We start from the raw sequence: 71,765 nt of genomic DNA, 5'->3' as shown, positions 1-71,765 counted from the left end.
TGAACAATTGTGTCTGGTTATAAATTGATAAGGGGATCCGGACTCCAGGAAAGTTGGGTGTCTGCGGGACAGTTGGTAGTCACCCAGCTTTCCCAGCTCTGTCATGGTGATCAGTAATTCAGCATTTTGTCTCCGGCATGTGCAGGGTTATATGGAAGTTTTGCAGTTGGATGTCGGCGTTGCTATGTGGAATCCTCCCGTTGCTATGGCGCTGGTTCTGTTATGTAAATACAAGACTATCAAGAAGAAAGAATGTGCAGTTTGTGTACACGAATGTCTCCATAAAGATTTCATTACAGATGAGTGGATGGCGGAGAGACCCAGAGGAGGCTGCAGATAGGAAGGGGTTAACCTGGGGGGGGGGGGTTATAGATAATATAGATCACAGCTAGCACTCTGCTATTGCTCTCTGTTATCAGCTTCTCCTGTTATTCCCTTCTATGGGCCAATCCAGCTCCATTCACTTATGTTTATCAGTGATCCTAACATTAACCCCACACCTGCTGTATCCCAGGCGTCTGTGCTAATCACATGATAACATTTATCTCTTGTTCCCCGTTAATTTCTGAATATATCTTCATAGCGATCGGAGCTCCAACTCTTCCTCATACACACAGGCTATGTCTCCATCCTGTGGCTTTACAGCTGTTGCAAAACTACAAATCCCAGCATGCCCTGACAGCCCAAGTATAGACTGCGGTGCATTGGGCTTGTGGTTGTGGGGGACGGGGAAGGATGTGGTCACATAACAACATACACAGAATGTGGAAATGATAGAAGACGATTCCTTAAAGTGTCTCTGGGGAGGATTTCGTGAAGCTCTCTAGTGATACACAGTCGCACACTTTTGCGCAATGATCTCAACACAGAAAAAGTTGCATATTTTGTGCAAAAGGGGTAAATTCCCAAGTATTTGCAACAATAATACACAGAAACCATTGATAGATCCCCCCTCGTGTCCCTTTATGACGCCTCTTTTATGTGTCCTAGAAGCATAGTAAATATATGGGGGTCTCCAACTAACTTCAATAGACCAGACTGAGTATAGCATCCGGGACACCCAATGTAAACAGTATTAACTGATAATAGTAGGGACCCCCCCGCACCCCAATGAGCTTAGAGGGGGCTTGTAATTTAGGGTGGAGCTTTAAACTCTAGAATATGAATTCCTCTAATGCCACAGCACTGGCTATTAGAAGGGGATCCTCATCAGAGTAACACTATCAGCCCCATATATCCAGTTCTAGCATTAGCCATGCTAGCCCCCCATAAAGTTGACATCTGGATAGTATTTTGTACCTGTGTGTCCCGCAGGGTGGTCCTCATGTGCCTCTGTCAGTTCTGCCTGTCGCACTGTGACTGCTCCTCTGGGTTGAGTAGAATGTGCGAATTTCCTCAGGTCTCCTCCATGACTTCCTCCCCCTCCCCTCTCGCAGCCTCCTACCTCCCAATGTATTAACATTTCGCTTCTCTTACCCTATAATTGCGTTATTTTCCCGTCGCTCTCTCGTCGCCTTGGCTTGTGTTTCCGTATACCTCCCTTTTTACATTCTCACTATTAACTCTTTAATCCCCCTCCCCCTCTGTAACCTGTTCCTTATGCCTCCCCTCCCCCCTACTGTACTCTTATTAAATTTCCCGCATTGTCTGTCGCCTCGACGCCTTTTTGTCTTTTTTTCTTTACTCTCATGCTATGATAAAATCACCTTCCCCATCTGTCCGCTTTAAATATTTCGCCCAATCATGTAAGCTGCTTTTATCGCCAAGGTGACCGGTCAAGCGATGAAGCCACTGTACCAGAACAGGACTGTTGTGTTAGGTATCAGGTGGATGTAGCCTGCGGCGGATGTGTTCACCGTTACTGTATGGTGACCCCCGCCGCTCAAAAAGTAGTTACACCCCCTGTCAGAAACTGCCTCTGAGTGAAGGTTAAAGGGGATCAGAGGTTAAGGGGTCTCCCGGCACCATGTTATAGAGCAGGAGGGCTAACAGATCAGACAGTGGTCAATTTCCCTTAAAATATTGGACAAAAACCCCTGTTACGCCATACTAGTGGCCAATATGTAACGTCCAATCAGAAGTATTCTGAGGATACAGTCTGTGACTAATAGTATGGGTGCGGAACACACCGACACGGGTCATAATAGGCAAAAAGGAAACAAACTATGCAAAAAAGTAACCGCTATAATCTGCCTAGTTATTCCGAATTGTAAAAACCATAATAAAGGGGTTCTCCGCATTGAATAATTTTATTTATTATTTATTATGATTATTATTTTTTTAAAGGATCCTTTGACAGTAAAGTGATGACAGTTTCTGTCTGCTGGGACCCCCCGCGATCCACTGTGATCTGAGGGAAACCTGAAATGAAGTATTACATTTATATCTATGGGCTGTCTGGGTAATGTAGGAAGGGAGTATGAACATGGGACCTCCCTATATAATAGATACGGTGTATGAACATGGACCCCTATATAATAGATACGGTGTATGAACATGAACCCCTATATAATAGATACGGTGTATGAACATGGGACCTTCCTATATAATAGATACAGTGTATTAACATGGACCCCCCTATATAATAGATACGGTGTATGAACATGGACACCCCTATATAATAGATATGGTGTATGAACATGGGACCTCCCTATATAATAGATACAGTGTATGAACATGGGACCTCCCTATATAATAGATACAGTGTATGAACATGGACCCCTATATAATAGATACAGTGTATGAACATGAGACCTCCCTATATAATAGATACAGTGTATGAACATGGGACCTCCCTATATAATAGATACGGTGTATGAACATGGGCCCCCCTATATAATAGATACGGTGTATGAACATGGGCCCCCCTATATAATAGATACGGTGTATGAACATGGGACCTCCCTATATAATAGATACGGTGTATGAACATGGGACTTCCCTATATAATAGATAGTGTATGAACATGGACCCCTATATAATAGATACGGTGTATGAACATGAGACCTCCCTATATAATAGATACGGTGTATGAACATGGACACCCCTATATAATAGATACGGTGTATGAACATGGGCCCCCCTATATAATAGATACGGTGTATGAACATGGGACCTCCCTATATAATAGATACGGTGTATGAACATGGGACTTCCCTATATAATAGATACGGTGTAAGAACATGGGACCTCCCTATATAATAGATACGGTGTATGAACATGGACCCCTATATAATAGATACGGTGTATGAACATGGACCCCTATATAATAGATACGGTGTATGAACATGGGACCTCCCCTATATAATAGATACAGTGTATGAACATGGGACCTCCCTATATAATAGATAGTGTATGAACATGGACCCCTATATAATAGATACGGTGTATGAACATGGACCCCTATATAATAGATACGGTGTATGAACATGGGACCTCCCTATATAATAGATACGGTGTATGAACATGGGACCTCCCTATATAATAGATAGTGTATAAACATGGACCCCTATATAATAGATACGGAGTATGAACATGGACCCCCCCCCCCCCTATATAATAGATACAGTGTATGAACATGGCCTCCAGGTGGTATCCAGGTTTTCCAGGCCTCCCTAGGGCGGCATCCATCTTCTGCTGCCTCCGGTATTCATATGCAGAGTGTGCACGAGAATCACTCATCTCTAATTAGGAGCCATTCACCTCAGTACCAGGTCCTGTGCTCCTCTTCACAGTGCCCCCCCCCCCCCTGCATTCAGTGTCCTGTACACAATGTTACCAGCAAGATGAGGCGGACAATGGCGGCGGTGTTAGATTTCCTGTACCATCTGAATAGCGGCAGATTAGCTCTTTTATCTTTCAGTTGCTTTATTTAGATGAGAACTCGTGGACTGAGAGCGCACAATACATGTGGAGCGGGCACAATACATGTGGAGCGGGGAGCGGGCACAATACATGTGGAGCGGGGAGCGGGCACAATACATGTGGACCGGGGAGCGGGCACAATACATGTGGACCGGGGAGCGGGCACAATACATGTAGACCGGGGAGCAGGCACAATACATGTGGACCGGGGAGCGGGCACAATACATGTAGACCGGGGAGCAGGCACAATACATGTGGACCGGGGAGCAGGCACAATACATGTAGACCGGGGAGCAGGCACAATACCCGTGGACTAGGGAGAGGGCACAATACATGTGGACCGGGGAGCGGGCACAAAATATATAGACCGGGGAGCGGGCACAATACTTGTGGACTTGGGAGCGGGCACAATAGGCATAGACCGGGGAGCGGGCACAATACCCGTGGACTAGGGAGAGGGCACAATAGACAGACTGGGGTCAGAGCAATGAATAAAGACTAAAATTCTTCTAATTGCTTCTTTCTGAGCAGTCTCTCTGATATATCCATCCTGGTCTGTACCGGCCTGTAGACGCCTGCATAATGCTGCCTGCCACGTAGATATATACCTAAGTTGTCATTTCTATAAGTGGCAGCTGCTTAGTTCTTGGGTTAATTCTCTAAATGTAAGCTTCAGAAGAATAATTACACTGAGAGGTAATTGCATTACAGCAGGTAATAGAAAGTGGAGAGCTCCGGGGAGGCCTATAGGATTAATATAATAAGAGAATCAGGTCCCTGTCCTGGTAAATGTCCACAAGAGATCTGCTGATCAGTGCTGACACAGAGGACTCCATCACTGCAAGAGATCAGCTCCCCATCATCAACTACCACTACCCCCAACACTATACAAACTGCAAAAATATAGCTATTAAAATGCTGCCCATTATATATACAGGAGTATAACTACTTTAATACTGCCCCAAATATAGATATACAAGAATATAACTACTATAATACTGCCCCCTATATATATACAAGAATATAACTACTATAATACCGCTCCTATATACAGGAATATAACTACTTTAATACTGCTCCCTATATACAGGAATATAACTACTATAATACTGATCCCTATACACAAGAATATAACTACTATAATACTGATCCTATATACAGGGATATAACTACTTTAATACTGCTCCCTATATACAGGAATATAACTACTATAATACTGATCCCTATATACAGGGATATAACTACTATAATACTGCTCCTATATACAGGGAAATAACTACTATAATACTGCTCCTATATACAGGAATATAACTACTATAATACTCCTATATACATGAATATAACTACTATAATACTGCTCCTATATACAGGAATATACTACTATAATACTGCTCCTATATACAGGAATATAACTACTATAATACTGCTCCTATATACAGTAATATAACTACTATAATACTGCCCCATACAGTTCTCTAGTATCACTAGGATGACATTTTGGATACAATGACGCATAAAGAATTTGGCTGCTACATATCAGGACGTGGTTTTGTTTGTCGTCATTTTATAAGCCAAGGGCAGAGTGAAGGACGAGAGGATGACAACAGGAGATAGCCGAGGAGGGGTGTATGTTCAGACCACTTCTACCCCAGTTTCTAACCCTCCCCTCTGTTAGTTTTCATCTGTGCCTGCTCCTTCAGCTGCACAGTGCGGAACTCTACTAGATCACACACAATACCGCCATGTACGTGGAACTCTACTAGATCACACATAATACCGCCATGTACATGGAACTCTACTAGATCACACAACACTGCCATGTACGCGGTACGTATACACACGCACACCCTGGGGAAATAAGTATTTGCTGCCGATTGTGCAATTTTTCCCACCTACACACAATGGAGAGGGGGGTAAAATTTCTAGTCGATAACTTCAGCTGTGAGACAGAATCTATAGAACATTCCAGATAAACACTTTGTAGGATTTATAAATAATTATTAACCATTTTATGACATGAAATAAGTATCTGATCACCGACCGACCAGCAGGAATTCTGCCTAAGAAGCTCCTTCTACACCTGTCCAAACACTCAATCACATTCCAACCTGTTCACCATGGCCAACACCAAAGAGCTGTCCAACCTGTAGACCTGCACAAGGCTGGGATGGGCTACAGGACAATAGGCAAGCAGCTTGGTGTGGAGGCAACAACTGTTGGCGCTATTATTGGGAAATGGAGGAAACACAAGGTGACTGTCAATCAGCCCAGAACTACACAGAGGACCTGGTCGATGACCTGATGACAGCTGGGACCACAGTCTCATAGATTACCATTAGTAACACACTACACCATCATGGATTATAAAGCTGTGGGGTGCGCAAGGTCCCCCTGTTCACACCAGCACATGTCCAGGTCTGTGTGAAGTCACCAATGGGGCGGTGGCTGGGTTTTCCCAGTGTGACAATGACCTGGGACATATGCAACCACAGATCCAGGAACGTCTCCCGGAGCACAGCGCTGCTCACATCATCCCATCCCGTCTATCATGTGACGTGGGGGCAGTAAGACTGAGATCAGCGGCCGTCAGCTGTACTTACCTTACACATCAGGTTCACAAGTGCATTTTTGTTTTTTCTTTCCGACCAACCATTGATAGTTTTCCTACAGGATAAGCTATTGTTTTCTTCTTGACAATCACTTTAACTGTAAGTGAAGGAGATATCAGAATCCCACCTACACGGGATGTATATAGCGGAGCCGTGCCTTCCATTCTAGTTACATGATCTGGCATTATAGACTAGGGGAGCAGCATATGTGTGGTTATACCTCCCCCCACCACAAGGGGCAGTGTGTGTTAGTGGAGCCCACGTTACACCACCTGTAATTCCCGCACAATGACGCAGGATATCACTGTATCCTGGAGACTAGAAGCAACACGCCGACCGGAATGGCCGAAGCCTTTTATTCAGCATATTGTCCATATGAACTATAAGAAAGAACAAACAATAACGGGATCGGGGGCGGAGGAGACGTGAGCGGTAGCCGGGCAGAGGTGGCACGTTACTTGTAGAACTCGTGCTCCTGCTCGTCCTTCTTGATGACGGTCTTGTACGCTTTCTCGAAGTCTTTGGCCAAGACGATGTAACGGTTCTCCCGCACAGCGAGCATACCGCCCTGCGAACCAACACAAACACGTCAACGAGAGGGCGACGCATTATTATTATTATACAATAACACTGAAGACAACGGCCCCGAGGGATCACAATGGTGAACTAAGAACGGACCCGATGTACCACAGGCTGAGACCAGTCAAGCGCACAGTCACCGCTTAAAGTGCTTGTTCAGGCTTAGAAAAACATGGCCGCCTTCCTCTAGAAACAGCACCACCCCCCACCCTGTGTGTGGTTTAGCAAACCAGTTCAATTGAAGTGTATTGAGGTGAAATGTAATACCATACATAACCACAGGTGGCGCCGTTTTTGCAAGAATGTGGCTGTGTCTTTTCTAATTCTGGATAAAACCTCAAAAGGGAAATTCCACTAAAAAATATCTTTTGATATGTTGCTGCCCATAGTCAGACTAACAATTCCTCCCATACTTATTATCATCTATTCAGTCTCCTTCCCCCAATTCTCAGCTGACGCTGAACACACAAGAAGCTGTGTGTGAGCCTCTCTCTCTGCTCCCCCCCCTTATGACGATGTTGGGGGGGGGGGGGGGGGGGGAGTAAACCAGTACCTGGCAGGCTGCATCTGCAACATTGTAGCTTCTTTGTAATGCTGGGGGGGGGGGGGGGGATATTTTGAGGTCAAGTTGCCAATGAACGCACTCCTCCCAGCATTACAAAGAAGCTACAATGTTGCAGATAAAGCCTGCCAGGGACTTTTTTACATCAGCTGTCTCAGAAGGGAGGGGGAGGAGGGGAAGATGGAGAGGAAAGCTCACACAAAAATTGTTGTGTCTTCAGCAGAAAGCAGCATCTGAGAACTGGGGGAAGAAGACTGAATAGATAACAACAAGTATGGAAGAAATTGTTAGTCTCACCCTGTGAAGCAACATATCAAATGTTACGTTTGAGTGGAATACTCCTTTAAGCTACTCCCCCCCTTTTTGAAGGAACGATGGGAGTAGTAGTTCAGCAACAGCCGGACAGCCGCAGGCTGGGGAAACACTGAGCTCGCCTGAAGAGCTGACATTTCTCCCCGCTGGTGTACTCTGTGCTTACCTCCTGGCAGATGGAGTTGATGTCCGCTCCGGAGATCTTATCGGGACGAGCCACATCTGCAGCATTGGTTAAGGAGCGCAACGCTCTGCAGTGGTGAAGCCTGAGAGGATTAGAGGGTCTGTGCACTCATGGATTATTATACATCAGCTAATATCACTAGCAGTATAACACTAAGCTGGGGGCGGACTATACACAAAGAGGGAGAGGAGACGCTGACTGTCCCTTTAAGAGTGACCCCAGCTGTGCAGTGAAGGATACAGTCCTCCAGGTCCACCTCCTCAGACAGGTTCATCTTGCTGGTGATGGTGGAGAAGATGAGACGTTTCTGCCTGCGGTCCGGCAGGGGGAATTCGATCTTGCGGTCGAGTCTCCCGGGTCGCAGGAGAGCCGGATCCAGGGTATCTGCTCGGTTTGTGGCCATGATGACCTGGGACCGAAAAACGGGGGGAAACGTGAAGGAAAATCCCCAATAAAAGGAGAAGGGTCCAGAGAAGCCGCATTTACCTTAACATTGACGTTCTGGTCAAAGCCGTCCATCTGGTTGAGCAGCTCCAGGAGGATTCTCTGCACCTCACGGTCAGCTGCAAAAGTATACACACCCCTGAGTTACCCCCGATCATTTACAGATCAAATCCTGGGAAAGCTGGGTGACAGGCAACATGGCCACCGAGGCTGCTGTCCTAATAGACTGAGGTATCACAGCACAACATGTGGGTGACAGCCATGAAGCTAGGGCTCTATACACAGTTATCACCCATCTTTCCTAGAGTCCTGCATAGCTAACCTACCCACTGTGCAGCAATAATGGCCGACAAGACTGGGAGGATCCAACACTGAGGCCTCCAGGTAAGATAGGTGAGAGACGTACAGCAGAAGACCCCACACACGTGACAGGACCCCCCCCCCCCACACACATCACAGAACCCTGTAGAGCACCCCCCCCCCACCCCCATCACACATCACAGGACCCTGCAGAGCCCCCCACCACACATCACAGGGCCCCGCAGAGCCCCCTCCCCACATCACAGGACCCTGCAGAGCCCCCCCCCCATCACAGGACCCTGCAGAGCCCCCCTCCTCACATCACAGGACCCTGCAGAGCCCCCTCCCCATCACAGGACCCTGCAGAGCTCCCCCTCCTCACATCACAGGACCCTGCAGAGCCCCCCTCCCCCCATCACAGGACCCTGCAGAGCCCCCCACCACACATCACAGGACCCTGCAGAGCCCCCCTCCTCACATCACAGGACCCTGCAGAGCCCCCCTCCCCCATCACAGGACCCTGCAGAGCCCCCCTCCTCACATCACAGGACCCTGCAGAGCCCCATCCCATACCAGAACAGGACCCCGCAGAGCCCCCCATCACAGGACCCCGCAGAGCCCCCCATCACAGGACCCTGCAGAGCCCCCCCTCCCCCCATCACAGGACCCTGCAGAGCCCCCCACCACACATCACAGGACCCTGCAGAGCCCCCCACCACACATCACAGGGCCCTGAAGAGCCCCCCCTCTCACATCACAGGACCCTGCAGAGCCCCCCTCCTCACATCACAGGACCCTGCAGAGCCCCCCTCCTCACATCACAGGACCCTGCAGAGCCCCCCCCCCATCACAGGACCCCGCAGAGCCCCCCTCCTTACATCACAGGACCCTGCAGAGCCCCCCTCCACATAAAACAGGACCCTGCAGAGCCCCCCTCCACATATCACAGGACCCTGCAGAGCCCCCCTCCCCCCATCACAGGACCCTGCAGAGCCCCCCTCCTCCACACTCACCTCCTGTCTGTGCGTCAAATCTTTTTGTGGCGATGGCGTCAATCTCATCAATGAATATAATGGCGGGAGCGTTCTCTTTGGCGAGCCGGAAGACGTCTCTCACCATCCGGGGTCCCTCACCCAGATACTTCTGTACAAACTCTGAGCCCACCACACGGATGAAAGCCGCTGCCGGAGGAGAGAGACAGAGTCAGAGAGGGCGACTACCATGACTAATGTCACCCCAGGTGATAGCAGTCTATATACTGTGACACTCAGGACTGCCCAGCACTGTCTACACTACATACAATACACTGCCGCTTGGATGTCACTGTACGTCTGAATACAAACTAAGAGGTAGTGATGGCAGGGATCCTGCAAACAGGGAACACCTCAAATACAAACTCTATTACAAATTATACAATGATTAAAGGGCTTAGAAAAAAAGGTGTTTGTTCTAGAAACAGCGCCACCCCTGACCTCAGTCTGTGTGCGGTATTGCAGCTCATTTCTATTAGTTGTAATACCACACACAACCAGAGGACAAGGGCGGAGCTGTTCTGAAAGAAAGCAGATATGTTTTTTCTATTCCTAGATAACTCCTTTAACTATAAGTTCTATAAGAGTGGTAATTAGGGTACTATTAGGCCCGGGCATATATATAGTGGTATATTAAAAGTGTATTCCCATCGGGACAAGCTATGGCTTCTGGATTCACAGTATATATATATTATAGTACATATTTTCTTTGTGAATAGGTGAAGCTGCTGGGAGCCAGGATCAGGAATCGCTCCACTACACGGGTCCAGGGTCTCTGTCCCACAACTTACAGTACTCTGTGAATCCACTGACCTGTGGTGTGATGGGCCACGGCCTTGGCCAGCATGGTCTTCCCGCAGCCGGGGGGCCCGTACATCAGGACACCACGAGGGGGATCGATGCCAATCTATATGGTGGAGGGGAAAAAGACAGACAGTCAGGGTCACCGCACTCACCCTATGACCCGCTGGGACAGGGGGAGCTGCTGAGCCTCCATACCTGCTTATACAGCTCAAAGTGAGTCAGGGGCAGCTCCACCGCCTCCCGCACCTCCTGCTTCTGGATGTCCATGCCGCCTATGTCCGAGTACAGCACATCCGGTTTCTGATCTAAAGAACAATGAACAGTTGGTAACCCTGCACCAGGCAGCTCAGGATGAGCACAGCTATAGGCCCTGCGCCAGGCAGCTCAGGATGAGCACAGCTATGGGTCCTGCACCAGGCAGCTCAGGATGAGCACAGCTATAGGCCCTGCATTAGCCAGCACAGGATGAGCACAGCTATAGGCCCTGCACCAGGCAGCTCAGGATGAGCACAGCTATAGGCCCTGCGCCAGCCAGCTCAGGATGAGCACAGCTATAGGCCCTGCATTAGCCAGCCAGCTCAGGATGAGCACAGCTATAGGCCCTGCGCCAGGCAGCTCAGGATGAGCACAGCTATGGGTCCTGCACCAGGCAGCTCAGGATGAGCACAGCTATAGGCCCTGCATTAGCCAGCACAGGATGAGCACAGCTATAGGCCCTGCGCCAGGCAGCTCAGGATGAGCACAGCTATAGGCCCTGCGCCAGGCAGCTCAGGATGAGCACAGCTATAGGCCCTGCGCCAGGCAGCTCAGGATGAGCACAGCTATAGGCCCTGCGCCAGGCAGCTCAGGATGAGCACAGCTATAGGCCCTGCGCCAGGCAGCTCAGGATGAGCACAGCTATAGGCCCTGCCCCAGGCAGCTCAGGATGAGCACAGCTATGGGTCCTGCACCAGGCAGCTCAGGATGAGCACAGCTATAGGCCCTGCATTAGCCAGCACAGGATGAGCACAGCTATAGGCCCTGCACCAGGCAGCTCAGGATGAGCACAGCTATAGGCCCTGCACCAGGCAGCTCAGGATGAGCACAGCTATAGGCCCTGCACCAGGCAGCTCAGGATGAGCACAGCTATAGGCCCTGCACCAGGCAGCTCAGGATGAGCACAGCTATAGGCCCTGCATTAGCCAGCCAGCACAGGATGAGCACAGCTATAGGCCCTGCACCAGGCAGCTCAGGATGAGCACAGCTATGGGTCCTGCACCAGGCAGCTCAGGATGAGCACAGCTATAGGCCCTGCGCCAGGCAGCTCAGGATGAGCACAGCTATAGGCCCTGCGCCAGGCAGCTCAGGATGAGCACAGCTATGGGTCCTGCACCAGGCAGCTCAGGATGAGCACAGCTATAGGCCCTGCATTAGCCAGCACAGGATGAGCACAGCTATAGGCCCTGCACCAGGCAGCTCAGGATGAGCACAGCTATAGGCCCTGCACCAGGCAGCTCAGGATGAGCACAGCTATAGGCCCTGCACCAGGCAGCTCAGGATGAGCACAGCTATAGGCCCTGCACCAGGCAGCTCAGGATGAGCACAGCTATAGGCCCTGCATTAGCCAGCCAGCACAGGATGAGCACAGCTATAGGCCCTGCACCAGGCAGCTCAGGATGAGCACAGCTATGGGTCCTGCACCAGGCAGCTCAGGATGAGCACAGCTATAGGCCCTGCGCCAGGCAGCTCAGGATGAGCACAGCTATAGGCCCTGCGCCAGGCAGCTCAGGATGAGCACAGCTATGGGCCTTGCACCAGGCAGCTCAGGATGAGCACAGCTATAGCACCTGCACCAGGCAGCTCAGGATGAGCACAGCTATAGCACCTGCACCAGGCAGCTCAGGATGAGCACAGTTTTAAGCCTTGAATCTGAGCAATGGATGATGATACAGGTATAGAGACACAAACACTGGGAATTGAGGGGGGCACTTAGTGTAACCATTAGGGGGCGTTATGCAGACACAGTGACAGCTCCATCACCTGAGGTAAGCATCATGATGCTGCTGTCGGCCTCCGGGGGCAGCACGTCCACCAGTGCGTTGCTGTGCTTGTGTAGAGCCACGGAGGCGTTGGGCTTCAGGAGCTCCCGGTCGATGGTGCTCAGGATCCGCACATAGTAGTTAGATCCTGGGGGGAAACAGAATAGTTCAGTATAATAGACATGGCGGCCACGATAAGGGAGTGGTCAGCGGGCAGCTGCAGCCCCTCTGTACCTGTGGTGGAGCCCACTATGGCGGTGTTCTGATCCACGGCCTCCAGGAACTGTCCTATGACCAGCGGGATGCTCTGGATGCGCTTCACCTCCTCCTGGGCGTGCAGGAACTCCTTCTTCAGGTTCTTCTGCTCGTCTTTGATATATTCCTCCTGAACCTCCAGGAACTCCAACTCCTGCTGCAGTTTCTGTGGAGAGAAGGGTCAAAGGTTACACGGGGGCTCCGGGGCCGTAACTGCGGCTACTAGGACAGTAGTCACCGCTCACACTCACCTTATAGCGGCTGTACAGATCCTCTAAGTCTTCAGGCTCCGGCCCCAGGAAGGAGAGCGCTGTGACCGGACGGGAGGAAACCAGGGAGGGGGCTTCATCCTAGGGAGAAGTGAGAATCAATACTGAGACCCCCGCAGTGACCCGTCAGAAGCTGGAATGGTTATACACAGCCTATAGGTATAACGCCCGGGGGGTGGGGGGTCATAAAACATAGAAAGATTTCTGGGGTACAGGTTACTCCAATACCCCGGGGATGGGTAAGAGGTTAAGATATTGGGGAGCAGTGTTGTATATGACACATGCTTGTGGGGGTCAGTATGTGGGGTCCTGTGGGGGGTCAGTATGTGGGGTCCTGTGGGGGGTCAGTATGTGGGGTCCTGTGAGGGGCAGTATGTGGAGGTGATTTGGGGATACTGTGGGGGGCAGTATGTGGAGGTGATTTGGGGGTCTGGGGGGCAGTATGTGGAGGTGATTTGGGGGTCCTGTGGGGGGCAGTATGTGGAGGTGATTTGGGGGTCCTGTGGGGGGCAGTATGTGGAGGTGATTTGGGGTCCTGTGGGGGGCAGTATGTGGAGGTGATTTGGGGGTCCTGTGGGGGGCAGTATGTGGAGGTGATTTGGGGGTCCTGTGGGGGGCAGTATGTGGAGGTGATTTGGGGGTCTGGGGGGCAGTATGTGGAGGTGATTTGGGGGTCCTGTGGGGGGCAGTATGTGGGGGTGATTTGGGGGTCTGGGGGGCAGTATATGGAGGTGATTTGGGGATACTGTGGGGGGCAGTATGTGGAGGTGATTTGGGGATACTGTGGGGGGCAGTATGTGGAGGTGATTTGGGGGTCTGGGGGGCAGTATGTGGAGGTGATTTGGGGGTCCTGTGGGGGGCAGTATGTGGAGGTGATTTGGGGGGTCCTGTGGGGGGCAGTATGTGGGGGTGATTTGGGGGTCCTGTGGGGGGCAGTATGTGGAGGTGATTTGGGGATACTGTGGGGGGCAGTATGTGGAGGTGATTTGGGGATACTGTGGGGGGCAGTATGTGGGGGTGATTTGGGGGTCTGGGGGGCAGTATGTGGGGGTGATTTGGGGGTCCTGTGGGGGGCAGTATGTGGAGGTGATTTGGGGGTCTGGGGGCAGTATGTGGGGGTGATTTGGGGGTCCTGTGGGGTGCAGTATGTGGGGGTGATTTGGGGGTCCTGTGGGGGGCAGTATGTGGGGGTGATTTGGGGGTCTGGGGGGCAGTATGTGGGGGTGATTTGGGGGTCTGGGGGGCAGTATGTGGGGGTGATTTGGGGGTCCTGTGGGGGGCAGTATGTGGAGGTGATTTGGGGATACTGTGGGGGGCAGTATGTGGAGGTGATTTGGGGTCTGGGGGGGGGCAGTATGTGGAGGTGATTTGGGGGTCTGGGGGGGGGCAGTATGTGGAGGTGATTTGGGGGTCTGGGGGGGGCAGTATGTGGAGGTGATTTGGGGGTCCTGTGGGGGGCAGTATGTGGGGGTGATTTGGTGGTCCTGTGGGGGGCAGTATGTGGAGGTGATTTGGGGGTCTGGGGGGGCAGTATGTGGAGGTGATTTGGGGGTCCTGTGGGGGGCAGTATGTGGAGGTGATTTGGGGGTCCTGTGGGGGGCAGTATGTGGGGGTGATTTGGGGGTCCTGTGGGGGGCAGTATGTGGAGGTGATTTGGGGGTCTGGGGGGCAGTATGTGGAGGTGATTTGGGGGTACTGTGGGGGGCAGTATGTGGAGGTGATTTGGGGGTCTGGGGGGCAGTATGTGGAGGTGATTTGGGGGTCTGGGGGGGGCAGTATGTGGAGGTGATTTGGGGGTCTGTGGGGGGCAGTATGTGGAGGTGATTTGGGGGTCTGTGGGGGGCAGTATGTGGAGGTGATTTGGGGATACTGTGGGGGGCAGTATGTGGAGGTGATTTGGGGGTCCTGTGGGGGGCAGTATGTGGAGGTGATTTGGGGGTCTGGGGGGCAGTATGTGGAGGTGATTTGGGGGTACTGTGGGGGGGCAGTATGTGGAGGTGATTTGGGGGTCTGGGGGGCAGTATGTGGAGGTGATTTGGGGGTCTGTGGGGGGCAGTATGTGGAGGTGATTTGGGGGTCTGTGGGGGGCAGTATGTGGAGGTGATTTGGGGGTCTGTGGGGGGCAGTATGTGGAGGTGATTTGGGGATACTGTGGGGGGCAGTATGTGGAGGTGATTTGGGGGTCTGTGGGGGGCAGTATGTGGAGGTGATTTGGGGGTCCTGTGGGGGGCAGTATGTGGAGGTGATATGGGGGTCTGGGGGGGCAGTATGTGGAGGTGATTTGGGGGTCTGGGGGGCAGTATGTGGAGGTGATTTGGGGGTCTGTGGGGGGCAGTATGTGGAGGTGATTTGGGGGGTCTGGGGGGGCAGTATGTGGAGGTGATTTGGGGGTACTGTGGGGGGCAGTATGTGGAGGTGATTTGGGGGTCCTGTGGGGGGCAGTATGTGGAGGTGATTTGGGGGTCTGGGGGGGCAGTATGTGGAGGTGATTTGGGGGTCTGGGGGGCAGTATGTGGAGGTGATTTGGGGGTCTGTGGGGGGCAGTATGTGGAGGTGATTTGGGGGTCTGGGGGGCAGTATGTGGAGGTGATTTGGGGGTCTGTGGGGGGCAGTATGTGGAGGTGATTTGGGGGTCCTGTGGGGGGCAGTATGTGGAGGTGATTTGGGGGTCCTGTGGGGGGCAGTATGTGGAGGTGATTTGGGGGTCCTGTGGGGGGCAGTATGTGGAGGTGATTTGGGGGTCTGTGGGGGGCAGTATGTGGAGGTGATTTGGGGGTCCTGTGGGGGGCAGTATGTGGGGGTGATTTGGGGGTCCTGTGGGGGGCAGTATGTGGAGGTGATTTGGGGGTCTGGGGGGCAGTATGTGGAGGTGATTTGGGGGTCCTGTGGGGGGCAGTATGTGGAGGTGATTTGGGGGTCTGGGGGGCAGTATGTGGAGGTGATTTGGGGATACTGTGGGGGGCAGTATGTGGAGGTGATTTGGGGGTCTGGGGGGCAGTATGTGGAGGTGATTTGGGGGTCCTGTGGGGGGCAGTATGTGGAGGTGATTTGGGGGTCTGGGGGGCAGTATGTGGAGGTGATTTGGGGGTCCTGTGGGGGGCAGTATGTGGAGGTGATTTGGGGGTCTGGGGGCAGTATGTGGGGGTGATTTGGGGGTCCTGTGGGGGGCAGTATGTGGGGGTGATTTGGGGGTCCTGTGGGGGGCAGTATGTGGGGGTGATTTGGGGGTCTGGGGGGCAGTATGTGGGGGTGATTTGGGGGTCCGGGGGGCAGTATGTGGGGGTGATTTGGGGGTCCTGTGGGGGGCAGTATGTGGAGGTGATTTGGGGATACTGTGGGGGGCAGTATGTGGAGGTGATTTGGGGGTCTGGGGGGGCAGTATGTGGAGGTGATTTGGGGGTCTGGGGGGGGGGCAGTATGTGGAGGTGATTTGGGGGTCTGGGGGGGGCAGTATGTGGAGGTGATTTGGGGGTCCTGTGGGGGGCAGTATGTGGGGGTGATTTGGTGGTCCTGTGGGGGGCAGTATGTGGGGGTGATTTGGGGTCCTGTGGGGGGCAGTATGTGGGGTGATTTGGGGGTCCTGTGGGGGGCAGTATGTGGAGGTGATTTGGGGGTCTGGGGGGCAGTATGTGGAGGTGATTTGGGGGTCTGGGGGGGCAGTATGTGGAGGTGATTTGGGGGTCCTGTGGGGGGCAGTATGTGGAGGTGATTTGGGGATACTGTGGGGGGCAGTATGTGGAGGTGATTTGGGGGTCCTGTGGGGGGCAGTATGTGGAGGTGATTTGGGGGTCCTGTGGGGGGCAGTATGTGGGGGTGATTTGGGGGTCCTGTGGGGGGCAGTATGTGGAGGTGATTTGGGGGTCTGGGGGGCAGTATGTGGAGGTGATTTGGGGGTACTGTGGGGGGCAGTATGTGGAGGTGATTTGGGGGTCTGGGGGGGCAGTATGTGGAGGTGATTTGGGGGTCTGGGGGGCAGTATGTGGAGGTGATTTGGGGGTCTGGGGGGGCAGTATGTGGAGGTGATTTGGGGGTCTGGGGGGGCAGTATGTGGAGGTGATTTGGGGGTCCTGTGGGGGGCAGTATGTGGAGGTGATTTGGGGATACTGTGGGGGGCAGTATGTGGAGGTGATTTGGGGGTCCTGTGGGGGGCAGTATGTGGAGGTGATTTGGGGGTCTGGGGGGGCAGTATGTGGAGGTGATTTGGGGGTACTGTGGGGGGCAGTATGTGGAGGTGATTGGGGGTCTGGGGGGCAGTATGTGGAGGTGATTTGGGGGTCTGGGGGGGGCAGTATGTGGAGGTGATTTGGGGGTCTGTGGGGGGCAGTATGTGGAGGTGATTTGGGGGTCTGTGGGGGGGCAGTATGTGGAGGTGATTTGGGGATACTGTGGGGGGCAGTATGTGGAGGTGATTTGGGGGTCTGTGGGGGGCAGTATGTGGAGGTGATTTGGGGGTCCTGTGGGGGGCAGTATGTGGAGGTGATTTGGGGTCTGGGGGGGCAGTATGTGGAGGTGATTTGGGGGTCTGGGGGGCAGTATGTGGAGGTGATTTGGGGGTCTGTGGGGGGCAGTATGTGGAGGTGATTTGGGGGTCGGGGGGCAGTATGTGGAGGTGATTTGGGGGTACTGTGGGGGGCAGTATGTGGAGGTGATTTGGGGGTCCTGTGGGGGGGCAGTATGTGGAGGTGATTCGGGGGGTCTGGGGGGGGCAGTATGTGGAGGTGATTTGGGGGTCTGGGGGGCAGTATGTGGAGGTGATTTGGGGTCTGTGGGGGGCAGTATGTGGAGGTGATTTGGGGGTCTGTGGGGGGCAGTATGTGGAGGTGATTTGGGGGTCCTGTGGGGGGCAGTATGTGGAGGTGATTTGGGGGTCCTGTGGGGGGCAGTATGTGGAGGTGATTTGGGGGTCCTGTGGGGGGCAGTATGTGGAGGTGATTTGGGGGTCCTGTGGGGGGGCAGTATGTGGAGGTGATTTGGGGGTCCTGTGGGGGCAGTATGTGGAGGTGATTTGGGGGTCCTGTGGGGGGCAGTATGTGGAGGTGATTTGGGGGTCTGGGGGGGGCAGTATGTGGGGGTGATTTGGGGGTCCTGTGGGGGGCAGTATGTGGAGGTGATTTGGGGGTCTGGGGGGCAGTATGTGGAGGTGATTTGGGGGTCCTGTGGGGGGCAGTATGTGGAGGTGATTTGGGGGTCTGGGGGCAGTATGTGGAGGTGATTTGGGGATACTGTGGGGGGCAGTATGTGGAGGTGATTTGGGGGTCTGGGGGGCAGTATGTGGAGGTGATTTGGGGGTCCTGTGGGGGGCAGTATGTGGAGGTGATTTGGGGGTCTGGGGGGCAGTATGTGGAGGTGATTTGGGGGTCCTGTGGGGGGCAGTATGTGGAGGTGATTTGGGGGTCTGGGGGGCAGTATGTGGAGGTGATTTGGGGGTCCTGTGGGGGGCAGCATGCGGAGGTGATTTGGGGGTCTGGGGGGCAGTATGTGGAGGTGATTTGGGGATACTGTGGGGGGCAGTATGTGGAGGTGATTTGGGGGTCCTGTGGGGGGCAGTATGTGGAGGTGATTTGGGGGTCCTGTGGGGGGCAGTATGTGGAGGTGATTTGGGGGTCTGGGGGGCAGTATGTGGAGGTGATTTGGGGGTCCTGTGGGGGGCAGTATGTGGAGGTGATTTGGGGGTCCTGTGGGGGGCAGTATGCGGAGGTGATTTGGGGATACTGTGGGGGGCAGTATGTGGAGGTGATTTGGGGGTCCTGTGGGGGGCAGTATGTGGAGGTGATTTGGGGGTCTGTGGGGGGCAGTATGTGGAGGTGATTTGGGGATACTGTGGGGGGCAGTATGTGGAGGTGATTTGGGGGTCCTGTGGGGGGCAGTATGTTGGGGGTCCTGTATGTGGAGGTGATTTGGGGGTCTGTGGGGGGCAGTATGTGGAGGTGATTTGGGGGCCCTGTGGGGGGCAGTATGTGGAGGTGATTTGGGGGTCTGGGGGGCAGTATGTGGAGGTGATTTGGGGGGCAGAATGTGGAGGTGATTTGGGGGTACTGTGGGGGGCAGTATGTGGAGGTGATATCGGGGAGCAATGTAATATATGCCGCCCGGCTGCTCCTATACACAGCGCACAGCATGCCGGGATACCATCCTATAGAGCATTATAACCTATCCCCCTGCCATCCCGCCCCCGGGAGCACAGCATGCCGGGATATCTCCGTACAGCCTCCCCCGGGCCCGGTACCTGGCTGCCGCTCTTCTCTATGATCACTCCGATCTCCTCCATTCTTCAGATTCCCTGTGTCACTGCCGAAAACTAATCACCGCCCACTTCCGGCGCAGCGAAGACGTCACAGGAAAGGGCGGGGCTACGGCGTTACCAAGTAGTAACCTGGTGGTATGTTACTGAGTTACATGTACAACCTTATCCTGGCTGACTGCTGCCACCTGGTGGTATAATACTGAGTTACATGTACAACCTTATCCTGGATGACTGCTGCCACCTGGTGGTATAATACTGAGTTACATGTACGACCTTATCCTGGATGACTGCTGCCACCTGGTGGTATAATACTGAGTTACATGTACGACCTTATCCTGGATGACTGTTGCCACCTGTTGGTATAATACTGAGTTACATGTACGACCTTATCCTGGATGACTGCTGCCACCTGTTGGTATAATACTGAGTTACATGTACAACCTTATCCTGGATGACTGCTGCCACCTGGTGGTATAATACTGAGTTACATGCAAGACTCAGCTTCCTACACACAAAGAGAAACGATGTGGCAGCTTGATGACAGGTCTTGGATGTTGGGTATTTTCTTCCCTAGAAGTAATGCATTTATAGCAGAGATTGAGAACCTTCCGCCCTCCAGCTATTGTAAAACTACTCTTCCCAGAAAAGCTTTGTCTGTCCAGACACCATGGGATTTGTAGCTTTGTAGCAGCTGGAGAGCTGCAGGTTCCCCATCCCTGATGTATAGTATATAACTATCACTCCAGCAGTGAAGGGGTTACCCCATTAAGCACTGGTGGGTGGCACATCCCAGCTGTCATCCTCCTGTTGTCTGCTATGACAGCCGCCACCATCCACACCTGGAGAGATTCCATGTAATACAGGAGAATGGCAGCGGAGAGAATAGAGATGTCAGAGCGGAGACAGCAGGGCTGTCATAGACTATAAGCACAGCTGCTTATCACTAGAGCTTGTGTGTGCAGATACTGATGTCTATAAAATATATCACTACGTTACCATTAGAATAGACATTACACTGGGGAAGCTGTCTGTGTCACTAGTGCTGAAACCTCCCCTGATGTCAATTCTAATGGTAACGTGTATTATATAGATATCAGGGGAAGCTGCCGCACTAGTGACACATGTAATATTTATTCTAATGGTAACATGTTTTATATAGACATTACACTGGGGAGAGCTGTCTGTGTCACTAGTGCTGAAACCTCCCCTGATGTCAATTCTAATGGTAACGTGTATTATATAGACATCAGGGGAAGCTGCCGCACTAGTGACACATGTAATATTTATTCTAATGGTAACATGTTTTATATAGACATTACACTGGGGAGAGCTGTCTGTGTCACTAGTGCTGCAGCCTCCCCTGATGTCTATATAATACATGTTACCATTAGAATAGACATTACACAGGGGGAAGCGGTCTGTCACTGGTGCTGCAGCCTCCCCTGATGTCTATATAATACATGTTACCATTAGAATAGACATTACACAGGGGAAGCGGTCTGTGTCACTAGTGCTGCAGCCTCCCCTGATGTCTATATAATACATGTTACCATTAGAATAGACATTACACTGGGGGAAGCTGTCTGTGTCACTAGTGCTGCAGCCTCTATTGATGTCTATAGAATATGTTACCATAGAATAGACCTAACACTAGGGGAAGCGGTCTGTGTCACTAGTGCTACAGGCCTGGCAGCATATGTGAAAGCAAGCAGTGATAGTCATGGATCCCCACTAACTCTGCTACATTGTACCAGAGCTACAGCACTAGTGACAGGCAGCTCCCCCCAGTGTAATGTATATTCTAATGGTGACATGTAATATATAGATATCAGGGGAGGCTGCAGCACTAGTGACACAGACAGCTCCCCCCAGTGTAATGTCTATTCTAATGGTAACATGTATTATATAGACATCAGGGGAGGCTGCAGCACTAGTGACACAGACAGCTCCCCCCAGTGTAGTCTATTCTAATGTTAACATGTATTAGACATCAGGGGAGGCTGCAGCACTAGTGACACAGACAGCTCACCCCAGTGTAATGTCTATTCTAATGGTAACATGTATTATATAGATATCAGGGTAGGCTGCCGCACTAGTGACACAGACAGCTGTCTATTCTAATGGTAACATGTAATATATAGAGATCAGGGGAGGCTGCATCACTAGAGGCACAGACAGCTTCCCCCAGTGTAATGTCTATTCTAACAGTAACATGTAGTGGTATATTATATAGACATCAGGGAGGCTCAGTATTTGCACACAGAAGCTCTAGTCATATGTAACTGTGCTGGGACCAGGGCTTGTGCAGACCTGCAGTTCCCAACACAAAAACTAGTGGCAGAAGAAGGGTAGTGTCACTCATTAATATAAAAAAATATTCATGTATATAGAGAAAGACAAGGTATATTAGAAAGTTTTATTTACAGCAGACTGGGGGACCCCTTTAGGTTTTGGATCCTCCCACAATGTACATAGTACAGAGTCAATCATTCTCCAATCAGGGCAGGATCTATGGCCATGTCCATCCTGATCTTCCTGATGCTTCTCATGTTCCTCTGCAGAGGAAGCCATCATCCATGGCACCTGCAGAAGTATAGGGTGGTCTACACTGCAGACGTTGTGGCTGCGAGTCTCCTCAGGAGAGGGGGGGGGTGACACATCAGTAGGGTACTTTGGAGGTGACGGTGTCCAGCGGCTGCCAGTGGCAGCTCATCAGGGCGTCGTACAGCTCCTCGCTCTGCTCCATGAACTGTTTGTTGGCCTCCGCCACGTCCACCTCGGGGTCGGGGTCTGGAAATGAACAGAAGAACAGGAATGAACGAGACCGTGCGGAGGGGTCAGGACATGCTGGGAGTTGGGAGGAGACTATGGTAGGCACAGAATCTCTGTATGGTGACACTACAACACCCAGCATGCCCTGCAGTACATCTTATGGATGCCTGAATTTAAAGGGACGCCCCATCTGGTGCACAACCACCCCCATCATGCAGCAGTAACGGTATCACAGCATTACCTTCCACTGCTTCCTCCACAAACTCCTCCGGAGCCTAAAAGAGAAGAGAAAGTGACTTTATAACACTCAGAGCATTGCCTGCACTGACACACTGTAACAGAAGACAGCTGTGTACACAGCTCACAGAGCATTGCCTGCCCTGACACACTGTAACAGAAGGCAGCTGTGTACACCGCTCACAGAGCATTGCCTGCCCTGACACACTGTAACAGAAGGCAGCTGTGTACACAGCTCACAGAGCATTGCCTGCCCTGACACACTGTAACAGAAGGCAGCTGTGTACACAGCTCACAGAGCATTGCCTGCACTGACACACTGTAACAGAAGGCAGCTGTGCATGCAGGACTGACTCACCGGCCAGCTATTAGGGGTGTAGCCGTACTGCTGGTAAGTATAGCTGTTATTCTTCTGGTCGTACTTCCAGTTGGAGAACATCTGCTGGAACTGCTGGGTGTAGTAGTTGAAGGCCTGCACATATTCCGTTGTCGCGTTCCTGGCCGGAGGGCTGAAGGTAAAGCAGAGAATACACCTGTAATACGCCACCCAAAACAGCGCCACCCCATCCTCAGGTTGTGTGGGGTATTACAACTATACACTGCCGGCTGCTGCATGCACAGAGCTGAGAATCCACCTCATATAAACCTGATCATATAATGGAACTGAGTGTCAATGGGCTGTAACGTTATACACAGGTGGGGGCTCTCAGATGTGTTACCTCACCCACATGTATCATCCCCGGGACAGAGAGATCGGGGGGCCCCCCGACTTTATGTCCCAAGAGCCCCTGCAAAAAACAGCTTACTCTAGAGCACAGGTGTCAAACTCATGGCCTTCCAGATGTAAAACTACTATTCCCATCATGCCTGGACGCCCAAGATTTAGCTTTGTTTCCCCAGGCATGATGGGACTTGTAGTTCTGGAGGGCCTGAGTCTGACATCTGTGCTCTAGAAGATGCCTCCTTCTATGAACGCACTGGCTGCCCCTGTCACTCACATGGGTCAGGCGGCCAGTGACCACCGCGCCGGGCTCCGGAATTGTTATGTAAGTGAATGAGGCTGCGCTGCCAGGACTGGACTGAATCCTGGATGGGATTCTCCTTGCAGCTCCATTCACTTACATTAGCTGTGATGCAGGGGGGGGGGGGTCACACATGGCAGTGGGTTTAACGCTGCTGCGATTCCCGGCACTGTCAGTTTGAATAGCTTGAATTTTCCTCCTGCTGAGTGTATGTAAATGCCCCCCCCCCCCCTTAACCCATCGCAGCCCAGTGATCATTAGAGAAATGATCATAGTGCGCAGGGCTGCAAATCCAGTGAGAGGCAATTGTGAAGGGTGTCCCCTTTAAGGAGGTCAGTATATGCCCCCCACCATGTGACAGGACACCCCCCGGGAGCGCTTACCTGGGGTCTGGCGGCTTGGTATAAAGCGCGTGCTTCAGCTTGAATCTCTTAGGCTGCAAAGAAAGAGGGAAAAAAAAGTCTGAGCTGTAACGGCAGCCATCTTGGTTGTCACCCAACTTTGCCAGGAATATATAATAACTAGAGTGAGTCATTGTAAGAAGGAGACAGAAGCATCTACACAGGGGGGGTTCTCTCTTCTCCACAGGACGGGGGATACAACTGATCTGAGGAGCGGGGACCCCAGGGGGTGATCAGTCATTCCCTATCATCTAATATTGGGGCGACCTCTTTAACCCCTTAGGGCCAGGCCAACTTTCATTTTTTTTCCTCCTGGTGTTTAAAAGGCTATAGGGCTTGTATCTGTCCCCTACAGACCCACATGGGCCCTCACTTTCTGTCACAGACTTAACTTTTCCATAAAGTATGCTGCAAAACTGGAAAATTTTAAATAAAAAAAAGCCCCCCCCCCCCCATTTAAGGGTTTCATGTTCATGTAATTCGTCCTGCGGTAAAACTGACGCGTTGTAGAACTTTTATGTTATCTGACTGTTTTTAAAAAATTAAAACCCTTCAAAAAAACAAAACAATAACTAGACAGCCTTCTGGTGCTTTTCCCCTTTGGTCTATGGGGCTGTGTGCGGCGTCACTTCTTGCTCCATGTTTTGTACTTTCTATCGGTACTTGGCTTTTTGATCACTTTTATTCCAATTTTTCCGGATTTGATGCGACAAAATCTGCTACTTGGCACTTACGCCATTTACAGTGCAAAATCAGGAATGGGATTTTTAGTAGTTTGGGCGATAACGCACACAGCGATAACAAATACGTTATTTTTTTATTTATTTATAAAATGGGAAAAGGGGCGTGATTTAAAGTTATGGTATGTTGTGTTTTTTTTTTTATTAATTTAAAAACTTTTTTTTTTTTTTTTTAACAGTAATTTGTAGCCCCCCTGGGGGTTCTTCTATCAACAATACACTGATCTCTCAGAGATCAATGCAGTAAAGATGTACTGAATTGATCTCTGAGATCAGTGCTCGAACACTATTGGCTGCTGGAGCCCATAGTAATGGATTGCCAAGCCGGGATGAGCATCCGTCTACTAGACCACCACGTAAGGGGTTTTTAATGTATTTTAATGCCACTGTTAGTTTCGACAGCGGCATTTAATTGGTCAATTGGCGAAGTGCTGCAATCAGCCCACACACCGGCTACTAGCAGCCACGAGCGATAACATAAGGGTGCATCATGGGTGTTTAAGGGGTTAAAGGGAACCCATCACGCAGTTCAATGTTGTAAAGTAAAATATAATTATAATAAAGTATTCTGCAGCGTTCCCTACCATATAACCTGATCATTTGCCGTCGTCTCGATCTTCCTGAAAACAAAGTTTTATTCCTCCACACGCTGTATGTAAATCAGCGCTAACCAGTCATGGCACCCGGGCTGTAGCCACTCCCCTTTGTGATGTAATCCCATGTGACTCACAGGCCCAGAGCCTGCTACATCATTCAGAGGATGCCCAGAGAGGCGGGACTACATCGCAGAGGGGAGTGGCTACAGCCTGGGAGGTGTGACTAATTCAGGGAGAGACGCCGCCCACATGACTAGTTAGCACTGATTTGCATGCAGCGTGTGGAGGAATAAAACTTTGTATTCGGGAAGAATAAGACAACAGCAAACGATCAGTGTATACGGCAGGGAACACTGCAGAATGCTTTATATTAATATTTCACCTCACAACACTGAATCTTAGTGACTGGTTCCCTTTAAGGGAAGCGTCACACAAAGCGGATACACACTCATCTACTGGGACACGGAGTGACTTATGGCCGCTGACCAGTAAGAACTAAGGAGGAGATTAATTAACATGGTGTAAAGTGAGACTGGCTCAGTCGCCCCTAGCAACCAATCGGATTCCACCTTTCATTTTCCAAAGAGTCTGTGAGGAATGAAAGGTGGAATCTGATTGGTTGCTAGGGGAGACTGAGCCAGTTTCACTTTACACCATGTCTGATAAATCTCCCCCATAGTCCTCTGCCCCGGGCGCGGCTCGTACTCACCGGGTTGGCTCCGGGCACCAGTTTTCCGTTGACGTTCGCCAGACACCTGGAGGCGGAGGCTTGGCTGGGAAATTCTACGAAACAGTAACCGGAGAGCGCGCTGGAGGAGAGGAGCGAGACACAAAGTCACATGACTGTATATGATAAAGCCTTATACGTCTCCATGGTCACAGGCTACAGATGCCAAACTGACAGCAACGTTCAGCGTTTCGGGATTTGACTCCCGGCAGCTGCAGAAGTTGGATGTCACCCTGGGGCTGCCAAGAAAACATGGATACAGCCTATGGCCTATGGCTGTCATATATATATATATATATATATATATATATATATATATATATATATATATATATATTAGCCAGGACTCTCTAGGGCGACAACTTCTGCAGCTGCTGGGAACGCTGAACAGTCTCTGCCATAAACCTATAACCTTACAGTGTATACAGCAGCTGTGAGACTTCTATGTCTCCATGGTTACAGACCACCAACAAACCCTGTGCAGTCAGATCCCACACTCATCCTCCCCTCCATCCTGTTACACTCTGCAGCTCCCTCAGACCACAAAGGGATTGTTTGTAGTCTGTAACCATGGAGACGCGTTGCTCAGCACCAGAGCTGTTTACACAAAACGGCGGGGGACGATGCATAACAAGGTATACAAAGCTGATGTATAAGTGTCATTATCATCTAACTATAATAGAAGGATGCGGCCGGTGCTCCTCCGGAGGGTGCGCTGCATGTCCTGTGGACGCGGGTCACATGACCTTACCCCGTGAAGCGGTTGCGGATGATCTTGACGCTGAGGACGGACTCCCCCATAGCCTGGAAGGCCTGTGAGATAGATCCCTCATTCATGTTCTCATCGATCTGTCAGAGGAGAGAGAGGAATCGGATTATTACACACCGGGATATAATAACCGGGCGGTGCAGGATACCTCTGCGTCTGCTGTATACAGGTCTCTGCTGTGCGACCTCCTCACTGACCAATAGGAGGCGGGCGGCTGTGTCATGTGATCAGACCAGCAGGACCATACCCCGGCCTGGGTCCTCTGCCGCTCTACAACTCCCAGCTGTCACATATCTGGTTGTCTCCAGCCGCCACAACACTACAACTCCCAGCATGCACTGAGCCTTGTGCACTACCTAATGTGACACTACAACTACCAGCATGCCCTGAGCCTTGTGCTCTATCTAATGTGACACTACAACTCCCAGCATGCCCTGAACCTTGTGCACCCCATCATACACTACAACTCCCAGCATGCCCTGAACCATGTGCACCCCATTATACACTACAACTCCCAGCATGCCCTGAACCATGTGCACCCCCACATACACTACAACTCCCAGCATGCCCTGAACCATGTGCACCCCATTATACACTACAACTCCCAGCATGCCCTGAACCATGTGCACCCCCACATACACTACAACTCCCAGCATGCCCTGAACCATGTGCACCCTCACATACACTACAACTCCCAGCATGCCCTGAACCATGTGCACCCCATCATTTACTACAACTCCCAGCATGCCCTGAACCATGTGCACCCCATTATACACTACAACTCCCAGCATGCCCTGAACCATGTGCACCCCATTATACACTACAACTCCCAGCATGCCCTGAACCATGTGCACCCCATTATACACTACAACTCCCAGCATGCCCTGAACCATGTGCACCCCCACATACACTACAACTCCCAGCATGCCCTGAACCATGTGCACCCCATCATTTACTACAACTCCCAGCATGCCCTGAACCTTGTGCACCCCCACATACACTACAACTCCCAGCATGCCCTGAACCATGTGCACCCCATCATACACTACAACTCCCAGCATGCCCTGAACCATGTGCACCCCATCATACACTACAACTCCCAGCATGCCCTGAACCATGTGCACCCCCACATATAGTACAATCCCTGCAGGCCACGCTGGGAGTTGTAGTTCCTGGAAGGGCTGAGCTGACACAACGTGATGACCGCAGACTGAGCCCTCATCTCCCGGGTCACTCACGTCTCCCATCCACAGACTCGCCATCTCCGCGCACCGGGCGATACAACCGCAGCTGCTGTATCCAAGCGGGCTAAGCGACCTGTGATGACGTCATGCCCATGCGACTGGCTTCCTGTGTGGGCGGAGCTATGGCCGGTCAGCTGGTTTCCCGGGGTCTCCTGGCAGCACAGAGGAGCCGATCAGTGTGAAGGAGGAGGGAGGAGGTCTACACTCTGCAGTCAGTGATGGAGATGTGAGGAGGAGGTCTACACTCTGCAGTCAGTTATATAGAATGGAGATGTGAGGAGGAGGTCTGCACTCTGCAGTCAGTTATATAGAATGGAGATGTGAGGAGGAGGTCTGCACTCTGCAGTCAGTTATATAGAATGGAGATGTGAGGAGGAGGTCTGCACTCTGCAGTCAGTTATATAGAATGGAGATGTGAGGAGGAGGTCTACACTCTGCAGTCAGTGATGTAGAATGGAGATGTGAGGAGGAGGTCTACACTCTGCAGTCAGTGATGGAGATGTGAGGAGGAGGTCTACACTCTGCAGTCAGTGATGGAGATGTGAGGAGGAGGTCTACACTCTGCAGTCAGTGATGGAGATGTGAGGAGGAGGTCTACACTCTGCAGTCAGTCAGAAGTAATACCCCTCCTCTGCCCCCAAGAAGTAATACCCCTCCTGTGCCCCCAAGAAGTAATACCCCTCCTGTGCCCCCAAGCAGTTATAACCCCCTCCTGTGCCCCCAAGCAGTAATACCCCCTCCTGTGCCCCAAGAAGTAATACCCCTCCTGTGCCCCCAAGCAGTAATACCACCTCCTGTGCCCCCAAGAAGTAATACCCCTCCTGTGCCCCCAAGCAGTAATAACCCCCTCCTGTGCCCCCAAGCAGTAATACCACCTCCTGTGCCCCCAAGAAGTAATACCCCTCCTGTGCCCCCAAGCAGTAATAACCCCCTCCTGTGCCCCCAAGCAGTAATACCCCCTCCTGTGCCCCAAGAAGTAGCCCCAAGAAGTAATACCCCTCCTGTGCCCCCAAGCAGTAATACCACCTCCTGTGCCCCCAAGAAGTAATACCCCTCCTGTGCCCCCAAGCAGTTATAACCCCCTCCTGTGCCCCCAAGCAGTAATACCACCTCCTGTGCCCCCAAGAAGTAATACCCCTCCTGTGCCCCCAAGCAGTTATAACCCCCTCCTGTGCCCCCAAGCAGTAATACCCCCTCCTGTGCCCCAAGAAGTAATACCCCTCCTGTGCCCCCAAGCAGTAATACCCCTCCTGTGCCCCCAAGCAGTAATAACCCCCTCCTGTGCCCCCAAGCAGTAATACCCCCTCCTGTGCCCCCAAGCAGTAATACCCCCTCCTGTGCCCCCAAGCAGTAATACCCCCTCCTGTGCCCCCAAGCAGTAATACCCCCTCCTGTGCCCCCAAGCAGTAATACCCCCTCCTGTGCCCCCAAGCAGTTATAACCCCCTCCTGTGCTCCTAAGCAGTAATAACCCCCTCCTGCGCCCCAAGCAGTAATAACCCCCTCCTGTGCCCCAAGCAGTAATAACCCCCTCCTGTGCCCCCAAGCAGTAATACCCCCTCCTGTGCCCCAAGCAGTAATACCCCATCCTGTGCCCCCAAGCAGTAATAACCCCCTCCTGTGCCCCCAAGCAGTAATAAACCCCCTGCCTTGTCCTCAAGTATTAATTTTTTTAAAGAGATGCACATATAGGCTGGTATTTGAAGCAGTGACCACAGTTGACATCTCTTTGCTCACTCTTCTGTTTCTTTTCCATTCTAGGCCATGACTCTTCTCTTCAGAATCTGCCAGAGAAACATTTTAGGCCCCTTTCTCCATACAGTAGTTAGGTTCCCTCTGTGCCCCCACATAGTGGTTAGACCTCTCTGTGCAGATAGTATCCCCTGTATAGCAACCAACCCCCCTATAGATTATTGCCCCCCCCTCTAGCTAAACAATATACCCAATGTTGATAGTCCCTGTGTTAGTTGAATCCCCCTGTAGGCAGCCTTCCCACTGAAGGTAAACCCTCTGTTGACACCACCCTCCATGTAGGCATCACCCCCTATAGGCAGACCCCTCCCCATGTAGACCCCCCCCCCCCATTGAGGTATCCCTGCTGCAGGTAAACCCTCTGTTGACACACACACCCCTCCATGTAAGCATCTCCCATGAAGACAGCCTCCCTGCCACATAGGCAAACAACCTTCCCTCCTCCATGTAGGCAGACCCCTCCCCATGTAAACTCCCCCCCCTATAGGCAGACCCCTCCCCATGTAGACATCTCCCCCTATAGGCAGACCCCTCCCCATGTAGACATCTCCCCCTATAGGCAGCCCCCTCCCCATGTAGACATCTCCCCCTATAGGCAGCCTTCTCCCCATGTAGGCAGCCCCCTTCCCATGTAGATATCTCCCCCTATAGGCAGACCCCTCCCCATGTAGGCATCCCTTTGATTGTTAGGACTCCTTTGGCAGAAAGCTGCTTGCGGCCACAAGAGTTATTGGCAGGGTAGGGAGCCAGTGGCTCCTCATTCTGACAATAATAGTGCTGCATTATATAACTGTGTGTTCTCCTTATGTGAAAGAGCTAGATGCAGCAACCAGTGGCCGAGTAGACCTTAACTCACCAGCAGGGGGCACCGCCTGAGGCCACATCTCAAGTGTCCTCATGGCAGAATAGCCCCAGTCGGTCTTCCTCACCCAGGAGGTCTTCCTCGCGCAGGCGGTCTTCCTCACCCAGTCGGTCTTCCTCGCCCAGTCGGTCTTCCTCGCCCAGTCGCTCTTCCTCGCCCAGTCGCTCTTCCTCGCCCAGTCGCTCTTCCTCGCCCAGTCGCTCTTCCTCGCCCAGTCGCTCTTCCTCGCCGAGTCGGTCGTCCTCAGTGTAGATGGCCGTCATTTAATGGCAAATAATTAGTTATTTTACAACGGCCGTTATTTGCTGTTAAATGACGGCCATGCACTAAATTTTAACAGTGAGAACATAGCCTTTCTGTGTTTTTAGTCCACTCCGGGTTTTGGTTGAAAAATTCTGACCAAACTGCTGAGCAAAAATACTGTGTGGGAACATAGCCTTAGCCTGCATTTTAGTACAGACTTAAAAATATAAACTGGGACAACATGTGGCAATTATACATGATACATAATACGCATGTGTACATCAAATCTGGGATCATTTTACTAGTTGTGTCATAGTGTTGTAGTTTATTTCATGGTTATAATGATTGCTTCCTGGTAGGTCCTTATGACTGTTTCCCCAATGTTACAGTAATGAGAGAGTCTGACATAGAGAAGATATAATCTGACACAGGGAAGGTACATAGTAAGATATATAGTAAGCTCCCAAAAATGGAAAAATAGGGACTCTATAGGGATCAGGATGGCGCCGTTTAAGTTAAGGTTGTAACATATTTCCGCAGTGCTTGTCTGCCCTATCCCTTATAGTATAAAGAAGCCCGGTGACCCTTTGGCTGACATTGCCCATAGAGAGGTGGAACATTTCTTTAATTCTTACAATTTGGGAACCAAGGTCAGGTCAACCCAAGCGGGAGCTCTCCTTATAAAGGAAAAAAATATTGGTAATTTATCCCACCACTTAACCTATGAGAACGTCATGGAGTAGAACGCAGAGAAGAAGCCCACTGCAAAGAAAGACTGAGAGGGACTCAGTAAGTCCATGCACATTCCTTTGAATGGTTAATATGTAATACCACATTTCTCCTGAAGAGGCCACTGTTGAAGAACTGAGCAGCCACAAGAACCTTCCCCCACAGAGATAACAGCCAATCACTGGAGATTACACTATCCCACCGATCAATTGATTGCATCAACGACTTCATTCTTAAAACTGTTTTTTCTTATAAGACAATCCCTTTAAGACAGGGATAGGAAACCTGCGGCCCTCCTTTAGTGTTGGCTGTCCAGGCATGGTGGGAATTGTAGTTTTGCCACAGCTGGAGGGCTGAAGATTCCCTATCAGCTGGAGGGATTACATTTGCTGGATTCTAATCAAGTTTTCTCATTTTAATATTTTTTAAAATTTTCAGACAAAGGTTTCAACCTCTAGAGTGAAGATGGACGGAACATTTGTGTTGCTGCTGTAATAGCTGAGTAAGTTATATACACATTTTACACTGTTAGGCTATGTTCACACGCTGCATAAGACCGTCCGGGTCACAGAACGGCACTACAGTACCGGCCGGATGATCTTTTGCACGGCAGACTTCTGATGCGAGCGCATCTGTGCGCGCCCGCATCAGAACTCCCCACTGCAGGCTATGGAGCGTACGGCTGGAGCCGCTTGCTTCATAGTGTGCACTGACAGGGTCTTCTGCGGCCGCAGAAAACTGGCGTTTCAGTTTTCTATGGTGCCGCTAGGGATTCCGGCCGGAGTGTAGACTAAGTGTATACTCTCCGGCCAGGATTCCCTCAGCCTGCAGCACAACATAAGCACAGCACTAATCATGGCTGTTGCAAAAACGGCCGTGATTGCCACGGAACTTACGTTGTGTGAACATAGCCTTACGCTGTATACTATGGTTGTGATTTTCTAAGCTTTATGGACGATAATAGTGAAATGTTCTGCACGTACTAAGAAAATAGTCATCTTATTTGGTACCAACAAGAGGACAGAGGCAAAAAGACGGATCTGGATCCAGAACTAACTAGGCAGACAATTCAAAGGGAGACGAGGAACAGGGTTAGGTACTATGAAGGTATAACAGGGTAGAGGAACAGACCTAGACATGACACTCAGGATCCTAATGAATGGCTTACTGTATATACACTCACCGGCCACTTTATTAGGTACACCATGCTAGTAACGGGTTGGACCCCCTTTTGCCTTCAGAACTGCCTCAATTTTTGGTGGCATAGATTCAACAAGGTGCTGGAAGCTTCCTCAGAGATTTTGGTCCATATTGACATGATGACATCACACAGTTGCCGCAGATTTGTCGGCTGCACATCCATGATGCCAATCTCCCGTTCCACCACATCCCAAAGATGCTCTATTGGATTGAGATCTGGTGACTGTGGAGGCCATTGGAGTACAGTGACCTCATTGTCATGTTCAAGAAACCAGTCTGAGATGATTCTAGCTTTATGACATGGCTCATTATCCTGCTGAAAGTAGCCATCAGATGTTGGGTACATTGTGGTCATAAAGGGATGGACATGGTCAGCAACAATACTCAGGTAGGCTGTGGCGTTGCAACGATGCTCAATTGGTACCAAGGGGCCCAAAGAGTGCCAAGAAAATGTTCCCCACACCATGACACGACCACCACCAGCCTGAACCGTTGATACAAGGCAGGATGGATCCATGCTTTCATGTTGTTGACGCCAAATTCTGACCCTACCATCCGAATGTCGCAGCAGAAATCGAGACTCATCAGACCAGGCAATGTTTTTCCAATCTTCTACTGTCCAATTTCGATGAGCTTGTGCAAATTGTAGCTTCAGTTTCCTGTTCTTAGCTGAGCGGAGTGGCACCCGGTGTGGTCTTCTGCTGCTGTAGCCCATCTGCCTCAAAGTTGGAGGTACTGTGCTTTCAGAGATGCTCTTCTGCCTACCTTGGTTGTAACGGTTGGCTATTTGAGTCACTGTTGCCTTTCTATCAGCTCGAACCAGTCGAACCTGTCACTGCAGCAGAAGAAGGAAGATGATGTCGGTAGACAGGAGCAGATCCAGGATGAGCATGGAGCACAGCAGAGGAGCGGACAGGACAGCATGGGAATAAATCAGCATAACCCTCCCACTACCATTACAGTTCATTTCAACTTATAGAATAGATGGCCTCAGTGTTTATTTAAGGCTTACTCAATAACTTTCATAAACTCCATTTATATTCATTAATATACACTCACCGGCCACTTTATTAGGTACACCATGCTAGTAACGGGTGGTCTTCTGCTGCTGTTGCCCATCTGCCTCAAAGTTGGCCGTACTGTGCGTTCAGAGATGCTCTTCTGCTTACCTTGGTTGTAACGGTTGGCTATTTGAGTCACTGTTGCCTTTCTATCAGCTCGAACCAGTCTGCCCATTCTCCTCTGACCTCTGGCATCAACAAGGCATTTCCGCCCACAGAACTGCCGCTCACTGGATGTTTTTTCTTTTTCGGACCATTCTCTGTAAACCCTAGAGATGGTTGTGCGTGAAAATCCCAGTAGATCAGCAGTTTCTGAAATACTCAGACCAGCCCTTCTGGCACCAACAACCATGCCACGTTCAAAGGCACTCAAATCACCTTTCTTCCCATACTGATGCTCGGTTTGAACTGCAGGAGATTGTCTTGACCATGAGTTGCCGCCATGTGATTGGCTGATTAAAAATTAAGTGGTAACGTGCAGTTGGACAGGTGTACCTAATAAAGTGGCCGGTGAGTGTAGCTATCTTAGATTACCTCATATACAGCAGCCTATGGAGGGGATGCCGCTATGTAACAGAGCTACAAAACAAAAAGGAAAATCGGGTTGCTTTCTTGTCCAGTGTCTAAGTACAATTTAGGTGAAAGCTACAAAGGGTGAACTGAGATAAGCTCACCTGGGCAAGTTGTGCTACGCATAGGCACAACTCTATTGTAGGCTTCAAAGGCACACAGCTGCCAACTCCAGGTGTCTCGAGGTCAAGCCAAGAGATAACAAGGAAAGTAGGAGAGAAATTTTCCCAGCAGTACCATCTGGGACTGAGTTACCCTTAGATGAGTCAGGCGCAGGGGTCGTGGTGGATCGTCACGGAGGCTGCCCAATATATGACTACGGGCAGTGTAGTACAGTATATTTTATTGGTGCAGCGCGTTTCGGCTCTAATCGGGCAGAGCCTTCCTCAGGCATGTGGTAGTACATAACATAACACTCTTATATACTAGTAATACATCCAACATGTCCCAATATGTGGATTTTATTGTAGAGGGTTTTTGTTTACAATCATCCACCATCTATGATGAACTTGTGTGACCTCACCTACCCGGAAGTGGGCTGGGACATATTGGATTTATTACTAGTATATAAGAGTGTTATGTTATGTCCATTCAGAAAATGACCCCAGCATGGCCACTAGCCGACTGCATGTAGATTAGTGAATTGATGGTTTTCCTCATACCCGTTTTGGTGTCACACAAGGTGCGGTGCACTCGTTTTTCTGTATCTTTCTCATACAGCATCAGCAATAACACTGATGCCAGTCACAGGCCCCTAAATGCCACAATCAATGTTAATGTTACGGTCTATTATCTGGTCTATTAACAACTAAGATATTATTATGTGGTGATGAAATATAAACCAAATAGAGGCGTATATAATACAGCGTATATAAGATGGCTGGTGGAATCCCATCATCACCAGAAGACCATAGAGGAGCAGCATCCAGGTATGGAGAAACATGGGGGTATGTGCCAAATTTGAGGATGAGGGCTCCATAGCTAACAAAAGTGGAGATTGCTTCATACCATCTCATATAGATACAAAGTGGCGGCTTTCTTAAATTCTCATAACCCATTGGAAACCAAGATAAGGCCATCCCAAACTGGAGCTCCTCATAGCCGGTCTATGAGTTAGTAAATGGTTTATCCCATCATATAACCCAATCATAGCCTTAGGGCTTTATCCAAGTTCAGCATCCCCCGCTATGCCGAATGCTCGGGTTCGGATAGACTCGAGCATGCTCGAGGTTCGCTCATCTCTAGTAAAGAGGCACTCCTGCTCTGAGGAACTCTGTAGGTCCATGCTCATTCATAAGAATGGCCAACCTGCAGTACCACACTTATCCTGAAGAGGCCACTGTTGAAGAACTGAGCAGCCACAAGAACCTTCCACCACAGAGATAACAGCCGATCACTGGGGATTGGACAAATCACTATCCCGTTGATCAGCTGATCGCATTGATGTCTTCACTATTAGAAAGGCTTCCTTACATAGGACAGTCCCTTTAAGTTATATCACAGTCGTGTCAGTTGATTCATCTACCGTACCAGGGATTACAGTTGCTGAATTCTGATCAAATTTTCACGTTTGAATTAATTGTAGAATTTTCAGACAAAGATTTCAACCTCCAAAGTGAAGATGGAAGGAAGATTGGTGGTGCTATATATATAATTTTATTTTTTTGCAGGCATGTTCCTTATACCGATTACAGCGCAAACAAGAGGCTGTAAGTATAAAACCCATAAGGATGTGTTCATTGTATTTCATTTTTCTATATGAGTTTCTATTTTGTATGATGCTGAATACTTTGGGGGGGGGGGGGGGGGAGGTGGGGGGTATGGTAGTGGCTTGCTCCACATTAAGAACACATGCATGCTCCCCCATGTGTATGAAGAGGGTGGAAGGGCCCTATTACACGGGATAATTTTTGTGCGAAAAATCATTAAATCGTTTGAATTTAAATGATAATCTGTGTAATTGCAGGAAACGATGAAAAAAATCGGTTGTATGTCACTGATTTAAGCCCCTATTCCACAGGCCGACGAGAGGAGCAAACGAGTACTATGAGCCACTGCTCGCTGCCACCGCTATTCCATGCGGCAGCAGTGACTCTGGGAGGGGCCACAGGGAAGTGCGGGGGGGGCTGTCTGGGTGATCGTCCGGGCAGCCCATAGGGGATAGTGGCGGTCTGCTGCCGCCTCTCCTAATCCACGGAGCGACGGCAGCAGATCGCTCCTATCCCGGTCGTTTGTCTTTCAACATATTTGAAAGACAATCGATGCAACGATCAGCTGACATGAACTATGTTGGCTGATTGTTGCCTCTGATTCCACAGGACAATTATTGGCCGTAATGGCCGATAATCGTTCCGTGGAATAGGGCCTTTAGATCTGAACCTAAAATTGACGTTAATCGTTCGCTAATCGTTCCCTGTAATTCCACATTTGTTCGCTCAAGTTCCGCATTTGTTCACTAATCGTTCAGTGTAATTGCGCATTGTTCATTGTTTTGCTGGGATCAGAAGGAATAAATGATCATAGAAACGTTCCCAATAACGATTGTAACTAACGATTATCGTTCTGTGTAATATGGTGATCGATTTCAGGCTAACAATAAAGAATCTTGTTTGCGATTGTTTATTGTTAGTCGTTAATTGTTAAAAATCGCTCCGTGTAATAGGACCCTAAGAGTTAGCTAATGGATTAAAGATTGATGGTTACATTATATATATGGCTAGCCTGAAACCACTTTGTTTCCTACAGCCGACTCCTTTGTTTCAGGAGAGATAAGCTGCAGTTAGAGTGCGGCCTGCCCCTCCCTTAGAAAGTGTACGGAGTGAAGTGAAGCTATAACAGACCAGAGGCACAGACTTAGGGCCCTATTACACGGGATGATTATCGTGTGAAAAATCGTTATATCGTATGAATTTGAACAATAATCGTTCTGTGTAATTGCAGGCAACGATCGTTTGTGTGTCGTTGGTCGTTGATTTAGATCTGAACCTAAAATTATCGTTAATCGTTCCCTGTAATTCCACATTCGTTCGATCAAGTTCACTAATCGTTCGGTGTAATAGCACATTGTTCATTGTTTTGCTGGGATCAGATGGAGTTATGCTGCGTTTACACAGACAGATTTATCTGACAGATCTTTGAAGCCAAAACCAGGAACAGACTATAAACAGGGATCAGTTCATAAAGGAAAGACTGGGATCTATCCTCTTTTCAAATCCATTCCTGGCTTTGGCTTCCAAAATCTGTCAGATAAATCTTTCTGTGTAAACGTACCCTTAGGGTCCTATTACACGGACTAATGATTAACGATCGCCAAAGATTTGAAGTCAAAGCCGGAAAAAGACTATAAACAGAGATCAGGTCATAAAGGAAAGACTGAGATTTCTCCTCTTTTCAGATCCATGCCTTGCTTTGGCTTCATATCTTTGGCAGATAATCTTTCTGTGTAAATGGACCCTAAACGATCATAGTAGCGATCGCAATAACGATCATAGTAACCATAGTAACTAACGACCATTCTTCTGTATAATATGGTGAACGATTTCAGGTTAACAATAAACAATCGCGTTTTCCATCGTTTATCGTAAGTCGTTAGTCGTTAAAAATCCCTCCATGTAATAGGACACTCAGGCGCCTATGGAAGGAATGGCACAGCACCCAAGGATGAAGGATGTGATCACAAGTCTCATACATTGTGCTAGAGATGATGTCGGAGTATATGTGTCAGTGACGTCAGTTTCCTTAGGGCCCTATTCCACCGGACGATTATCGTTCGCATAATCGTTAACGATTAACAATCTCAAACGACCGCTATTGCGAAAGACCTGAAAACGTTCACTCATTTCCATGGAACAATAATCGTTACTTATGATCGTAATTGCGATCGTTTTTCTGCGCTATTGCGTTCGTATCTATTGCGAACGACCGAACGACGTCTTATTCAATGCGAACGTTTTGCGAACGAGCAAAAATAAAAATAGGTCCAGGTCTTATAAAGCGATCAACGATTTCTCGTTCGGTTGTTAATCGTTAACTGCATTTCAACCAAACGATTATCGTTTAGACTCGAACGATTTAACGATAATCTGAACGATAATCGTCCGGTGGAATAGGGCCCTTAGTCTGATCTAGCCACACATTGAATCACTTACATTAAAGGGGTACTCCAGCAAAAATCTTTTTCTTTCAAATCAACTGTTGTCAAAAAGTTTTATAGATTTGTAATTTACTTCTGTAAAAGAATCTCCAGTCTTCCCATACTTATCAGCCGCTGAATATCCTGCAGGAAATGTTGTTTTATTTTCAGTCTGTCACAGTGCTCTCTGCTGACATCTCTGGCCAAGACAGGAACTTTGTCTCGTGTTTCTATGAATCCCCATAGAAAACCTCTCCTACTCTGGACAGTTCCTGTCTCGGCCAGAGATGTCAGCAGAGAGCGCTGTCTCAGACTGAAAATAAAACAATTTTAAAAGTCCATTCTGGGCACTCACCGTATCATGCTTCAAAGTTATTTTATTGTAGAAAAGTTATCAAAAATACATATGAAGGGACGTTTCGGCATCAAGCCTTCCTCAACTATGATGCCGAAACGTCCCGTCATATGTATTTTTGATGACTTTTCTACAATAAAATAACTTTGAAGCATGATATGGTGAGTGCCGAGAATGGACTTTTAAAATGCTATAAGGATTTTTCTTACTGCGAGCACCACCCTCGACACAGACGTGCCGCCTATAAAAACTTTTTCTATCTGAAAATAAAACAACACTTCCTGCAGGACATACAGCAGCTAATAAGTACGGGAAGACTTGAGATTTTTTAATAGAAGTAAATTACAAATCTATATAACTTTCTGATATTAGTTAATTAAAAAAAAAAAAAAAAAGATTTTTGCCGGACAACCCCTTTAATGCTGTAACTAGAGATGAGTGAACCTGCCGAGGTTCGGGGTCGTATGAACCAGAACTTTCGGCGTCTTATTCCCGCTGTCTGCCCGCTCCGTGAACAGGGTGGATACAGCCTAGGGACCGCCTGGAAAACTGGGATACAGCCATAGCCATAGGCTGTATGTGCAGCGGGAACAGAACGTATAAGATATGTCAGAGACTGCCTTGATGCCTGTCACCGTGATCCTAACACATTTTGTACTTTGAATTGTGTAAATGGCTGCGCCTGTAAAGAGGGATATTGCAGTCTGAATGATGGGAGTGGTAGGTGCGTCCTCCATCAGGATGCTCCACCCCAACCGATTCCAATAAGAAATGACTGATATACAGGTACATGGTAACAGCGCCATCTGCAAAAAAAAAAAAGTAAACTTCATATTCTTAGTGGGAAATCTCCCACCACCTTGGGTATAATGCGTCTATCTGTGCAGCACAAGCTGTATACTCCGCTACTCTCTTCACTCATCTAATACTTAAAGGTGCATCCTGGCAAGAAAAAAAAAAGAAATCATATTATTATCTAACTTTGTAATAAAACTCTATCAAAGAATAGTAAAAAAAAAAAATCACTGAAATTTCCCTTTAAAATGAAACCACTGTACGATTCTTTCCATCTGTTTGCATTGGTGAATAAAAATATTGTTTGCAAAGAGATGCCAGATTCCCAGTGTTCTTCATTATGTCAGTGATTCCGGAACACAGGGTGCGTGTACCCTAAGGACATGGTCACACCTATATGTTATATACAGTACAGATGAGAAGGAGCCCGTCAGGGATCAGAATGGAGGATCTGGAAGTCAAGTGACTGTGTCTGTAAATGGGGTCAGTGCTCATGGTGGAGGGGAGACCCCGGAGTAATATATAAGGAATCATGGTCAGATATAAACAGCAGGAGCCCAGTACACGACCAACGCAGATACTGAGCAAATACACCATAGCTGGAGGTCAGCATCAAGAATGGCTCGTCCTGTATAATATGAACTAGTTTATTATTAACTGGTTTGCCCCATCATCTATTCTATAGCATGAATTGGGAATTATAGGAAAATGCCACTGCAAGGAGCATTTCCTGAGTTAGGGGTTTGTATGCACTACATGGGTTCCTGTTAATTTAAATTGACACCATGCAATACCACATTTCATCTGTAGTGGTCACTGCTGGAGAGCTGAACAGTCACTGGGAGCCGATCACTGGGGATCAGTGGCCTAGCTACCATAGAGGCAGGGTAGGCTGTTGCTATGGGGCCCATGCAGGAGGGGGGCTGGGGAGAAGATAAGAGCCTCCTCTGTCCTTCTGTTCAAACCCTTATGTACTGCAGTGTGTAAGTGACCCAATGTTTACTTACATGCTGCAACACAAAAAAGGGTTAACAGGCAGAAGACAAAAAAAATCTTTGCTTCCCTGCACTGATAACCCCTGACCTCTGTTCTCACTGCCTGCTGTGCAGAGGTTAGGGGTTATCAGTGCACCAGCAGTAGAGCATAGATTTCCTTGTCTTCTGAACATTGGGTCACTTACACACTGGAGTACATAAGGGGTTAAGCAGAAGGTAGTCTGCTCCTGCACCTATGTATTTATCCATAAGGGCTCCTAATGGACCCTTACAGTTAAATACAGTGGACTGACAAAACAAGCAGCCATTGGCTCTCTGCTCTGCCTGTCAATTTTGTGGCTGCAGCCAAGATTCTGCCTCTGACCACAGGAGATTTTATCTTTTTGGCAACATCACAGTGTATATATATATATATATATATATATATATATATATATATATATGCAGTGCTTTGTCGTGTGCGTAGGGGAGGGGGGGCCCTTACAGTTTTTGCTATGGGGCAACTTGGATCAAAAATCCAAATTGTAGATACCTAAAGGTCTAACCATTCTTAGAGGGGTACTCCTGTGGGGAACATGTCTTTAAATTAACTGATGTGAGAAAGTTTTATAGATTTGTAATTTACTTCTATTTAAAAATCTCCAGTCTTCCAGTACTTATCAGCTGCTGTATGTCCTGCAGGAAGTGGTGTATTCTCTCCAGTTTGACGCAGTGCTCTCTGCTGCCACCTCTGTCCATGTCAGGAACTGTCCAGAGCAGGAGAGGTTTTCTATGGGGATGTGCTGCTGCTCTGGACAGTTCCTGACATGGACAGAGGTGGCAGCAGAGAGCACTGTGTCAGACTGGAAAGAATACATCCCTTCCTGCAGGACATACAGCAGCTGATAAGTATCGGAAGACAATTTTTTTTTACATGTATTTACATTTCTATCCTAATCACCCCTCACCTGCAATGTATAGGATCCAACACTGAGAACACCCTGAGCTGCTGTACCATAGGACACAAAACACATTTAAAGGGAATCTGTCAGCTCCCGGGCCCTATCTAATGGTGGTTTTACACGGAACGATTTATCGTTTGAATTTGCACGATAACGGTAGAATTCGAACGATAATCGTACGTGTAAACGCGGCGAACGATCAAGCGACGAGCGAGAAATCGTTTATTTTGATCTTTCAAGAACTTCTCAAATCGTCGTTGATCGTTCGCAAAAAATTTGCAGATCGTTCCGTGTAAACAGTCTTTCAACGATTTCACCTATGTGTGAGATAGGCTTAAGCGATCACAAAACGACTTTTCCGTACGATGTATCGTTCCGTGTAAACGCTGATCGTTATGAAAAAAACATTGTTCATTCTAAATCGTTAATTGTGCGATCGGGCGAATTATCGCTCCGTGTAAAAGTACCATAAGGTGCTTACAGTGAGCGGTAGTTGGTAGTCCCCTAGTGAGCATGGTGCTTTTTGGTAATTTTCCGTGCAGTGGATTATGTACAATCTCATGTCTCCTACTGTACTGAAGAGGCAAACAGGAGTTGTTTGTGCCGCATTCTGGCGCACCTCTCCACTCCTTCCCTTCCCTCCTCTTCATGTATAATCAATGCTGCCCGGCCTCCTGCTCGCTCAGCTGTCAGCCAGTGTCTCTGATTGCAGATCAGTCCTCTGTAGGCAGGTTATGTCTGAAAGAAACACTCAGATATAGTTGAACCTGTGGTCTAGGGGTTACTCTCCTGTCTAGAGACCTGCCAGCAGAATATTCTCTGGTTCAAATCCCCTGATGGAAATGAAATACAGGTATTTATTTATTTATGTTTTTCTCATTATTGTATCATTTTTAAGGCTATGTTCACACACACTGTATTTTTACTGAGTATTTTGCAACCAAAACCAGAAGTGGATTGAAAACACAGAAAGGCTATAGAAACACTTTTGAAATTGAGTGGATGGCCGTCATTTAGTGGCAAATAATTACTGTTATTTTAAAACAACGTCCGATATTTGCCATTAAATGGCAGCCATCCGCTCAATTTCAACAGTGTGTGAACATAGCCTTTCTGTGTTCTCAATCCACTCCTGGTTTTGATTGCAAAATACTGACCAAAATACTGAGCGAAAATACTGTGTGTGAACATAGCCTTACAAATTATACAATAATGAGAAAAAAAATACATTTATTTAATTTCCATCAGGGGATTCAAACCAGAGAATGAACTGCTGGCAGGTCTCTAGACAGGTGAGTTATCCCTAGAACACAGCTCCAACACAACAGAGGACTGATCTGCAATCAGAGACACTGTCTGACAGCTGAGCGGGCAGGAGGCCGGGCAGCATTGATTATTCATGAAGAAGAGGGAAGAGGAAGGAATGGTAAGGCGACCAGATTGCGGCACGAACAACTCCTCTTTGACTCTTCATTACAGTAGGAGACGTGAGATTGTACATAACCCACTGCACGGAAAATTACCAAAAAGGCACCATGCTCACTGGGGGCTGCCAGCTACAGCACACTGTCAGCACCTCAGGTAGGGCCCAGGAGCTGACAGATTCCCTTTAAAAACTAAACTTTTCACCAGGATGAGAAACTTTTGTGAACTTGGCGTGCCCCATCTACTCTGCGGGTGACCATGTGATGCAGCATCTTCACCCTCCCTGCATTTCCATATTAACAATGGGATTTCCCTGGGAAGTAACCTGTAATTACAGCACATGAGCCTGTATTTATGTCAGATTTGCATATTAGATTTCCATTGCAGAATACAGACTTATATAATGTATTAAAAAATTATTGTATGAGCATTATAGATTACCATGTGCCACAACTACAGATGTAAGAAGAGATGAGTCATAAATTATGTCTGTGATATACAATGATGTTCAACTCATATAACCCATCCTCAAAGGGGCATACCAAGGGGGAAAATGACATTTTACAGCGACTGGCAGGAGTAAAGGAGACACTGCTTCTTATGGCACAGTGACATATCACTAGTGCTGCTGTATGTAGATACTGGGCCCCCCATGATGTCTGTATATTATATGCTACCAATACCATTTAAATTACATGGAGGGGAGCTGTTTGTGTCACTAGTACTGCAGCCTCCCCTGATGTCTATATATTACATTTTACCATTAGAATCATGTCACATCATGTCTGACGTAGGGAGCTAGACTCTCGAAAGCTTACAATCAAATATACTCAGTTAGCCTCCAAAAGGTATCGCCTGATTTCTTCTCTATTCTACCATTAGAATAGACATTACACTGGGAGAAGCTGTCTGTGTCACTAGTGCTGCAGCCTCCCCTGATGTCTAAATAATACATGTTACCATTAGAATAGACATTGCACTGGGGGAGCTGTCTGTATCACTAGTGCTGCAGCCTCCCCTGATGTCTATATAATACATGTTACCATTAGAATAGACATTACATTGGGGGAGCTGTCTGTGTCGCTAGTGCTGCAGCCTCCCCTGATGTCTATATAATATATGTTACCATTAGAATAGACATTGCACTGGGGGAGCTGTCTGTATCACTAGTGCTGCAGCCTCCCCTGATGTCTAAATATTACATGTTACCATTATAATAGACATTACACTGGGGGGAGCTGTCTGTATCACTAGTACTGCAGCTTCCCCTGATGTCTATATAATACATGTTACCATTAGAATAGACATTACACTGGGGGAGCTGTCTGTGTCACTAGTGCTGCTGCCTCCCTAATTGTCCTGCTATGACCCAGTGACACCCCTCCCCCCAGCAGCCCCTTGTTTGTAGTAGTTGACAAATTAAAAAAAGTTATAATCTATTGTAACCGTCGTGCCTGGCCAGTTTGCAGACTTATGTAATTGCCGCGTCCTGTCGCTCCCCGGTATTGTAACCGCCACCATCATTCAGTCTGCAGTCTATTGAAACCGCCTACTCTACAGCCCGCAGTCTACTGTAACCGCCTTCTCTACAGACTGCAGTCTACTGTAACCGCCTACTCTACAGACCGCAGTCTACTGTAACCGCCTACTCTACAGCCCGCAGTCTACTGTAACCGCCTTCTCTACAGACTGCAGTCTACTGTAACCGCCTACTCTACAGCCCGCAGTCTACTGTAACCGCCTACTCTACAGTCCGCAGTCTACTGTAACCGCCTACTCTACAGACCGCAGTCTACTGTAACCGCCTACTCTACAGCCTGCAGTCTACTGTAACCGCCTACTCTACAGACCGCAGTCTATTGTAACCTCCTACTCTACAGACCGCAGTCTATTGTAACCGCCTACTCTACAGACCGCAGTCTACTGTAACCGCCTACTCTACAGACCGCAGTCTACTGTAACCGCCTACTCTACAGACCGCAGTCTACTGTAACCGCCTGCTCTACAGACTGCAGTCTATTGTAACCGCCTACTCTACAGACCGCAGTCTACTGTAACCGCCTACTCTACAGTCCGCAGTCTATTGTAACCGCCTACTCTACAGTCCGCAGTCTACTGTAACCGCCTACTCTACAGACCGCAGTCTACTGTAACCGCCTACTCTACAGACCGCAGTCTACTGTAACCGCCTACTCTACAGTCCGCAGTCTACTGTAACCGCCTACTCTACAGACCGCAGCCTATTGTAACCGCCTACTCTACAGCCCGCAGTCTACTGTAACCGCCTACTCTACAGACCGCAGTCTACTGTAACCGCCTACTCTACAGCCCGCAGTCTACTGTAACCGCCTACTCTACAGTCCGCAGTCTACTGTAACCGCCTACTCTACAGACCGCAGTCTACTGTAACCACCTACTCTACAGACCGCAGTCTACTGTAACCGCCTACTCTACAGACCGCAGTCTATTGTAACCTCCTACTCTACAGACCGCAGTCTACTGTAACCGCCTACTCTACAGACCGCAGTCTACTGTAACCGCCTGCTCTACAGACCGCAGTCTACTGTAACCGCCTACTCTACAGACCGCAGTCTACTGTAACCGCCTACTCTACAGACCGCAGTCTACTGTAACCGCCTACTCTACAGTCTGCAGTCTATTGTAAACATAACCAGCCCCTGATGAAAAGGGGGAATGATGCTAGTGTCCAGTATACTGTATATACAGTTATTATACCCAGTAGCTATCATGTACCAACCAATATAAAGAGAAATACACAGACAAGGATACTGGTTACACCAAACTGGTTATCATTTACCTCTAAGAGTAATATTTCTGGTTATTTCTGCACAGTAAATTTATACTGTGTACAGCGTGTTACCGGTTGTCACTGCTCTCAAAAAGTATACGACGTACTATGCGTTACCAACTATCACTGACCTTTAGGAGTATATAGAGTATAAGGTATAGCATTGTGTGGTGTCCCAATACTGGTGCTGTTTATGGCACCTTAGTAAGTAATTCCCTCAGGTTCGAAATAGTGGGAGATGTAGTACTGTGTTTTCCCCACCAGGTGCCACTACTATTTTGTCTTACTTGTTGCACAGCTGAAGTACCAAGGGTTAATTGTTTTTGTACCATGTGTGATATGCTGACCAATCAGAGGTGCTTGTTCTCTTCTAACCTTTCTCGTTTCTTCTCTCTCTCATGCACTTTTAGCCCCACCACTCACAGGAGGGTTTAGTTTTAGCCCCTGGAGGAGGAGTTAGCTTGGTGGAGGAAGTAAGTTCAGTTCTCAGATAGTATTCAGTGTGAGAGGAAGCAAACCAAACTAGTCTCTGCAAAAGTTAAGCCAGGGCCTGGCTTTGGCTAGTACCCCTGACAGGGACCACAGACAGCAACCAAAGATTTCTTTATGCAAGTAACTAAGACAAAGATACAATGCTAAGCTCAACTTAGGGGAGAGAAGCCACTTCGGAATAACCCTTGCCCATGCCAGGAACCTCTCTAAAAAGTGCAGGGCAGTCTCCTGAAGCAAGAGGAACTGACCACAGTAGGACAAAGCTACCGTGCAAGGTCTACGTATCCTACTGCGCAGTGCAGGACGTGGGCCAGGCATGGTACATGTGTGAGGCTGCCGAGTTGCAGAGCCGCCACCAGTTTCCGCCCGTCGTCACACGCAACCAAGCTCACTGCTAATTAGGCTGGGTTCACACTGCGTTTTCAGCATCCGTTTAACGGATCCGTTTTTTTAAACGGTCAAAAAATTAGTGTCAACAGTACTTTATTGTGCGTCAAAAGGAACGCATCCGTTTTGATCCGTTTTTTTTTATAATGGAAGTCAATGGACACCCCCTTTACTCTGTGGAAGCAGTAGTGAACTTAGACATGCCTTGTGTAAGAAAGACAGAAATCCAAAAATATAGTAGAGGTCCCAATAAAACAGTACTGAGCACTTCTTAGGGGTCTGTGTGCAACATTCTATGGACGGACCGATTCCTCTATCATGTCAATTCTTTCAGTGGAATGTGGAATCCGCCCGTGCATAGAATGGTGTCTATGTCATGGGTGGAGAGGCTCGCGGCCCCCAGCGCGTACTAGCGATGGAATCTGCCGGAATTTATCCACATAGATTCCGTAGTCTGAATCCACCCTGAGGCTATGTTCACACTGCGTATATGTCCGGCCACATATTTTCGCGGCCGGACATATACGCGGTAAACTCCGGCCGGAGATTTACGCTACTTGAGGCCGGCTACGTACGGAGCGCGAACTTACGCCCGTAGTCTACTTACGCTTCCCGAGCGCCCTACGTAGCGATCTGACAGCGGTCTTTTATTTGGAAAACTTCGCCTAGCCCCGGACACCCCACAAAACCTTTTGGATCGGCACAAAAAGCTGCAAAAGTGAAGAAATCACCACCACGTACGGGACCGCATGTAACGCTACGGGCGTAAGTTACGGCATTTTCGTCCTCAAACAATGGTCTGGTTCATTTTTTACGGCGCCGCGTACGATCCGGGCGTAAGTTTGTACGTAGTGTGAACTGTGCGGCCTTACATCGTATACTTTCCATTGTACGCAAACTACGTAAGTCTCCGGCCGCTTATTCACGGAACGCGCTACGGCCGGAAACTTACGTAGTGTGAACCGAGCCTTATGGTGTGCAGCCTGTGGACAGACTGAAGACTTGTTAAGGGGGTGGTGGACCCAGATACAGATGATTTCGGCATAGGATGAGGTCAGCATGTCTCTTCTCCCTTGTGGGAAGACTCGCTGGTATAGTGGGCAAGGCAGATGGATTTCTTATAGAATAGATCCGTGTAGTTACATGTGAATAGGGGTCAGCTCTCAGCATGGAGTTATTATACAGTATTTTATATACATATTACGTAATGTAACCTGTAAATCATATAAACTATGATTGCTGCTCTGGCTGTCACCATGTGACCTGTTTGTGACTCTGTGTCCTCGCTGTGGGCAGGGTGCACAGAACCTCCTGTACTGAGTCCCTTACATAAGTCCTCACCTCTGTTACACCCATTCTCCTGTCTGACATACTGGATGTGTGCCACTACAGTAGTGCTGCCAGTGCAGGGAGGACTGCAGTCACATGAGGAGGAGGAGGGGTTTAGAATCCAGATTTGGCTCCTCCCATCTCATCACTGCTAAAACATCCAAGGTGTTGTGTGGTGTAACCCCCGGGGTGATGTTACTGTATATCGGAGGATCGGCCGGTCACTTGCTAGGTGGTGAGGTGTGACCCCACACCGGAGGTGGTTGGCCGAGATACAGCCGGACCTTGTAGTGTGAATTTATGACGCCAGTGCCAGGTGGGCACACAGATGACAGGTGAGATGGCACGCCTGCTTTGAGTGTTGAAGGCCGGTTGTACCCTTTTCCCCTGTGGTCAGTGTCCTGCCGGGTTGCTACAGGGTTCCTTGGGTTAGAGTGATCACGCATGGCCGGAGTGGTGTAGTGACCCTCCCGGACTATCGTAACCACCACCCACAGAAAGGGGAAGTGTCCCAAGGCTGCGGTGTGTGCTGTGTCGGTGGATAGCGAATAATCACAGAGTCTCTTTAACGTCAGGAAGGCTGGTTTACTAATTGCAAATGTGCAGCAGGTAATACAGAGTCGAGAGTATGAGGTTTCTCTGGATAAAGCACTGGATCACACACTTAACAATAGTTCCGAATAAACACTTGACAGTATAGCAACCTGATCTATAGTGAAAGTACAACGTAGGATATAGTCGTGTTGACTGAGTAGTGCTGAGTGATACAAAGGAGCAGAGTAGCAGAGAGGAGGATGCAGTGAGAGTCCCAACCCATGTAGTACTGTGCTCTGCTGGGATGTTGGAGGACGAGGTAATATTGACTTTTAGTTAGTCTTTACACCACCTTATGCCCACTAGACTCAGCTAAACCTTCCTAATGGGTGACACAGGCCCCAGATCTTGTTACCTGCGATGAGCGGAATGCTGAGGATTTCCTGCTGACACTTGCACTGCAAGATAGAGTTCTTAGGCTTATTGCAACTTTGCTCTATCTAGATCAGTTCCTAGCTTGTTGGCTTTTGTGGATACTGTCCTGCTCTGTGACTTCTAGTTGTCCATGGTGTAGGTTGATGTTGTCTCTGACTTGTCTTCTCCTAAGAGGCTTGATCAGTGCATAGTGCTGTGTAGCGTTACTTGTAAGAAAGTTGTGAGAGATGAGCTGTCTTGCGTCCTTCCCATACGGGGTTCTGACTAAGACTGAACTGAGGTACGGGGACCTGGCAGAGGGTTAGGGCCCAGATAGGACCACTGTGGAGAGCTATCTGGCTTGCCTCCACAATGTCCAACACGAAAGACCCTTGCTCCTCCTCCACCTATGAGAGTTACTTCCTCCAAGCATGTAATGTGCGCTGTGAGTGGGTGAAGAGAACAGAAGAGATAAGGAGAGAGGTGATAGGACAGAAGAAAACAAGACTCCTACTGGTCTACAGATTCAGGTGACAAATAGAGAAACAATAACCCTTTACATCCTTCAGCTGTGCGGCTTCCAAATACATATACATAATATAGTGACATCTAGTGGCGAACATTAGTACTACTTTTATTACCACACAAATACAATAAGTACAGACTTTTGCGAAGGGTGTATATACACCGTGGTAGGACACCACACGTTGTCTCAAGTAATTCAATTAAGTGTAAGTTTTATTGACAGCACAAATTAAATATTAGTGAGGTCTCCGAGAAGTAATACCGTCCAGACAGGCTGCTTACAGTGCCAAACCTAAGAGAGTACTACTACTATAACGGGGCACGAGGGGGAGGGTCATTACTACTGTTAGGGGGCCTAAAGAGAGACATTACTTGCAGCAGAATAGTGAGCGCAGCTCTGGAGTATAATACAGGATGTAACTCAGGATGAGTACAGGATCAGTAATGTAATGTATGTACACAGTGACCCCACCAGCAGAATAATGAGTGCAGCTCTGAAGTATAATACAGGATGTAACTCAGGATCAGTAATGTAATGTATGTACACAGTGACCCCACCAGCAGAATAGTGAGTGCAGCTCTGGAGTATAATACAGGATGTAACTCAGGATCAGTAATGTAATGTATGTACACAGTGACCCCACCAGCAGAATAGTGAGTGCAGCTCTGAAGTATAATACAGGATGTAACTCAGGATCAGTAATGTAATGTATGTACACAGTGACCCCACCAGCAGAATAGTGAGTGCAGCTCTGGAGTATAATACAGGATGTAACTCAGGATCAGTAATGTAATGTATGTACACAGTGACCCCACCAGCAGAATAATGAGTGCAGCTCTGAAGTATAATACCCATAGCAGATTTCCCCCCTCACGGACAGTATTGGGGTGTCTAATCATTATATATACTTACTGAAGGTGATGTGACATATTGCTGACTGCTGTGCTTCTTCCTCGGCCAGGTACGATCACTTCTAACTATAATTAAATGTTATGCCATTTTTCGCTCTTTTAATATATGGAATAATTACATGTTACGTGATGGTGAACAATTATAAACCAAATATAGAGGACGGGCCGCGCCCTGAGCTCCATCCTCACTGTATATAAGATGACTGGTAGAATCCCGGCATCAGCAGGAGACATAGAGGAGCAGCATCCAGGTATGGAGCAAAGCTTCTGCTCTTATTATTCTCCCTGATATACGAGGGGTCGCTGCTGGAGCCATATAACAGAGAGGAGCCATAGCTGACATCTCAGGCTGCATCACCCAGAGGGGGGCAGAAACTTTCTTACATCTCCCCCCAGAATGATTCCAACCAGAGCTGATCCCTCGTAGCTGAGCCGTCTCCTATATAGTTAGGTTTCTCCCATCATTTATGGCATATCAATATCATAGAGCATGAGTTGTGGGAAATTGCCAATGCAAAGAGCGTCTCCTACTCTGGAGGACTCGTCATGTCTATATGTTACATGGTCTCCTGTGCATTTGATTGGCCGGCATGTAATACCCTGTTCCTCCTGTAGTGGTCACTGCAGGAGAGCTGAGCAGCCACCAGGAGCCGATCACCGGGGATTAGAGAGGTTTCACCAGTCAGTCAAGGGAGCAACATCAGCAAAACCTCATCATGTGATCTCCTAATGTTGGAGGGGGGGGGGGGGGGGGGGCAGTATAACTGTGTCCAAGACCAGACGAATCCTGAATACAGGGAATAATGTTTTCTCACTTTCATCAACATTTACAGGAAAAGAGATTGAAACTCAAAGCTGAAGATGGGAACATCTGTGATCCTGGTGTCATCCCTGAGTGAGTTATATCTAATATATATCTGTATACTAATCTATTATCTATCTATCTCCTATCTATTTATCTATCTATCTCCTATCTATCTATCTATCTATCTATCTATCTCCTATCTATCTATCTATCTATCTATCTATCTATCTATCTATCTATCTATCTATCTCCTATCTATCTATCTATCTATCTATCTATCTCCTATCTATCTATCTCCTATCTATCTATCTATCTATCTATCTATCTATCTCCTATCTATCTATCTCCTATCTATCTATCTATCTATCTATCTATCTATCTCCTATCTATCTATCTCCTATCTATCTATCTATCTATCTATCTATCTATCTATCTATCTATCTATCTATCTATCTATCTATCTATCTCCTATCTATCTATCTCCTATCTATCTATCTATCTATCTATCTATCTATCTATCTCCTATCTATCTATCTCCTATCTATCTATCTATCTATCTATCTATCTATCTATCTATCTATCTATCTATCTATCTATCTATCTATCTATCTATCTATCCTTTCATCCTGTGTCCTGCAGATATATCAGATTGACCTCCCCCTTATTATATAGACTCTATGGATTTGTCTTCATACTATGATTTTTTTTTATTTTGCAGGCGCGCTGCTTATTCTTAGTGTTCAAGCAGGGAACAGTAAGTATTAGTATTATAAAATATCATTGTGTTTCACTATTCTACATTGTACTTTGTGGAGATGAAAACATCATTTACTCCAGGGATTTTTCTTTTTTTCAAATCAGCTTTTGTCAGAAGGTTACACAGATTTGTTATTTCGTTCTATTTACAAATCTCCAGTGTTCCAGTACTTATCTGCTGCTGTATGTCGTGCAGGACATGGTGTATACTTTCCAGTCTGACACAGTGCTCTCTGCTGCCACCTCTGTCCATGTCAGGAACTGTCCAGAGCAGGAGAGGTTTTCTATGGGGATTTGCTGCTGCTCTGGACAGTTCCTGACATGGACAGAGGTGGCAGCAGAGAGCGCTGTGTCAGACTGGAGAGAATACACCACTTCCTGCAGGACATACAGCAGCTGATAAGTACTGGAATTGGAGTGGAAATTTATAAATAGAAGTAAATTACAAATCTATCTAACTTTCTGACACCAGTTGATTTAAAAAAAATCCTCTGGAGTGCCCCTTTAACGAATATTTTTCTTAATAGAATATAACAGGGGAATCAGATACATTGTGTTCTGCCTGGTGCAGGGCTGGAGGGGGTGGGGCATGACTATGAATCCTGGTGTCATGCTCCGCCCCTCAGTGTTACTTTCTCCTTGTAGTGGCGTAGTATCATTATTCCCAGTATTATCCTACAGCGTTGGTCAGAATTGGGATGCTCCATCTTATTATATTGTTTCCTAGATTTCCTGAACTTAAAGGGCTTGTCTAGACTTAGAGAATAGGGCTGAGCTGTATGTGAGCTTGTCTAGTGCTGGATTTGGAGGTAGTCATGGACACTCCCTTTAAGGGTTTGTTCACATATGTCCAGGGATGGCAATGCCCGATACACGAACCTGCCCCTCACGTCCCCCCCGGCACGCCATAGGACTAAAGACGAGACCCTACACCAGATCAAGGAACATACAATAATGATATATATATGTTTTTTTTCAGTTGGTTATGGACATCATCATAATCCCTGTCCGCCAGGCAAAGTACTTAGCCCGTGTGGTGGCGCCTGCCCAGCGACCTGCGATAACATGGAGCCTGTATGCATAACTATGTGCCAACCCGGATGTGTCTGCAGAGACGGCCTCGTAGATGACGGCCATGGCAGATGTGTGAGGAGGGAAGACTGCTGCAGAGGGAACATGGTGTACTCCAAGTGCGGCAATGACTGCCCCCAGAATACCTGCCCGCCCCCCGATAATCTGGCATTCATGTGTGGAGCCGGCTGTTCTGCTGGCTGCTTCTGTAGACCCGGATTCAAACGTCTGGGCAACAAATGTGTCCATCCTAGGGACTGCCCCCGAAGAATCGGCCACCCTCACGGAGACCGACCCCGAGACCCTCCCCAAGACCCTCCCCGAGACCATTCTTACGGAAAGCCCCCGTCTTATCACTGAATTGCCAACATCTAAAGTGGAAATAAAAGGGATTGGATAAAGTTGGTTTTATCTTGTTTTATCTCGTCGCAGGATCCAGTCATCTGGTTATAGAATAGTCATCAGGGACGGTGGACGCCCATGTACCCTCCCTATGAGGCGGCACATGTGGCCGGACCTTCTAGCCAGATTGTGCACATTGGAAGGATAGTCACCGCCCATACGGCAGGCCAGTCACTGCGTATGTAATAGGTGATGATGGTATATATCAACTACTGGGAATGAGCTTCAGCCTGATCCCGGCAGTTTAACCTCTTTAAAAGGAATATGTCACTAGTTTTATTCCACCTTAAATGAGGGCAGTAAAAACTAGTAACAGAAATGCTGAACAGATTGATGTATTGCTTACATCATTCTGTTCAGCTGTTCTCCTAATATGCAGGAGAATATGATTTGTGCCACACCCCTTTCCCCACCCTCCAGCTGCTGATTGACAGTTGGCTGCCTATACACAGCATGGATAGATAACTGCCAATCAGCAGCTGGTAGGTGGAGTTTTCCGCTTCTCATGAATATCCAGGACTACTGAACTCATGCACATAATGGAGAGGACTACTTATTATCCATGTTATTCAGGAGGAGATCTCTGGATCAGCTGCACAGAATAATGTAAGTGATACAGCATCCTGTTCTGCTTCTCTGTCACTAGTTTATGCTGCCCTGAGATAAGACTCCATAAACCTAATACCCATCACAGCAATAAAAAGGCTAAATGTCAGGGTGCTGACCAGATTATTCATGAAAGTTCCCTAAGTGGAGTGGACTAAAAAAGTGTAAAAACATTTGTTTTCTTCAAAATAAAAAAAATATTCCCCAATATATTAAAAAAATTACACGTTCCCTCCCTTAAAGAGGTAGTTCGCAATTTTTTTTCTTTGAAACCATCTGGTGCCAAAAAGTGCCAGAGATTTGCAATTTATTTTGGCAATTAAAAAAAATCTCAGTACTTATAAGCTGCTGTATGTACTGCAGGAAGTGGTGTCTGACACAGTGCTCTCTGCTGCCACCTCTGTCCATGTCAGGAACTGTCCAGAGCAGCAGCAAATTCCCATAGAAAACCTCTTCTGCTTGCAGAATTATTCTACCTTTATGGATATCTTTAAAGATATACTGTTTGAACACACGTTATTTTATGGTTTATTGTTTACTTTCCTTTGCTTTTCTTTACACCTTATCTATACAATGTGTTATATATGTTGTATTTTCATATGTTGTATTTTGCTTTTGTTTGAAAAATTCTATTGAAAAAATTCAATAAAATATATTGAAACAGAAAACCTCTCCTGCTCTGGACAGTTCCTGACATGGACAGAGGTGGCAGCAGAGAGCACTGTGTCAGACTGGAAAGAATACACCACTTCCTGCAGGATATACAGCAGATGATAAGTACTGGAAGACTGGAGATTTTTTTATGCAAGTATTACAAATCTGCACTTTCTGGCACCAGTTAATTTGAAAAAAAAAAAAAAAGGGAACTATTCACATATCCACCATGAGATTCTCCGCACCTTCTCATCCTGGACTCTCTACCTGCTACTGTCAGGGAAAAAATAAAAACCATCAATTCAGAAATGACTGAAAGGTGCCACATACCGCCTGTACTGCAGTGTGTCCACCAGAGGGCGCAGTCACTCCACAAGATATAATCAGTCCCTATGCATTGGTAATAGGTATTTAGCATGAGGCTGTTTTCACTGCTCCTTGTATACTGGTATTACTGGTAATGCTGGTCTTGTTACACTGGGTTTTTAGAGTATTGTTATGATGGTAATATATAAGGAGATAAAATGTATTCCTTGCAACCATAAGACTATCAAATAAAGGTATACAGTATTATTACACATAGAATATTGTGTTATAGCTATGTTGTCTTGTGTCGGGGGACAGACCATATCTTTCCCTTATGTTCCGGTCAGCAGCACAACATATGGGGGTTTCCCCACCGTGCAAGCTACCAATCAGCACTTCTGTTCTCAGTGATGCCTCCATTGTGAATTTCTGTGTAACATTATATTCTTTTACCGTTTGGTGTGGTCGCCTTCCTTTCCTTTTATCCTTCGGGGCAGGAGAGAGTTTGTTCATGCCTCCCCCTTTCTCTATTCATATTCCTGCCTTTCCTTACCCTTCTTCCATTCTTCAGGCGCTCCTGTGCACAGATTGTCATCATTGAGTATACTGCCATCTTGTGGTCTAATTGCAGTACTGCAGTGTCTGTTTCCTCCATAAGAAATACTATAGCAGAGTTTGCACACACATATTCATATGTCATGATTAGAGATGAGCGAACCTGGAGCATGCTGGAGTCCAGCCGAACCCGAACGATCGGCATTTGATTAGCGGTGGCTGCTGGAGTTGGATAAAGCCCTAAGGCTATGTGGAATACAGCCAATGACTATATCCATGTTTTCCAGACAACCTTAGAGCTTTATCCAAGTTCAGCAGCCCCAGCTAATCAAATGCCGAACGTTCGGGTTCGGATGGACTCGAACCCGAACCCGGTTTGCTCATCTCTAGTCATGATATTAATACTGTGCAGTTTGTAATACTCTTCTACCCAGTAAGAGTGATTTATACTGCTGGTGTTATTACAGATCTTTCAGGCCTGTTTATTTGGATTCAAGTTTTTGTCATCTACGACATGAAGAGAGAAGAGACGCTGCACCTCACACCTATGGCTGACGCTAATGTCTCTTGGCTACATTTAAAAACCACCGCCAGGATGTTGGTATATAATTTGATCAAACCACATTGCCCCATGTACCACGTGCAGGTCTCCTGGTTCACATGGGTCCCTACCCTAACTCCACACTGTGTCGGTCGCGACCGCTAACCCCGCAAAGCGAGCGCAAGTAGGGAAGGGAGGCCATAGAATGGCCCTGCAACCCCAATGTCACAGGACCAAACCCCAAGTGCACCCCAAAAACCCTGCAGGCGCCAGCGGCGGAGAAAGCTGTCACCAAGCAACACAAGTGTGAACATGGTCTTGCTACTCACCATTGCTCCTGCAGGTAGAATGGGAAAGATATGAGGTACTTACCATGTGTGCAACAGCTCCTTTCTCTTACTTTTCTCCCGTTTCTGAGCAGTTGGCACTCCTCTTTGTGACACCCATGTGACTCCAATTAGCAGGAAGCACCTGTGCACACATGGCAAGTACCTCCTATCCTTCCCATTCTACCTGCAGGAGCAATGGTGAGTAGCAAGACCATATTCACACTTGTGTTGTTTGGCGGCAGCTTTCTCCGCCGGTGGTGACTGCTGGGTTTTGGGGGGGCCCCTTGGGTTTGGTCCTGTGATATTGGGGTTGCAGTGCCATTCCATGGCCTCCCTTCCCTGCATGTGCACGCTTTGCGGGGTTGGCGGTCGCTGACCGACACAGTGTGGAGTTAGGGTAGGGACCCGTGTGAACCAGGAGACTGGCACGTGGTACATGAGGCAATATGGTTTGATCAAATTATATACCAACATCCTGGCGTTGGTTTATAAATGTAGCCGAGAGGCATTAGTGTCAGCCATAGGTGTGAGGGGCAGCAGCTCCTTTCTCTCTCTTTCTTAGTGAGTTTTTGTACACTGGATGAGGTGTATTCGTCTGCCCAGATGAAGATACTGAGACTCTAAACACCAATGGAGAAGACACCAAGACTCATTTGGGCAGTGCCGTCAGAGCCCCATGAGAGGAGTAGGTCTCCACCTTTAAATTAAACGAATCCCTCATAGAGTAGAAAACTCCAGACAAAGCCCAAAGGTTACAAGTCATTTCTTATCCACAGGATAAAGGATATCCAGCTTATTTGGAGGTGGGGGAGTCAGACGGCTGGTCCTCCCACTGATCATGAGAATAAAAGCCCCCTGGAGTGATTAGGATCCCAGCTCCATTTACTGTCTATTGCATTGTCCCTTACACAAGTCCTCTCCTCTGTGCCACCTGTCTCCATTCCAGCAGCCTGGATCTGTGCCCCCAGCAGTGATTAGGGAAGGGGGAGACCCTCATAGAGTGACCCACCCATCATATCAGCCAAGTATAGGTAAGAGATAAAAATAAAAATAAAAACGCAGGGGTATATATTACCAGCGCTGCCAAAATTATCCAAAGATAGCCGGATGTAGTAAGACAATAGGTTTATTCTTAAAAGCACAACTATGACGCATTTCGGAGACTATTAGGTCTCCTTTCTCAAAAATAAAGTGCATGCACTTTATTTTTGAGAAAGGAGACCAAATAGTCTCCGAAACGCGTCATAGTTGTGCTTTTAAGAATAAACCTATTGTCTTACTACATCCGGCTACCTTTGGATAATTTTGGCAGCGCTGGTAATATATACCCCTGCGTTTTTATTTTTATTTTTATCTCTTACCTATACTTGTCCTCACGGGCCCCTCCACCTGGGAGTAACCCGTTTTTGGGTATCATCAGCTTCAGCAGCCATTATCCTAGCCACCACATACCTCGGACCTTTCACAGGACCCCCAGTACCCCCACGGACAGTGAGGGGTGATACGCACAAAGCCCAAGGGGCAACAGGGTGAGCAACCTTCTACCTCTCAATCTTCCTATATATTTGTCAGTATTACACGAGGCGCCGGGCCTTTTTTCCTTTTCTTTTATATCATATCAGCCAGGGGTCCTGTACATGAAGAGTGAGGCTGGGGGGCTCCACCCTGAAGGACCAGGATGATAAGGAAGACCTTACTGCCGCCCTGGACACTATTCCAAGAAGAGGAGTTTATAGCCCGGTTCTCAGGCCTCCCGCCCCGTGTGACCGAAGCATCAAAGAATTTATGTTAGTGAATCTAATTGCTGGTAATAATTATCACTGATACAAATGAAATACACGTCCTGTACACGTCTCGTACAGGGTCAGTGCGTGTAAGAGAGGACGGACAGGATAGGAGAGTAAAGAAAGGGGACCTCCTAGTGGTCAGCACTTAACACATGTTACAGATAACCCATTACTTCCTTCAGCTGTGCCATGGTAGTAATACATCTATCTATCTATCCGGCTCCCCGGTGGCCCAGTCCGACGCTGTATCTATCTATCTCCTATCTATCTATCTATCTATCTATCTATCTATCTATCTATCTATCTATCTATCTATCTTCTATCTATCTATCTATCTATCTAGCTATCTATCTCCTATCTATCTATCTCCTATCTATCTATCTATCTATCTATCTATCTATCTCCTATCTATCTATCTATCTATCTATCTATCTCCTATCTATCTATCTATCTATCTATCTATCTATCTCCTATCTATCTATCTATCTATCTATCTATCTATCTAGCTATCTATCCCCTATCTATCTATCTCCTATCTATCTATCTATCTATCTATCTATCTATCTATCTATCTATCTCCTATCTATCTATCTATCTCCTACCTATCTATCTATCTATCTATCTATCTATCTATCTATCTATCTATCTCCTATCTATCTATCTATCTATCTATCTATCTCCTATCTATCTATCTATCTATCTATCTATCTCCTATCTATCTATCTCCTATCTATCTATGTATCTATCTATGTATCTATCTATCTATCTATCTCCTATCTATCTATCTATCTATCTATCTATCTCCTATCTATCTATCTATCTATCTATCTATTATCTATCTATCTATCTATCTATCATCTATCTATCTATCTATCTATCTATCTATCTATCTATCTCCTATCTATCTATCTATCTATCTATCTATCTATCTCCTATCTATCTCCTATCTATCTATGTATCTATCTATCTATCTATCTATCTATCTATCTATCTATCTATCATCTATCTATCTATCTATCTATCTATCTATCTATCTCCTATCTATCTATCTATCTATCTATCTGCTATCTATCTATCTATCTATCTATCTATCTATCTATCTATCTATCTCCTATCTATCTATCTATCTATCTATCTATCTATCTATCTCCTATCTATCTATCTATCTATCTATCTATCTATCTATCTCCTATCTATCTATCTATCTATCTATCTATCTATCTATCTATCTATCATCTATCTATCTATCTATCTATCTATCTATCTCCTATCTATCTATCTATCTATCTCCTATCTATCTATCTATCTATCTCCTATCTATCTCCTATCTATCTCCTATCTATCTATCTATCTATCTATCTATCTATCTATCTATCTATCTGCTATCTATCTATCTATCTATCTATCTATCTATCTATCTATCTATCTCCTATCTATCTATCTATCTATCTATCTATCTGCTATCTATCTATCTATCTATCTATCTATCTCCTATCTATCTCCTATCTATCTATCTATCTATCTATCTATCTATCTATCTATCTATCTATCTATCTCCTATCTATCTATCTCCTATCTATCTATCTATCTATCTGCTATCTATCTATCTATCTATCTATCTATCTCCTATCTACCTATCTATCTCCTATCTATCTATCTATCTATCTATCTATCTATCTATCTATCTATCTATCTCCTATCTATCTATCTATCTATTATCTATATATCTATGTATGTATCTAATCTCTTCCCCCCTATATCCTATATTATTACATGCTATCAGTCTTCTCCCCCTTATTGTATAGATTCTATGAATTTTGCTTTGTTCACACTAAGATTGTTTTCTTTGCAGGTGCGCTCCTTGTGCTGATAAGCGTTCAAGCAGCGAACAGTAAGTATTAGTATTTATTATATTTTATTATATAATTTGTATTCGCCATTGTCTCCTTTATAAGAGTTCAATGTTATGTAATGTAAGCCCAAGCGTGACACACAAATCCTCCATTAGAACAGCTACTATCCAGGAGAGCAGGACTATACTAAGGTGATGGGTGACACCAAACAACCTAAATACATTGGAATGCATAAATTCAACAACACTCAGGCAGGGAGGGGCAGGTGGAACTGGTTTAAATAGGTGCCAGTGTCTCTGGATTGGCAGATGGCAGTAGACAGTGGAGACAAGATGCCTCTAGAAATCCAGAGCAGCTGGCTGCCTGCGCACCCTAGTGGTTAGAGGTGGCATTGCAGCAGAAGGAGGAACCCAGCCAAGAAGGGAATGTAGGAAGCCGGCTGCACCGATGTCTCCTCCGGCCTGGGATAGAGGGGTATGGGCGTCAGATGTGATAACTTGCTGGATTAATGACCACTACAATATTATTTGATCTGGCACCGCTCCTCCAGAGATACATATACAGGATAGCCGGATAACTTCTCTCATTGTTTTTCCACCCAGTTGGTTATGTCTCTAAATCCTGACCACCGGCCACCCGAGCTGCAGTAACATGGCACCTATATGTATGGCTATGTGTGTACCAGGATGTGTCTGCAAGGACCGTAATGTAAAGGACGGCTCCGGGAAATGTATCAGAAAGCAAGACTGCTGCAAAGGGAACACCACGTATTCCGACAGTGGGAACGACTGCGGCCACGTCTGCTCGTCACGCATCAAAATTGGAGTGGTCTGTACAGATGAGCGTAAACCTGGCTGCTACTGTATACCCGGATATGTACACCTGGGGGACAGGTGCGTCCTGCGTAAGGACTGCCCCAAACTCCCTCCCATCTCTTAAACCGATTCATGTCCGAGTAACAGCCGTCATAATAAAAATAAGATGACTGCAAAATGTCTTTTTCTTTTAATTTATAAAACCATTAAGCCCAGTCTGTGACCAATCAGTGATTACTCTGTGACCAATCTGTGTCCAATCAGTGACCAATCTGTGACCTATCAGTAACCAATCAGTGATTACTCTGTGACTAATCTGTGACCAATCAGTGACCAATCTGTGACCTATCAGTAACCAATCAGTGATTACTCTGTGACTAATCTGTGACCAATCAGTGACCAATCTGTGACCAGTCAGTGACCAATCTGTGACCAGTCAGTGACCAATCTGTGACCAGTCAGTGACCAATCTGTGTCCAATCAGTGACCAATCTGTGACCAGTCAGTGACCAATCAGTGATTACTCTGTGACCAATCTGTGTCCAATTAGTGACCAATCTGTGACCTATCAGTAACCAATCAGTGATTACTCTGTGACCAATCTGTGTCCAATCAGTGACCAATCTGTGACCAGTCAGTGACCAATCAGTGATTACTCTGTGACCAATCTGTGTCCAATCAGTGACCAATCTGTGACCAGTCAGTGACCAATCTGTGACCAGTCTGTGACCAATCTGTGTCCAATCAGTGACCAATCGGTGACCTATCAGTAACCAATCTGTGACCAGTCAGTGACCAATTTGTGACCAGTCTGTGACCAATCTGTGACCAGTCAGTGACCAATCGGTGTCCAATCAGTGACCAATCTGTGACCTATCAGTAACCAGTGATTACTCTGTGAGCAATCTGTGTCCAATCTGTGACCAGTCAGTGACCAATCTGTGACCAGTCAGTGACCAATCTGTGACCAGTCTTTAGAAACAGACCTATTGGCAGCACCTCATTCACTTGAATCCCTTTATTGTCACACAGCAACCTTTCAGTGAACACCTCAGGCCTTGGGGTAACATTGTTCTGATCCCCAGGGGGCAGCGTGATTGACCCTCACTGGAGCCATTTACAACAGCCCCAAGACATAGCCATGGTGCCACAAATATAGAATCAGACCCAGTTTCCCCTCTAAGAGCCAGGATTTATACACCATCAGGAGGGTCTGCCACACAGGAACCAGTCACATGGACCGGGTGACAGTAGTCGCCTCTTCTCCATCAGTTATAATGGCTTTACATCTATCAGGGACAGTGGGTGTAGATGCCCCATCTGCCCCCCCATAATGTGGCTCTGCCTATAATACGCTGAGAAGCAGAATCAGAGGCAGCCGCAACCTACATGAACGTTACACTGGTGACTTAGAGGTGATAGTGATGGATGGTGCAATAACCATCGTGTGACCCCTATTGCTGATCCAACAATGCTGTAAGCCAGCTTCTCAGTATCCATCCCCTGATCATATACACAGGCTGCAGCAGTACACCTCCCCATACATGTTCTAAGCCGCCTCATGCATAATTTCCTATAGAAAAGTAATTCAGCACCACAGGACGAGGACAGCACCGGGACCTGCTGCCTCTAGTGCTGAGGAGGCCAGAGCAGGAGAGACACTGTGCTGGATGCAGCTCCCACTGATACATTGTAACAGAACCTCAGCCTGCAGCTCCCAATGATACATTGTAACAGAACCTCAGCCTGCAGCTCCCACTGATACATTGTAACAGAACCTCAGCCTGCAGCTCCCACTGATACATTGTAACAAAGCCGCAGCCTGCAGCTCCCACTGATACATTGTAACGGAACCTCAGCCTGCAGCTCCCACTGATACATTGTAACGGAACCTCAGCCTGCAGCTCCCACTGATACATTGTAACAGAACCTCAGCCTGCAGCTCCCACTGATACATTGTAACAGAACCTCAGCCTGCAGCTCCCACTGATACATTGTAACAGAACCTCAGCCTGCAGCTCCCACTGATACATTGTAACAGAACCTCAGCCTGCAGCTCCCACTGATACATTGTAACAGAACCGCAGCCTGCAGCTCCCACTGATACATTGTAACAGAACCGCAGCCTGCAGCTCCCACTGATACATTGTAACAGAACCTCAGCCTGCAGCTCCCACTGATACATTGTAACAAAACCGCAGCCTGCAGCTCCCACTGATACATTGTAACAAAACCTCAGCCTGCAGCTCCCACTGATACATTGTAACAGAACCGCAGCCTGCAGCTCCCACTGATACATTGTACAGGCAAATGCTACAGACAGGTGTACGGCAGGAGATGTGATCTAAAGAACAGGAATGGGTCAGGATACACGGATAGCAGAAACACACCTTTGCTTGGGATGCAGAAAGTGAACAATGCTCAGGCAGGGATGGGCTGGTGGAGCTAGTGTAAATAGGCGCTGTTGGCTCTGGTTTGTCATATTGCAATAAGTGAGATAAGCTGCCTCTATAAATCCAGAGCAGTTGGCCTCCTGCGCACTCTAGTGGCCGGAGGTGTCACTGCAGCAGAAGAAGGAAGAAGATGTCGGTAGACAGGAGCAGATCCAGGATGAGCATGGAGCACAGCAGAGGAGCGGACAGGACAGCATGGGAATAAATCAGCATAACCCTCCCACTACCATCCTACCCTTTAAATACCCTAAATAAAAGACACAAGACAGTTCATTTCAACTCATGGAATAGATGGCCTCAGTGTTTATTTAAGGCTTACTCAATAACTTTCATAAACTCCATTTATATTCATTAATATATATATATAATAAATATACTAACCATCAGCATAACCTCGGTGTTTACCAAAACATGGCCACCCCAAGGGGGGCGACATACCCTCTAATAAACACCATGACAAATACAATATTCCAAGGAGGGAGGGGGTATTCCAGTCTTCTGTGCTTGACCATGACATCTGACTGATCCAATCTTCCGCCACAACTTACTTACAACCTCTGCCCGGATACCTGAAATCTGCCTGCGGACCACCTAGATACAAGAATATTCTAGAAAAGGTTAGACCATATATACCCCAACAAAGGGGTGCCCCAAGAGACCATTATTATACCTCTTTTTTTTTTTAAGTAGAAAGGGGGGGGGGGGGAAGAGATGCCTACCTATAACATCTTCCCATTAACCCTTAATAGGGAGGGAGCCAACACATTCCCATGTACCCCTGCGTTGTTCACTCTGGGGGGCTTTCGGCAGTGTTACAATACGGTGGTAACAGGCTGGTATTATTAGGGCCTTTTAGTTTTTACCCTGGTACTACTAGGCTACTGCTGATCGGTTTGTACTTCTTTAATTATTTTTTTTTAAATCATTTAAAAAATATCTATTTTTTATAACCATCCAAGGAGAAAAAAAAACAGCAGCAGCCTAGTAGTACCAGGATGGTGGAAGCAGTAGCGGAGTTGTGTGTGGTAGTATTAGCTGTATTGGGGAATAGCAGTAAGCTCCAGATTAATAATGGATGCTGTCTATTGGACAACTACACTGCCAAAAATAAGTAGCCCCCCCACCCCACCACATGTAATGTATAAACAACAAACAAATGAAAAAAATAAACAGCTTTTAATTCCTCCTCCTCCTCCTCCTCCTCCTCATCATCACCATCTCTGGATTCCATATTACCAAGGGGATTTCCCTGCAGTGTAACACTGTGATATAGAACACATGTAATCACTATAGATAGGTGTGTAGTGATGTCAGCCTTGTACTTTACAGGATTTACATAATGATCAGTCTGATATCAGGAATCTGGTTACTTCCTGCTGTAATAAGAGTACGAGATGTAAGTAGGACGAGAATAACAGGGATGAGTCACAATGGATATCAGGGATCTATAGTGATGTGCTGTCCATGACCTCCAGCCCAACAGCAGAGAAAAGATATGTATGCCAGCTCTACCCCAGAGGAAAGCGTCTCTCTAGCGCCATCTATTGGAAGTGACGATTCTATAAGTCAACATCTGACACATGTAAGAGCCTTGAAACAATTATAATCCCCCCCAAGAGTCACCGCTCTATGAAAAGATGTTCTGGGGGCCATGCCTCTCATCAGTACAGAGCGGGGTCCTGGTGGGCTGGGTAATGTTGTCCTGAGGGAGTACAGTGCATTATTGGGGAGACTGGTAACAGGTGACTCTAGAAAGCCATCAGCTTCCTCCTGAGTAGAATAGGTGCTGTGCAGTGAGGTAGTGCATGTGTGTACAATGAATACAGTGCTCTATGTGTCTCTGTTCAATTACACAAGTGTTATGACCTCCAGCACATCCTGTATTATACTCCAGAGCTGCACTCTTTATTCTGCTGGTGGGGTTACTGTGTACATACATTACATTACGGATCCTGTACTGATCCTGAGTTACATCCTGTATTATACTCCAGAGCTGCACTCGCTGTTCTGCTGGTGGGGTCACTGTGTACATACATTACATTACTGATCCTGTACTGATCCTGAGTTACATCCTGTATTATACTCAAGAGCTGCACTCACTATTCTGTTGGTGGGGTCACTGTGTACATACATTACATTACTGATCCTGTACTGATCCTGAGTTACATCCTGTATTATACTCAAGAGCTGCACTCACTATTCTGCTGGTGGGGTCACTGTGTATATATATCATATACCATATTGGTGGCAGTCTGGCACATTGCTGGTCCCCATGGCTCTGAGTAACCCCGGTATAATGTTATTACCAATTAGCATAAAGTTGGACCATCAGATCTAACCATAATTTATTGTCAAATCTTGGTTATGTGGAGACAATGAGGAAATATAATAAAAATTGGATATGAAACCAAATATAAAGGACGGGCCTCGCCCTGAGCTCCATCCTCACTGTATATAAGATGACTGGTAGAATCCCGGCATCAGCAGGAGACATAGAGGAGCAGCATCCAGGTATGGAGCAAAGCTTCTGCTCTTATTATTCTCCCTGATATACGAGGGGTCGCTGCTGGAGCCATATAACAGAGAGGAGCCATAGCTGACATCTCAGGCTGCATCACCCAGAGGGGGGCAGAAACTTTCTTACATCTCCCCCCAGAATGATTCCAACCAGAGCTGATTCCTTGTAGATGATCCGTCTCCTATATAGTTAGGTTTCTCCCATCATTTGTGGCATATCAGTATCATAGAGTATGAGTTGTGGGATATTGTCAATGCAAAGAGCGTCTCCTACTCTGGAGGACTCATCGTGTCTATATGTTACATGGTCTCCTGTGCATTGGATTGGCCGGCATGTAATACCCTGTTCCTCCTGTAGTGGTCACTGCAGGAGAGCTGAGCAGCCACCAGGAGCCGATCACCGGTGATTAGAGGTTTCATCAGTCAGTCAGGGGAGAAGCATCTTTCTTAGAGGGATTATCTATGCTGCAGGAGGGATGTAACTGGATTCAAGACCAGGGAAAGCCTGAGAACAGGGAAGACATTTACTCATCTCCGATAACGTTTTCTCACTTTCATTAAAATTTACAGGAAAAAAGATTGAAACTCAAAGCTGAAGATGGGAACATCTGTGATCCTGCTGTCATCCCTGAGTGAGTTATATCTAATATATCTGTATACTAATCTATTATCTATCTATCTCCTATCTATCTATCTATCTATCTATTTTGTGCAGGAGTTATCTGCGGCACTTGTCTCTGGGGGGGGGGATGTCGCTCTCCTAGGGTACCAACACGCAGCCTTAAAAGTGTTTTTCGTACTCCTTCCTACACTGTGATGGTTCAAGACTCCAACACCAAGTGGGAAATTTATTAATGTTTATCAATGTTTTTTGCGCTGACTTGGCTCCGACCTGGCGTAGGTTTCCTTATAATTTTTTTGTGAGAAAAATGATAAATTCAGCGGAACCAGAGTAAACTTGTTATTCGATCTGTCGGCAGTTCCCTTTAAGAATACTTAGACTCTGCTATAGCAGGTAGACTGAGATTTGGGTACCTCTTGGCTTAGGACTGTTACTGTCTTTTAGGTTGGAGACTTTGAGCAGGTTTGGCAAGGTGACAGGGTGGACTACCTAGAAGGGACACTGTCCAAAGTGTATGGTACTCTGCTGGAGGGGATCCTGACTTTTGTTTGGTTGTGATGACTTTAGAGACTTGAGAAAGAGAAAACCAATACTTAGGGTCAGAGATATGTCTGTGCTGAGATGAGTATGTGGAAGAATACTTAACACCAGGTGGAACACTGGTAGGAGCTGACCATTGGTATTAGCCTACAGGCTCTGCGACTTGTAGTGGGTTACTTCGGCAAGAAAACTTCTCCAGCTGCTGATGTGAACAATAACACTACTGATTGCAGAACTTAACAAAAGATGTAGAGAATTACCCCCTCAGCGTGGACAGGCTGGATCCCTTGGGTGGTAGTCGCACCTCTGGTGATTTAGCATTGCATGCTTAGGTGGCTCAGGAACATAGGAACTGGAACATCAGCAGTACAGCAGCTCGGGCACAGGCACAGGCCAGAGGCCATGCCCCTGGAAGACAACACTCTATGGATATAGCTAGTTTGGCATAGACTGGAACTTTGGAACAAGCAAGAGGAGACTAACACTGACTAACACCCCCAGGCCTACTCTCACCTCACTTATATACTACAGGGAGAGGGCACCCATTAGTGGATTAGTCCGGATAGATGGGGAGATGTTTGGTAGGGGAGAGAGCTGTCAGACCTCCTCCTCAAGCAGGTGGCAGAGAAGAATGTGCAGTCACATACACAGTTAACCCCCTTAGTGTCCTTCAGCATATGCTTGCTGTCATTGAATGAAGTACAGTAAAAGACACAGAATATGCAGTATACACTGTGGAGCCGTTCACCTACAAATAAGGTCCGGAGGGGAGATTCATTTTATCCTATATTCTATATTATTACATGTTATCAGATCTTTGTTCACACTAAGATTTGTTTTTTATTTTGCAGGTGCACTTCTCGTTCTTATAAGTGTCCAAGCAGCGACCAGTAAGTATTAGTATCATCACAGTATAATATGATTTTATTTCACTTATATTCTTCTTTGTATCATCTTCTTAATGTTGGAGTACCCCTTTAAGGGTTTGCTCATATATGTCTGGGTATTCAGACCCAACCGGGATGGGAATGCCAGCTGCTGGAAGCCGGCTGCACTGATGACTCCTCCAGCTTGGGACAGAAGGGATATGGGGGATCTCTCACAGACTAAACATAATATTATTTCATCTGACACACCTACTCCAGAGATTCACTATACAGGATAGCCAGACATATGTGAACTCTCTATAACTTGTTCCTAATTTTCCTCATTTCCCCCCCTAGTTGGTTATGGCCCTAAGTCCTGTCCGCCGGGCGAAGAACATAGTGCTTGTGGGGGGGCCTGCCCAAAGAGCAGGATCTATGTGTGCACATATGTGTAAACCAGGATGTGTCTGCAAGAAGGGCACCCTAAGGGATGACACTGGCAAATGTGTCAGAAAGGAAGACTGCTGCAAAGGGAACTTCACATACTTTGACAATGGTAATAACTGCGGCCTCCGCTGCCCGTCACCCATTAGTCCAGCCGGCTGCGTAGAGTATTATTCTCCCGGCTGCTTCTGTAAACCTGGATACGTACGCCTGGATGAAAGGTGTGTCCTTACTGAGGACTGCCCCAAACTCCCTCCCATCTCTTAAACCGGCCCATTTATGTCTTATCAAGAATTGTCAAAATTTTAAGTGAAAATAAAAAATAAGATGACGGCAAAAGTTTTCTATGTCTCTTTCTACCAATTTATAAAACCATCATTGTCTCCAGCTGCGGGTGTGTACACAGATCTCCGGCCGTCATGTAGTCAGACCAATCACGGCCAGTCCAAACTGATGTGTAAATGATTTCATTGTGTTTTCAGTGAATTTGTTCTGATCTCCAGCAGGCAGTGAGATTGTCCGTCACTGGACCCATGAATAACCAGCTATGGTGCCCCACCTGGCCTTCCTATAATGTGCCTTGCCTGTGCTGCTGGTCATATTGCTAATACATTAGAGCAGCTATGACTCCACCCAGGATGCATTGCTTTTATAGGTGTAGTCACTTCGTTTTTATGCCGTGTGTCCTGTGGAAAAACTGACATGTTATATATGTTCCTCAAGTCAGTACGATTAAAATGATATGTAACATGTATAACTTTTATATTAATTGATGGCTCGTAAAAAAAATAAAACCTTTTACAGAAAATAAACGTTCCTTAAAATCGCTCCATTCCCAGGCTTATAGCGCTTTTATCCTTTGGTCTATGGGGCTGTGTCAGGTGTCATTTTTTGCACCATTATATGTACTTTCTATCGGTACCTTGATTGCGCATTTACGACTTTTTGATCGATTTTTATTACAATTTTTCTGGATTTGATGCGAATCAAAGCAGCTTGGAATCGTTTTGCGCTTATGCCGTTTACCGTGAGGGATCATGAATTAAATAAATTTATATTTTGGGCGATTACGTATGCGGCGATACCAAACATGTTTGTTTGTTTATTTATTTATTTATTTATTTATTTTGATTTATAAAATGGGAAAAGGGGGGTGATTTGGACTTTTATTAGGGGAGGGGGTTATTTTTTAATAAAAACACTTTTTTCTTTTTTTACATACAGTAATTAGAAGCCCCCTGGGGGACTCCTATATACACAGCACTGATCCCTCTGGGGGACTCCTATATACACAGTACTGATCCCCCTGGGGTACTCCTATATACACAACACTGATCCCCCTGGGGTCTTCTATATACACAGCACTGATCCTCTTAGGGGCTCCTATATACACAGCACTGATCCCCCTGGGGGACTCTTATATACACAGCACTGATCTCCCATTGAGATCAATGCTGTGTATATAATAGAGCAATGATCCATCAGATCATTGCTCTATTATAATGGTCTGCTGCAGACCATCTGAATGGATTGCCGAGCCGGGATCAGCGTCATTCAGACGCTGAGCCCCGGCCGGCTCATTACAATAGATCTCCCCTCCGCGATTGCATCACGGGGGGGAGATCCCCCACTAGACACCAGGGAAAGGGGCCACCACCACTACTCAAATGCAGCTGTCAGCTTTAGCCGGCCGCAGCGATCGGCAGCGGCGGCTAATACCCGCGGTCCCTGGCTGCACATAGCAACCAGGGACTGCGGGCTGCAGAGAGGGCTCACACTGTGAGCCCTCTCTGATCCCCCTTAACGGCCGCATGACGGGTATACCTGTCATGCGTCGTTAAGGGGTTAAACATGAGGAGTTAAAAGTGAAAGGGCAAAATTGAAAATTGTACTTGTCCTCAAAGGGATTATCCAGCACTAGAAAAACATGGCCACTTTCTTCTAGAGACAGCACCGCTCTTGTCTTCACCTCAGGTGTGGTTTGCAATTAAGATCTATTCACTTCAATGGAATGTGGGAGCACATGTGCGCAGCCAAACTGGAGACAAGAGCGGTGCTTTCTCTGGAAGAAAGTGGCCATGTTTTTGTAGCGCTGGATAATCCCTTTAAAGTGTTAAAGAGAACCTGTGAAGTCCATACCAGGTACATAGCTGCAGATCTCAGCAAACAGATGTTAGAGAGATATAAGTGACTGGACCTTCAGCGCCTTTCCATTCCCAGCTGTAAGTACCAAGCCCGGTCAGCACAGCCCTCCCCGCCCTCCCCGCCCTCCCCGCTCTGACTGACATACAGGGCGGTGCGGCTGCTCTCTGAGACACTTCAGCTGGTGATGAAAGGGACAGTGATAAAAGTTTACAAGCAGTGATCAGCGTCACGAAATGTCCTGTCACTTATATCTCCCGGAACCTGTCTGCCTGGATCTGCAGCTCTGTACATGGTATAAAACTCTATCTATCTATCTATCTATCTATCTATCTATCTATCTATCTATCTATCTATCTCCTATCTATCTATCTATCTATCTCCTATCTATCTATCTATCTATTTATCTCCTATCTATCTATCTATCTATCTATCTATCTATCTATCTATCTATCTATCTATCTCCTATCTATCTGTTTATCTCCTATCTATCTATCTATCTATCTATCTCCTATCTATCTATCTATCTATCTATCTCCTATCTATCTATCTATCTATCTATCTATCTATCTATCTATCTCCTATCTATCTATCTATCTATCTATCTATCTATCTCCTATCTATCTATCTATCTATCTATCTATCTATCTCCTATCTATCTATCTATCTATCTATCTATCTCCTATCTATCTATCTCCTATCTATCTATCTATCTATCTATCTATCTCCTATCTATCTATCTATCTATCTATCTATCTATCTCCTATCTATCTATCTATCTATCTATCTATCTATCTATCTCCTATCTATATATCTATCTATCTATCTATCTATCTCCTATCTATCTATCTCCTATCTATCTATCTATCTATCTATCTATCTCCTATCTATCTATCTATCTATCTATCTATCTATCTATCTATCTCCTATCTATCTATCTATCTATCTATCTATCTCCTATCTATCTATCTCCTATCTATCTATCTATCTATCTATCTTCTATCTATCTATCTATCTATCTATCTATCTATCTCCTATCTATCTCCTATCTATCTATCTATCTATCTCCTATCTATCTATCTATCTATCTATCTCCTATCTATCTATCTCCTATCTATCTGCCCCCTTTGTGCAGCAATCCTTAAATAGTGTAGGCCCCTCGTGAAGCAAATTTCCATATAGTAGAGTCCCCATTTAATACAGTCCTCTCTGTGTAGCACCCCCATAAAGTTTAGATCCCCAACCTGTGCAGCAGCC

At 47.3% G+C, this 71,765-nt stretch overlaps 4 protein-coding genes and 1 long non-coding RNA gene across 7 annotated transcripts in view; 2 read left to right on the top strand and 3 right to left on the bottom strand.

The window, feature by feature from the left end:
* GRAMD1A (GRAM domain containing 1A) overlaps positions 1 to 1,389 on the bottom strand; it is a 106,707-nt gene extending 105,318 nt beyond the window's left edge. For both annotated transcript variants that reach the window (XM_069948979.1, XM_069948982.1), the window contains exon 1: positions 1,300 to 1,389. The gene's annotated coding sequence lies outside the window, so the exon portion shown is untranslated. The remainder of the gene's footprint in view (positions 1 to 1,299) is intronic.
* Positions 1,390 to 6,809: 5,420 nt separating this feature from the next.
* PSMC4 (proteasome 26S subunit, ATPase 4) lies at positions 6,810 to 19,565 on the bottom strand. The gene is made up of 11 exons (XM_069949136.1): positions 19,458 to 19,565; positions 13,214 to 13,312; positions 12,942 to 13,128; positions 12,709 to 12,855; positions 10,885 to 10,994; positions 10,699 to 10,792; positions 9,868 to 10,035; positions 8,597 to 8,673; positions 8,351 to 8,519; positions 8,093 to 8,148; positions 6,810 to 7,041 (listed from the first exon to the last, which is right to left on the bottom strand). Exons 1-11 carry the CDS (start codon positions 19,497 to 19,499, stop codon positions 6,928 to 6,930), a joined length of 1,263 nt encoding a protein of 420 aa, XP_069805237.1. The 5' UTR covers positions 19,500 to 19,565; the 3' UTR covers positions 6,810 to 6,927.
* Positions 19,566 to 22,131: 2,566 nt separating this feature from the next.
* Positions 22,132 to 28,092, bottom strand: TRNAU1AP (tRNA selenocysteine 1 associated protein 1). The gene is made up of 7 exons (XM_069948192.1): positions 27,978 to 28,092; positions 26,722 to 26,819; positions 25,953 to 26,052; positions 23,890 to 23,942; positions 22,843 to 22,993; positions 22,489 to 22,522; positions 22,132 to 22,265 (listed from the first exon to the last, which is right to left on the bottom strand). Exons 1-7 carry the CDS (start codon positions 27,999 to 28,001, stop codon positions 22,135 to 22,137), a joined length of 591 nt encoding a protein of 196 aa, XP_069804293.1. The 5' UTR covers positions 28,002 to 28,092; the 3' UTR covers positions 22,132 to 22,134.
* A 7,215-nt stretch (positions 28,093 to 35,307) lies between these two features.
* On the top strand, positions 35,308 to 53,477 carry LOC138769613 (serine protease inhibitor swm-1-like). Of its 2 annotated transcripts, none has more exons than XM_069948194.1 (4): positions 35,308 to 35,328; positions 51,278 to 51,339; positions 51,968 to 52,003; positions 52,985 to 53,477. In XM_069948194.1, the coding sequence occupies exons 2-4, from the start codon at positions 51,306 to 51,308 to the stop codon at positions 53,434 to 53,436; spliced, it is 522 nt and encodes a 173-aa protein (XP_069804295.1). In that variant the 5' UTR covers positions 35,308 to 35,328; positions 51,278 to 51,305; the 3' UTR covers positions 53,437 to 53,477. The 2 variants fall into 2 exon arrangements, with proteins under 2 accessions (XP_069804295.1, XP_069804294.1); XM_069948193.1 differs by lacking the exon at positions 35,308 to 35,328 and adding an exon at positions 50,649 to 50,695.
* A 12,385-nt stretch (positions 53,478 to 65,862) lies between these two features.
* LOC138769830 (uncharacterized) lies at positions 65,863 to 68,705 on the top strand. The gene is made up of 4 exons (XR_011359323.1): positions 65,863 to 65,888; positions 66,465 to 66,526; positions 67,908 to 67,946; positions 68,280 to 68,705. It is a non-coding gene; the product is annotated as an uncharacterized lncRNA (long non-coding RNA).
* Positions 68,706 to 71,765: the final 3,060 nt, after the last annotated feature.

This window comes from Dendropsophus ebraccatus, chromosome 12 (genome assembly GCF_027789765.1).
Source record: "Dendropsophus ebraccatus isolate aDenEbr1 chromosome 12, aDenEbr1.pat, whole genome shotgun sequence".
In the NCBI taxonomy this organism is placed as follows: Eukaryota; Metazoa; Chordata; class Amphibia; order Anura; family Hylidae; genus Dendropsophus; species Dendropsophus ebraccatus.
The sequence above is the reverse complement of the archived record's forward strand: the minus strand, read 5'-3'. Positions and strand labels throughout refer to the sequence as shown.

Excerpts from the sequence above, each read along its gene's own strand:
- PSMC4 (XM_069949136.1), bottom strand. The coding sequence starts at position 19,499 with ATGGAGGAGATCGGAGTGATCATAGAGAAGAGCGGCAGCCAG. Across the intron at positions 12,856-12,941 it reads CATAGTGGGCTCCACCACAG|GATCTAACTACTATGTGCGG; the intron begins GTACAGAGGGGC and ends GTTTCCCCCCAG. Across the intron at positions 10,793-10,884 it reads ACTTTGAGCTGTATAAGCAG|ATTGGCATCGATCCCCCTCG; the intron begins GTATGGAGGCTC and ends TCCACCATATAG.
- TRNAU1AP (XM_069948192.1), bottom strand. The coding sequence starts at position 28,001 with ATGGCGAGTCTGTGGATGGGAGAC. Across the intron at positions 26,053-26,721 it reads ATCCGCAACCGCTTCACGGG|CGCGCTCTCCGGTTACTGTT; the intron begins GTAAGGTCATGT and ends CCTCTCCTCCAG. Across the intron at positions 22,266-22,488 it reads TGTGGAGGAAGCAGTGGAAG|ACCCCGACCCCGAGGTGGAC; the intron begins GTAATGCTGTGA and ends GTTCATTTCCAG.
- LOC138769613 (XM_069948194.1), top strand. The coding sequence starts at position 51,306 with ATGGGAACATCTGTGATCCTGGTGTCATCCCTGA. Across the intron at positions 51,340-51,967 it reads GATCCTGGTGTCATCCCTGA|GCGCGCTGCTTATTCTTAGT; the intron begins GTGAGTTATATC and ends TTTATTTTGCAG. Across the intron at positions 52,004-52,984 it reads TAGTGTTCAAGCAGGGAACA|TTGGTTATGGACATCATCAT; the intron begins GTAAGTATTAGT and ends GTTTTTTTTCAG.